This window comes from Lotus japonicus, chromosome 1, assembly GCF_012489685.1.
Source record: "Lotus japonicus ecotype B-129 chromosome 1, LjGifu_v1.2".
Taxonomy (NCBI): domain Eukaryota; kingdom Viridiplantae; phylum Streptophyta; class Magnoliopsida; order Fabales; family Fabaceae; genus Lotus; species Lotus japonicus.
In genome coordinates, this window is record NC_080041.1 from 125,869,298 (window position 1) to 125,941,386 (window position 72,089).

Here is a 72,089-nt window from a genome sequence, read left to right on the forward strand (position 1 = left end):
TAATAAAATAAATGAAATAAGTTAAATACAATTAATAGAAAATGAAAAAATATTTTTATAAAATCAAAGAAAAAACTGAATTTTTTTTATAAAAATCAAAGAAAAAAATGTTTTTATAAAATCAAAGAAAATAACATATTTTTTTTAATTGAAGATAGAAATTTAAAAATAAAATAAAAGAAGAATTTGTTTCTATTTGCACCACCTACACTAAATTAAAAATAATTATTCTTTTATTTTATTTTTAAATTTCTATCTTCAATTAAAAAAAATATTTTATTTTCTTTGATTTTATAAAAACATTTTTTTCTTTGATTTTTATAAAAATATTTTTTTCAGTTTTTTTTTATTTTATAAAAATGTTTTTTCATTTTCTATTATTTGTATTTAACTTATTTCATTTATTTTATTATTTTTTCTTTGATTTTTATAAAAATATTTTTTTCAGTTTTTTTTTTTATTTTCTATTAATTGTATTTAATTTATTTCATTTATTTCATTTATTTTTTTGCTTAATTGCACTTTTGCCCCCTGATCTTTCACCTTTGTGCGATTTACCTCCATTTTATTATTATTTTTTTATTTTTATTTCTGATATGGGGGTGTGGTTAGTAAAAGGGAGGGTGAAAATAGCAACCGCCGTTAGTAATTGGACGGCTAACTAACGGAAGGGCCTAAATCGCACATATTAATAGAAGAGGGAGGGAATTCGCTCATTTTAAAGATGAGGGAGGTAAATCGCACAAAGGTAAAAGATCAGGGAGCAAAAGTGCAATTAAGCCAAATTGAAACCAATTTAATTTAATTTGTACATGCATTAATATAGTTTCCCAAACAAGAGTAGCAACAAGGCAACAACGGTACCTTCAGCAAGTTTGTATAATTTATTTTGAATATTTCACCATACTCTGTTCACAGCAGAAAAAAGCCAGAGAGTTATGGGGACTTCATGGCTAAAGATAAGCAAATTAAAATCATGCATGGGAAAATGAATGTAGTAAAGAGAAATAGGTCGGGGGTTGGCAGGACTGGACGATGGTTCATTACACATCAAGATTTAACACAACTGCATTCACTTAATCTCAAACCGACACTACTACTTAAGCTATAACAACCTCACGTCAGTTGATTTACGCACTTAATGATATTGTTATGTTGAAATTTTGTATTTATTTCTTTGTTCATATCTTTACTCTCTTAAATTCAGAATTCTCAAACTTACAGAGTTACAGTACAATTAGGAATTAGTTTCACAGATTCATGAACATATTCACCAATGTACTATTGTGTGCCCTTTTCTTAGCTATTTATGCTTGGCATGATTTTGTGATTCCAATTTGCAAGACACTTTACAGCGTTATATTGCTGCTATTGTCTGTGATGGCCAACAGTGAGTCTACTCAGATAGAAATCTCTGCAGAATTGGTTTCCAAAAGCAGCTCTACATTTTGGACTTCCATCATCACCTTTTCTCATTTGGTTTATCGAATTTTAATTTTTAGAATTCAAGTGTGAATAAGAAGTATCACATCGGAAGAAAAAGATGTTGGGATATGCGAGACATAAAACTTGGGGGATGTCCGCATTGGACTAATAAAGAGCAAATCACACATGTGAATTAAATATCACATCTTTCATCCAAAACCTTAAGGCTATTTTCCAATGTGGAGGTCTCATGAGTTTTATGCCCCTTACGAGACAACATTAGTATTAGAGCCGATGATTGGTTTGATTAGAGTAACGATTCATTGTGTAAAAAGTCTTTCGACCATGTATTTGACGTTGCTGATGGCTCCTAATAAGTTACCAGGCAAGTATAACAAATTTAAAAGAAACTTAATTCTCACCAGCTGAAATTAAACCTTTTTATATAGTATCACCAATAAAGTGTTAAACATGAATGTAAGTGTTTGCTTTGTCAATTTTTTTTTTTAAATCCATTCTATTCAATTCGTCACATGCGCAAAGAATTTGATGGAAGCATATTTTTTTTAATTTGCTGGAATACTGACTAGATCATGTTAAGTTGTTACAATTAAGTCCCACCATTGCTGAGCTACAATGGGGGCTTGGTCAACTTCTGCATGTAAGAACTCATAAAACTAGTGAAACAGTAAATATTGCATAGACCATCTTACTATTAATTATCATTTTGTTTGTGACTAAGTTGTTGAAGATGATTTTGAGTCTCTCACATATTTCAGTCATCAATTTGTTGAATTGTTAAATAGTGAATTGTTAGGCAAACTCTTGTGGAGATAGAGTCACTCTTTTCTTATGTCTTAGATTAGTGTCATCTCAGTACCCTTTTATCATCATGTTGTGGCATGTTGGAATATGGACAAGATCATTATTAAGCTATTGTATTTTGAATTTGTGATTTAATTGACAATATCTATCTTCTATGTGTTCCTTGTCAATTATTCATTATTAAAAGGCTTAATTGCACTTTTGCTCCCTGATCTTTCACCTTTGTGCGATTTACCTCCCTCATCTTTAAAATGAGCGAATTCCCTCCCTCTTCTATTAATATGTGCGATTTAGGCCCTTCCGTTAGTTAGCCGTCCAATTACTAACGGCGGTTGCTATTTTCACCCTCCCTTTTACTAACCACACCCCCATATCAGAAATAAAAATAAAAAAATAATAATAAAATGGAGGTAAATCGCACAAAGGTGAAAGATCAGGGGGCAAAAGTGCAATTAAGCAAAAAAATAAATGAAATAAATGAAATAAATTAAATACAATTAATAGAAAATAAAAAAAAAAACTGAAAAAAATATTTTTATAAAAATCAAAGAAAAAATAATAAAATAAATGAAATAAGTTAAATACAAATAATAGAAAATGAAAAAACATTTTTATAAAATAAAAAAAAACTGAAAAAAATATTTTTATAAAAATCAAAGAAAAAAATGTTTTTATAAAATCAAAGAAAATAAAATATTTTTTTTAATTGAAGATAGAAATTTAAAAATAAAATAAAAGAATAATTATTTTTAATTTAGTGTAGGTGGTGCAAATAGAAACAAATTCTTCTTTTATTTTATTTTTAAATTTCTATCTTCAATTAAAAAAAATATGTTATTTTCTTTGATTTTATAAAAACATTTTTTTCTTTGATTTTTATAAAAAAATTCAGTTTTTTCTTTGATTTTATAAAAATATTTTTTCATTTTCTATTAATTGTATTTAACTTATTTCATTTATTTTATTATTTTTCTTTGATTTTTATAAAAACATTTTTTCAGTTTTTTTTAATTTATAATTTTTTTTATTTTCTATTAATTTTATTTAATTTATTTCGTTTATTTTTATTTTTTTATTTTTATTTCTGATAAGGGGGTGTGGTTAGTAAAAGGGGGGGTGAAAATAGCAACCACCGTTAGCAATTGGACGGCTAACTAACGGAAGGGCCTAAATCACACATATTAATAGAAGAGGGAGGGAATTCGCTCATTTTAAAGATGAGGGAGGTAAATCGCACAAAGATGAAAGATCAAGGAGCAAAAGTGCAATTAAGCCTTATTAAAAATGCAAAATGATGCCTTCTCTTAGCTTCATTGACTTGACTGAAAGAACCTAAAACACTGTTAATGTTGAATGAGGTATTTATATTGCGTAATGACATAACCTAAAACACTATTGAAACCACATACATGTTTAGGTAAATGTGATTTAGTCTATTTCACTTTTTTTATGGTCTATTTCAACTTTAAATGGATATTAATTATGAGAGATACAAATACATACAATATTTATATAGAGACCATATAAAAACAATGCACAGAAGTTTAAATGTTACAAATCCTATATAGAGGGATAAAAAGATTTTTTCCTCTCCCACCAATAAAATTTGTTATGTGTCAATTATAAAAGACATGATAATGGAACAATTATAAGCTTACATCATAGTTTCAAATTGATGTGCGGATATTTTCTTTGTAGGCAGAAAATAAGATACATTTTGCAGTAGGAAATTTGAATCCAAGACCACATATATAAACAAGAAAAATAATATGCTTACACCGCAGCGCAAAGTCGCTGACTTATGGCGTGGAGGTGCTTGGAACTTAGCAGTGCTATACACCGTGCTAGCGCCACAGATCATTGAGGAGATTGTGCGTATTCGAGTGCCTCACACCAACTCTTACCTTGATTCTATACGATGGACACACACATCAGATGGTAAGTACACTCCAAGTTCTGCATACTATAGCATCGGCGCACCACCGTTGGGGAATCATGGTTTATGGATGAGGATTTGGAAGACGCAAGTACCGGAAAAGATTCGTTTCTTTCTCTGGCTGCTTGCTCATGGTGCCTTGCCCACCAATGCGAAGCGTTTGCACTCCCACCTTGCAGCCAATGCAGCATGCTCTAGATGTGATGTCGACGTTGAAGACCTTGATCACGTGTTTCGGGGTTGCCTGAACTCGAGAGACTTGTGGCACAACTTCAGGAGGGCGCTGCCGGCCACCAATGCTACTTTGGAGTTTAGTCCTTGGCTTGCTCAGTTACTGTCTCACCGCCATGCTAGCCTGGCTATCGCGGTTTTATGGTGGTGTTGGCGGTGGAGAAATCAGAGAATTTTCGCTGCTCAGGACTTCACTCTGAACCAGGTGTAGCATTTCATTCTCCGGGATGAGGCTCTATGGCGTAATACTCTTTAGTTTCCAATGCAGAATGATCACCTGGGAAGTATGGGGACTACGACTTCTGTGACTATCTTCGTTGATGGTAGTTGGAACCTTGTAGTGGGCAGAATGGGATATGCGGCAATAGTAAAGATTCTCGTGGTGCTTGGTTGTCTGCAACCTCAGTAAGCTAAAGTTATGGCTCAGTGCTTTTTTGCTGAAATTCTAGCGGTGGAATTGGGATTCCGTCATGCACTCGACATTGGGCACAAATCTGTCTCTTGTTTCTCTGATTGTTCGCAGGCAGTGCATGTTGGGAAACAACACAGCTAAAGAAGTAAAATAAATCATGAGCGCAATCAACAACACAAGAATATAACGTGGAAACTCCAAAACCGGAGAAAAAACCCACGACCGTTGTCAAAACCGACAACTAGAGAATATAAACACTATGTGAAAATTGTTACAACACATAGACTTCACTCTCAACCACCCCATAACCCCAGTACACCCACACTCTCCAAAGTAAATATTTGAACTACATCTCACAATACTCTAAAACAAGAGCATAAGAGAAAAAGAAAACACAAATATAAACTTAAAGTGTTTTCAGGTACTGCATCTTTGGTGTTTTGGTGTGTTGAAACAAGGAGCTTGGGATCCCTATACATAGTCTTGGACCCTCCCACCCCTCACTAATCTAAGCGATGTGGGACTTCTCCAAGATGCATAACTTGATTTTTTTTCTCCTTTATTAGCAATGTGAGACTTACATTGCAATCAATCCCAACAATCTCCACCTTGATTGTAATGGTCTTCAACCTTCATTGTCTACACTGACAATCATTGTCTTCACCGACAAACATAATTCTCATTGTCTATATACCGACAAATTAAATTATCATACTCCACCATAAAAGAGTACACTACACTTGGAACTAAACCATTCCAAGAATTTTCTTCACTTGGAACTAAACTATTCCAAGAATTTCCACATGCCGAAACATTGCTGAAAATTTATGGTGCAACTTCCATGTTGGCTTTCTCCGGAAGTTCATCAGCCATCGACATAACCACGTACCTTGCATCAATGCCAACCAATGCCCACACGCTATCACCACACACCTTGCACTATATCAACCAATGCCCGTGTGCCACCTGGACAATCTCATGCCTAGAACGCCTTGTGTAATCATGATTGCATCAACTCCTCCATCATAGCATCATCGCAACTGCAGACCACTGTAAACTGTGCACCAGGTTGGTTCCTAGCCAGAACCTCCCAAAACAGCACTTCACAATGTCACACTTCTTCAGCACCTTCGCAGTACCACACAAAGTGATACTCATCGAACCGGAAGCTCTAATACCACTGTTGGGAAACAACACAGCTGAAGAAGTAAAATAAATCATGAGCGCAATCAACAATACAAGAATATAACGTGGAAACTCCAAAACCGGAGAAAAAAACCACGACCGTTGTCAAAACCGACAACTAGAGAATAAACGCTATGTGAAAATTGTTACAACACATAGACTTCACTCTCAACCACCCCATAACCCCAGTACACCCACACTCTCCAAAGTAAATATTTGAACTACATCTCACAATACTCTAAAACAAGAGCATAAGAGAAAAAGAAAACACAAATATAAACTTTTCAGGTACTACATCTTTGGTGTTTTGGTGTGTTGAAACAAGGAGCTTGAGATCCCTATATATAGTCTTGGACCCTCCCACCTCTCACTAATCTAAGCGATGTGGGACTTCTCCAAGATGCATAACTTGATCTTTTTTCTCCTTCATTAGCAATGTGAGACTTACATTGCAATCAACCCCAACAGTGCAAGCTTTGCACGCAGGCACCAACATAACCAGCTATTGGACCAGGGAGGAAATATGCGTGTTCGCGACATTATAGCTACTTTTTAGGATGTTAGTTTGCAGCAGATTGATCGAGCCAAGAATAACACTACAGACAAGTTAGCTTGGGAAGCTGGTCGTCTAGGTTCTTCCGTCCAAGTTTGGAAGCACCCACCTTCCTTTGTTTATGACTCTTTATTTTTAGATGCGCTTTAGCTAATTTTGTCTTGTTAATTTTCCTCTTGTCACAAAAAAAAATTCACATACGCCAAAAAAAATAAAAAATAATAGTAAGACAGAAATTAGAAATATAGATGACACATGACTGACAAAAAAGGCTTAATTAATTACCCTTTTGGATCCTATAGTTTTGAAAATGTGTGATTTTGGTCCTTCTAGTTTCAATTGATCAAATTAAATCTCTCTCTACTTTTAAAATTGAACAAATACAGCCTAAATCATGACTTGCCACCCAAAAACCATTGATTTTTTTTAACATATATCACAATTTTTATGTCGAAAGTGACATAACTCGTCTTAAAATGTCAATACATAAAAAAATTGTGATCTACATGAACTTTTTTTCGTTATTTAGTGGATGACAAATTGATATTAAATTGGACCAAATTTATTCAATTTAAAAAAAAAAACTTAATTTGAGCATTTGAAACTATAAGAACCAAAATCATGCGGTCAGAATTAAACTATCTCTAAAAAAAAGAAAGATAGGAAAAAATATGAAAATGAAATGGGAGACAAATTTGATTTGGATGTATCAAAAATATTATAAATTGTTAGTTACATAAGAGATTTTTTTTGTGTTTTGACTTATCTCTCTTCCACCTTTTCTCCTCAACTTTGTTTTGTATCTTTTTCCCTCTTTCTTCTGACACTACACATACCATTTGTCTGGTACTCTGCATATTTTTCTTCCAACAATTAGCTCTACACATAACATACTACATTATTTGCTTCTAACTAAATGCACATATACCAACCATATAAATATCTTAACTTACCTACTCTACTCCCCTTTTTTCAATACCACACAATATTTTTTTAACACCTGCGCAGGAATCATTTCCCTTATTGTTAAACCTATAGCCCTCCTCATAACCAAAACGTTTCAGAAAATTCCAACCATATGCATTGAATTCCTAATTCTTTGTCTATATTACCAAATCAAATTAAGTGCAATTTCACAGTTGCAGACTCCATTATTTTCTTTTTGTAGTATTGAGTCTAATTAATCAAGTTACTATATCAAGATGGACATGCAATTAACCAGTACCCTCACTAACACACAAAAACATGCTTTAAACGCGCGTGCAAGCATGCTGAGTCTCATTTTAATTTTAATATATAAGCTCTATCCCCCATTAAGAAAGAGTTTTTATGAGTTTATAGTCTCTATCTCTAAAACATGGAGAGGGCAAGAATAGACAAGCGTTAATAATGCTAACGAAGAACAGCCAAAAAGGCTATTTTGGCTCAAACTAATAAAGAACCATTGCCTTAAAGTTAAAAGGTATGGGTTCAGTTCCAGTAATCCTGGCAAAACAGATACAAACAAAATGTCAGCACTTAATCAATGCACAGAAAACCACATAAATTGAAAAAAAATGTGTAGCTTAAATGCATGTTTGGTTACCATTTAATGTTTTACTAGTGCTTTTACCCCGTACGTTGCACAACGAATATTAATCTTATTATTTATGCACGTTATAATAAATTTACAATCTCGCAAAAATGAGTATTCAACCTAGCAAAATCACAATGAGTATCACACAACTTGCAAAATTTGACAAAAACTTCATATATGTTTAATCCTAAATATTTTTGAAAAACATACTTAAATTAGATGAAAAATTGTTACCGAGAGTTGCAAAAGTGGTAAGGGCTATGAGACATAAAGGTTAAAGGATTATGAAGAGTTAGCAAAAATTATTAGTTTTTACATGAATTATTTTTTTATGTAAAACGTTTTTTCCCGTGTAAGTTTTTTACCATGTCATCTAAATATAATTATATTTTTTTAAGTACATTAAATAAAAGTATATAGTACTCATTTAAGGAAAAATTTTTAAAATCTGACTGAATATTCGCCCTCAGTTACTATTATTCAGTACTAATTTTAAATTTTAAACTCAAATTAATTTTTTTTTACAATTTTTATAAAAGGAAACACATTAATTTAAATTAAATATTGACTCCTTAATATAGTTGAAATTAGGGTTAATGATGACTAAAGGTGAAAAAAATATTTCATTCCCAAATAGAATATGTTATTTTCATTCAAATTTGACATTGATTTTTGGAGAATTAAGACAGGTCTAATGAAAATAAATTAATTTATTTCATTTGAATAATTCTGGATTTGTAATTTGTAACAGCCCTGTCAGAAGTCAAATTTGAGAAAAACTTTTTGCTGATTTTCAATCCTTCCATTTTATGGTACTTAGTTAAATTTAAATTACTAAAAGGTCAAGCTTTAAAAACAACAATATGAGGAATTAAAACAGTTTTATTTAGCACCTGAAAAATCAAAGGCTCTTAATTAATATAGGTACATACAATTTATAATTAATTTTTGTATTTATTTTAGTTATGCAGATTCACGAAAGTAATACCAAATAAAAAAAAAATATAATTAAAAACCGCAAATTTATAAGTAATTTCCTTATTTAAAAAGAAAAGAAATTAAATTTAATTTAATTTCTGTATTTAATTTAATTTCCTTATTTAATTTAATTTCCGTATTTAATTTTATTTCCTTATTTAATTTAATTTCCTTATATAATTTGATTTCCTTGTTTAATTTAATTTCCTTATTTAACCCAACAGTCAATATTTTTTTAAAAAAAATTAACCAATTAATGTTAAATGATAATTAAGGTGATTATGTTTATTGAATGGGCAATGATTGATTACATTAAAAAAAATTATGTTTATTTTTAAGTAAATGCATTTTCTTTCTCAAAATGAAAAAGGAAAACTCAATATTTTTCATTTAATTTAATTTCCTTATTTAATTTAATTTCTTTATTTCATTTAATTTCCTTACTTAAGTTAATAGTGTAGATTTTAACCCAGCACTCAATATGTTGTTAAAAAAAATTAAGTAAAATATTGAGTGTATATTATTAACGTCATATTCAGGTATAAAACTTTTTTTTAACTTGACACATTGATTTTCTTTAGTGAAGCTCTGATATAAAGGCGTGTTTGGCTTCTGCAGCAGCTTATCAAAATCCGTTGTTCTTTAATCAAGGGCTTCCTTGTTTGGATAAAAAAATTGCAGCAGCACCTTCACGTCAAAATCAACAGGTGTTTGTACATACTTCTCCTCACCAAATAATTAGACAAGAGACGCATACAACAAGCTTTTCTTCCACTGTACGTGATGTGCGAAGTGCTACAGGGGTCCAACAACAAGGGTTGCGTCTTGATTGTGAAGAAAACGAAGTTCTTGCGACGCCAATGTTGATTTCTACCCCAAACACAAATTCTTCAAGGAAGAGCTCTCAACGTGGGCGCCCTAGAGGTAGTAAGAACAAGCCACAACCGTTGCCAGTTGAGTTCTTGGAACCAATTCCGGGGGAAGACGGCGTGACAACTCGTGCACAGCGAACGTGGTTGCTTGGAAAGCAGTTGGGATTGAAGCCAAGAGGTTCGGAAGCTTTGATGCTACAAGGTCTAGAGGCATAGATAAGACAGAATCATCCCCATCTCAGATGACAAATGAGTGGTACATGAATGCTTTTTATATTTAGAGGTATCTTGTAGTGGTGTGAGCCATATATTGAGGGAAGAGATTGGGGAAGTGGATGCATAGGCATAGGAAGGGGTCTGTTGGAGATTATTCTGCTGTTGTTTTTTGATGCTGGAGGTGTTGTTTTGGACTAGATAATTTGGAGAGCTGATTTTTAGTTGTAAAGGGCCCTTTGCTGTTTAAGGGTAACGAAATTGGCTATCTTAAGATGTGGTACTCTTTTTCCTTGCTAGGTTTTTTCCCACTGGGTTTTTCTTAGTAAGGTTTTAATGAGGCTCATCTTTAAGATTTCGTTTTAAGCCATTTCGAGGGAAATTCAGCTCAGAGGGGTCTAGCACTATGATTTCTTAGGAGGGGTGTTTTTTATACTATGTTTTGTCATGAAAACTTCTTGCTCATACTTGAGCCATTTTTATTAATAATATTACTTTCATTTTCAAAAAAAAAATTCCGATTTTTTTTAACTTGAAACAAATAATAGTTATATTTGATTTTGAATAAAAAAAGTGTTAATTCAGTGTTTTTATAAAATATAAAAAAACGAAAATTTGTATCTCATTAAGGAAATAGTGATTATTTATCAAAAATCTCATATTGAATAACGAAATTCTTTTATTTTGAACTTTGAACCAATCAAACATTAATGTCAAAAGTTTTTCCCCTAATTCAAAGTTGATTTAGGCAAGGAATAATCAATCGTTTTACTTTTTTTAAATTAATGCAAGAAAACATAATGCATTAACTATATTCCCAATTTGAACCTGATATAGGTCATCATTTTCTTTTTTATATTTATTCGGTAATAAAGAATAATAATTAATTATGTAAGGAGAATATATACACATTAGGTCCTTAATTTTTAGATTTTAAGCTATCAATTTATTTTCACAATATTAAAACCGTTTTTTTTTTAAAGGAAATGCATTTACTCAACTTTAATTTTCTCCTTCAAATCATACTCACCAAATTGGATAATTAAATTTGGAATATTTTAAAAAATGGTTTTCATAAATAATGTTTATATATTGAACACTAATTTTATTCTGATGTTTTTTGGAAGGTATTCTTCATCAAACATAATAAATTGAAATCGAACTCATAAATACTTGCGAATTCCATAATCCGAATAATTTATTGAAAGAGCTAATTGCAAGGCAAAGACATCAAAATAGACAATTAGACCAAGAAAAAACGGATATTGAGTTTAGACCACATATGACTAACAGACTTCAAAACAACGATAATGTTATAGGTCAACAAAGAAAATTAAATCTAGACCATATATGGTCAAAACGAAATCCACATAAAAAAACATGAACATAATTTCCTCATATCTTCTCCTTCTTGACAACTTTCAAAAGCTTATTTCTCCTTCTTGACAACTTTCAATACCTTTTGTTGGTAATCATCAACTGCAATTGAAAAAGATAAAAACTCAGTTTTAGTTTACGGAAAAAGTTCAGATATCACAGGTCAATTGAATAGAAAGTAGAAAAATAGAGCTTTTGATATGAGAATGTTAATTGATAAAAATTTGCATACAAAAATTTCGATTGATATGAAAAGTTTGTTTGAAAAAATACATTTTGTTGTCAATTCAACAACTACAATTGAAAAAGCCAAAAACTCAGTATTAGTTAACGGAAAAAATTCAGATCTAACAGTTCAATCGAATGGATAGTGGGAAAACCGGAAAAAGTTTAGATCTAACATGTTAATTGAATAGAAAGTGCGAAAAAATACCTTTTGTTGTCAATTCAACAACTGCAATTGAAAAAGCCAAAAACTCAGTATTAGTTAACGGAAAAAATTCATATCTAACAGTTTCAATTGAATGGATAGTGGGAGAAACGGAAAATATTCAGATCTAACAGGTAAATTGAATAAAAAGTGCGAAAAAATACCTTTTGATATGAGAAGGTTGAAACTTCAAACTTGCAGAATAAGGATGACAAAAACACCTTTTGAATCTATATACTTTAGAAAAGAGGAAGACTGTGAGCCCCACCTCCATGACTTGGCACTCCAAGACCCACTCTCTACCACCCCCCTCTTTACATGACAAGTGTCACCTCCTAATTATTTTGGACCTCAATTGTAAAAGCCCAATTACGTATTTCAGTTTTTAGCCCATTAATCAAAGAATGGGGTTTTTCATTTTATGGTGTAATGACTCTTAATTTGTTTCCAAGCTTCTGATGCAAAAACAATAAAAACATAATAATTTTCACCTGTGCGTTTTAAATCAAATTGAATGCAAATTCTGTAAATGCATTGACCAAAACTTAATCAAAATAATAATTAAATGGTGTTGATTTGAACTATTCATTAGGCGGTGTAAAAGTGATATATAGTAGTAGAAATTGAAGGAATATTGAGTAAATCAGTAAATGCATTGACCAATCTAAGAATTTGCAAATGACATTGAAATCATTCCTTATTTACAATTTCCGTCAATTCAGCGTTTCAAAAATGGTGGAATTAATTCAGGTTGCTATATTTCCTTCAAACTTTTACACCGCCTACTACTATAATAATTAAATGGTTTTCATTTTATGTTATATAATTGAAGGCATTGACCAAATCATATTTATTGTTTTACGGCCATTGATTCCAGATGTCGCATCCACGTTATTTGAATTGACGCAAAGCTGGTATTTACCTTAACTAGCTTATCAAAATTAAATTCCATTAAAGGACCATGCTATTATGAATCAGAACAAGTCAATAATGAATCTGACCAAAATGATTTAAAAACAAAAGTCAAGACTGATTTTGAATTTCTCCGTGCGTTGATTCAGGCCGCAGCAAATATGGTTGTCGACTGTCATTATTCTTTTTTTCTTCCATTTTTAGAATGGAGTAACCCTAATTCTCAATTTCCTATATAAATAACCTCATGGTCATTCTTCAAATTCATCTTTTATTCCCACCAAGTATTACCTTTGAAGATTTCTTTGTTCTAATGGCAATCGACGATCTCTCAACCATCGATGTCTCTAAAGAGAACTGGTGTATTGTCGCAAAGGTGAACCGGTTGTGGCTTAGTCCAAGCTTATATGGATCCAAGCTTCCATTTTCCATGGACATGATACTTATGGATGACAAGGTAAATCACTTTTCACATAAACTATCTTTTTTTATGTCCTTTTTGTTTAAATTATAAATCCTTACGTTATCCTTTAATTGAATTTCAGGGTTGTAAAATACATGCTTCCGTTCGGAAGACTCTGATATACCGATTCCAATCTTTACTAAGTGAGGGTCGTGTATATCAGATTTCGTTCTTCGGCGTTGGAGAAAGCGGTCGTGATTTCCGACCGACCTCGCATCCTTTCAAAATCAACTTTGATATTCATACATCTGTGCGCTTGGTTCCCAACAAGACCATTGACTTGAGCCCGTACAATTTTGTACCAATATATGATATAATGTTCAAGGATCTTGATACGTCTTTTCTGATAGGTATGTGAGATTAATTTAGATTTAAATGCAAGACCATTGACTAGAGCCCGTACAATTATTTTAGATTTAAATGTGAGATTTGCTTCCATGTTAGTCTAAAAAAAACCAAGATTTGCTTCATTAAACACCAATTTCGTATTATTTATATTAAATTTGTTTAATCACAGTTTGGCCTAGATATATTTTACGTTTAAAAATTGATCTCGTAGATTTATCTTAAATTTAAAAAAAAACCGAAAAAATAGAAGGAAATAGAGCAACCTGAATTAATCCCACCATTTTTTCTCAAATTCATGTTACCGCTAAACTAACGGAAATTTTAAGTTTTAAATAAGGAATGATTTAAATATCACTTGCAAATCCCTTATTTTGGTCAATGACCCGTTTAGATACACGGTTTGGTGTAATTTATCATTAAAAAAATAAACAAGCCTAAATTGGTGTGAATCTTAAGCCTCTTTTTTTTTTTTTTTTCCTTTTGTTTTTCAAAATTACTGATATGTTATTTGGATTAATGTTTCTATGATTGTACAGATGTGATTGGAATTCTCACTGGTGCAAGTGTTGAACAAGAATTCGAAAAAGATGGTGGGAAGCAAAAAAGAATTACGGTTGAACTTGATCAAGATGGGTACACCCAATATCATTCCTTATTCAAAGTTTCCGCGTGTTTAATTATTAAGTTTTTAAAAATTTATAATTTCTCATTTGTTTTGTTAGGGCTCGGGTTGAATGCGCTTTTTTTGGAAAGTATGTCGATGAGGTCGTTGGTTACCTTGGATCTGCTGATGCAACCAATGCCGTTGTTGTTGTGAGTTGTGTCAAAGTCAAGCCCTTTAAAGGTATTTTAAGGTTTCATCTGGTGTCAAATAATTAAAGTACATGACAAATTTGTAAATGCAAACATTCATAATTTGGATGCTACAGGTAAGACAAGTCTCCAAAATGTTTACGGAGCTACCAAGGTGATTTTTAATCCTCTCATAGAAGAAGCTGCCTCCCTCCGAACTAGGTCAGTTCAGTTCTGAAGGGGTTTAATTTACTCCCTTTTTTTCTATTTAGATAAAATAAATTAATCGTCTATCTGTTAGGTTTTTGGAATCACATGATAGTGCAGTGCATGTCATCAGTCCGCTGCAAGATTCTGCAAGAAAAACTACCCCTGAAGATGATTTTTTAAAGCAGAATGATGGGAAAACCTTTGAGCAACTAAAAGATCTTGCAGAGGTATGTATATGGGTTCAAATGTGTTTATTTTAAAAATTAGATTTTGCCCGTAACCAGTGCCTGCAATAAGAACCCACTCTAATTTGAAAGGGTTCATGTAATTTTGAAATAAATAAAATCTTTACCTTTTGAAAAAGGAATAATAAATCATGTCCACGGATCGTTACATTAAAAACCGTTATTTGACTTCAGAAAATAAAATTACCATTACAGTGTTAAAAACTGAATCAGGGATGCCAATTTCAGAAAATAAAAATCATCATAATTGAGAATTCCGTTAAGAATTCATGATTCAGATATTTAATTCAGGCATTTTAAAATGCTGTTAATGTGTTTCAGAGTTCAAAAATTAATAAATATACCATGTGTCTGTGTTGAAATTCATGATTTACACGTTATTTAAACCAACTACACTATTTAATAGCAACAGATATCACACATTGTAACATTTTTGGTGTTAATTTTTCAGAAGTCCTATTGTGTGGTTCTTGGTACGGTTAAGTACATTGCAGATGGTATGGATTGGTACTACCCTGCGTGCAAGTGTAGCAAGAAGGTATATCCTGCCGACGATTTTTTTACCCGTGCGTTGCACGACGATTTAGTGTATCAAGAAGTCTTTGATAATATTTGACATGTAAGTTTTTATTTATCTTATAAGTAATTTCAATTTAAATGGTAGAAATATAAAAACTGATATGGGTATTATATTTATTGTTATACAACAAAAAAAGATATCAAGCAAGTTATTGATCATCTAATTTGAAGGTATAATGACGTTTCTATAAGGTTAGTTTACCACTTTCAAATTATACACAGTTTATATTTGTATTAGTTACTGATTATTACACTAATAATTTTTTCTTCCTTTCTAGGTTCTATAGCACAAATATGCTTGATTGACAACAAGCTCCGTTATGATGTCTTTAACATTAATCATGGACTACAAAGGCTATAGGGTTCATGTTGTTGTCATTGTTATGTTTATCTTATTTCAATTGTCATGTAATGCATTACTTAAAAATGTGTTTTTTATTACTATTCAAGTAATGACACTTTGGGGTATCTACAAACCTCATCAAAAAATATTTTTACGGTGGTCAATTCATCTACATGTTTGTGACATATGTTTTATTCCATATCTTTAATAATTACTCAAAAGAGACTAAACTAAGTTAAAAACACATTACTACTGATTTATCTTTATAATAAATTTAATCGCCGTGCAACGCACGGGTAAAGAACACTAGTATGAGATGAAACCAACAATAAGGAGGTTGATTTATAGGAAATGATTTGGAAAATTACATTTAATGGGGGACAACAAAACCAAATTATAGGGAAATCAATGCAATTGATAAATTTGTGTGAATTGTTGTGGTTGTGACACTTGTCAGCCAGTGAGGGGGGTGAGATGAGAGTGAACCTTGGAATGCCACGTGTCTAATGCTTTCTGATAACGTTGTTCTTTTATAAAGTATATAGATTATGATTAATCTTACGTCACATGATAATGTCATGTGAAACTTTAAAGTAAATGACTGAAAAGAATAAATAAAAGCCGCAATGAATAAAGGTTGTGGAAAATAAACTCATAGCATGAGAAATTTTTATTTGGTTTGATGATTGGTGATTTGATTGTGTTTTGTACGAATAATTTTTTTCTATTTATAGGGAGAGTTTCAACTGACTACAACAGTTATTCGGCCATATAACCACTAGCTCACATCCTACTTATACACAACTCACTGCATATCAAGGGGTTTTCGCGCCTCTCTGTCCTAGTCATCTTAGAAGACTAGACTTCATTATATTGGTTAGTCCCAGGCTTGTAAAAACTATTGCTAAATTTAAGGATTTATCTAATTTCAAACTTTCGCATGTTTAAACCTATATTATGAACCCATACTAGAAAACATCATCATCCCTAAATCATCCCTAAACCTAAGCTTCTATATTTGTCCATGAATTAATCTCACTCATATACAAAATTCTCTTACCTCGACTGATTATCCTAACTCGAGAAACGGCTAACCGCTTGTATGTCAACTAACATATATCCCAGCTCACGAGTTTCTAATCGTTATGAACATGAACAATATTTTAGTGTCAATAGTATGTTTAGTCATGCATCGTTACACACACAAACATGACATGATAAAAAGTGAATAGAACATGATTATTGAATGGATTGAGTTGAAAATTCGTTTACGTTGCACAATTAGCACCACACCTAGATTAGATGTATCATCTACTCATTTTATGGGAAGAACATTGAGATGAGCTAGGCAATGTTAGAAATAATATGATAAAAATTATTTGTGTCATATGCCAACATCTTAAATTTTTGAAATAACTAATTGATGATATAATATGAGAGCCGTTGTGTCTAAGTGATCTAGCTTGTGATCTTGACTGATGAGAACAGAGCATGCAATGAGTGAGAGAGACAGAGAATGGGGCTGGGGACAAGATGCTTGAAGAACTGAGGATGAAGGGATATGGAGAATGGAAAGGAGCGTGTGAAATAAAAATCAAATGTTTCCTATGCGCACAGCAAGTGTCGAGTAAGGGAGGGTGGATAGGGATACAAGGTGATATTAGACACTACCCACTTATGTTTTATTTTCAATCTTCAATGCACATTGCTCAACATCAGTGGAGCACCATCTGAAGTAACTTCTGCTATTACCCATAACTTGCTCTATAAACTAAATTTGGAACACAATGAAATAAGAAATTAAACCTGTCAGGAGTGCCCATTCATGTGAATTAATTAATTAATTAATTGTAATAATATCCTCACATTTTTTATGAACAATATCAGTTTTTATTGGTAAAAAACAAAAAATCTCATTGTTTTCTTAATTTTGACGGTGAGCATCTTTCCATTTTAGGAGGTGAACCTAATTAAAGTCACAAGGGTAACATCCATTGTTTCATAATTGCACCGTAGGGTTAAAGCAAAGACATTAAGTATACCACTCTGCTTTTTCTTTTCTAGGGAAGAACCATATGTTTTCAATTTTATTTTTAAGAATTATGGTCGCTAGGAAGAGTACATGTGTTCTGATGAGTTAAGCATTTTTATTTTGGTTAGCTGAAAAGTTATGGATGAATCACTTTCTTAGTTGATGAATCCTCTTCTAGATAAAGCCAAGTTGTATGATTTCTTCATCACTTTTGGCTAAGTACCAAGTAAGGACCAATGCAAAGCACAACAAGTGGAAAAGGCAGGGAGCAAAATGGTAGTGTTGCTTGCATTGTTGGCACCACTATGACTTGTAAGTTGTAACTCTCAACACAACTTAAGTTATGTTTGGAAATTAGACCATCATTATCCAAGAAACTCTAATGAGTTTCTAATTTAAATTTTGGTAATGCCACGTCATTTAAACCACTTTAATCAGCTCTACACACTTTATACTCCAACCCAGCAACTCTAAAAAGTTTCTTAGAGCATCTGCAACAAAAAAACTTTGTGAGTTTCTTTGTGACATGTCATCTGTAATAAAGTTTCTTAACTGTTGCAGAAAATGAAGTTTCTCCACGTGGCAAGCAACTTTGCTCCAAAGTTTCTTTCTAGAGAAACTTTGCTCAAAGTTTCTCTTCCAAATTTAATGATTAAAAAATAAATAAAAAACAAATAATCATAATAAAAATTAATTAAAATGAAATATAAATAATAAAAATATGAAAAGGTGAGTTATATTGTGGGGTCCATTTAAGAAACTTTTTAGAGTTGCTGGGTTGGAGTAAAAAGTGAGCAGAGTTGATTAAAGTGGTTTAAATGACGTGGCATTACCAAAATTTAAATTAGAAACTCTAATGAGTTTCTTGGATAATGATAGTCTTAAATGGATCCCACAATATACCTCACCTTTTTTATATTTTGATTATTTATATTTCATCTTAACTAATTCTTGTTTTTTATTTATTTTTTAATCATTAAATTTGGAAGAGAAACTTTGAGCAAGAAAGAAACTTTGGAGCAAAGTTGCTTGCCACGTAGAGAAACTTCATTTTCTGCAACAGTTAAAAAACTTTATTTTAAATGACATGTCATAAAGAAACTCACAAATTTTTTTTTTTTGAAGTACAAGTGCAAAGTGATGTTAATCAGCATCACAACAACAACATGTATCATTAAATAAAAAATAACGAAACTATTTTTATAAATTGTAATCAAAGTCTATTCTCAACTTACATTCAATTGATCACATCACATGTCGCAAGACACGCCATAAACATGATCAAATTCTCATAGGTGGAGTTCAAAGATGAACTCAAGGAACGGATGACAATTTTCTCATTTAAAAAGAGATAAGCGGAGCATGGGCCTCTTATCTTAATTCACTTAAGTTGAATTCAGACTCAATGGATGGTGGGAAAAAAACAATAATAAACTAGTACGATATTTTTGTGAAATATACAGGTTAAATAAAGGTTAATTAAGACATTTGTTAGTAGGAAAGACAATCTTGAATGAGTAACGATATCCGTAAAATAAATTAAAATTAAATTTTAATTTTGGATTTTTTTAAAGTTTGTAGAGGATAGAAAACAAATTTAATAATAATTTATAAATATATTATTTGATTGATTGATATTAATTGATAAATAAAAATACGATTTCTATCTTTTTATTCCTAACGGGTTCAAGGGATACATATCTAATTTTTCTTGAAGAATGCCCACTATTGAAGTTATGTGAATGGAAAAAATCATCTTGTAATCATTACTTAGTTAACTTCACAATGAGGAGAATGCTTCCGACTCAAAAATTCTATCGTCACCTTGCAATTCTGCACAACCCTTCACAATCACACCGCACTGCATACATATGCGAGTCGCCTCCTCTATCATCGTCGTCCACCGTGTCGGCCTCCTTGAGCTGTGGAGTTCTCTTCACCGTGTCTCCTCTCCATCGCGTCTCCTGCAATGATGTTAAAGCTTAGGTTCTCGTCCCTCCTTCTTCACCATGTCGTGAGCCAGAGTTACCGTGAGCGCCATAGAGGTAGGTTTCCTCCTATCCACTCTATTTTCTTTCCTTAGTTCCTTGAATGGCCATTCATTGATATGCACTTACACCGTGAGTGACTGAGTTTTCATTCACTTTTATGCATGTCTCTTTTCCTCGGCCACCGTGTTCATGAATGATTGTGTGTTTTTTCTTGACACTTTGCAAATTCAGTGATCCACTGTTTTCATGTTTCCCATTTTTAATCATTTTTTTTTTGCATTTTTTCTTTTAAAATAGAAATCTTATTATTATTTTAATACGATCTGACCATCCGATGCGAACCAACCCGATTATGGTCGGCTCAGTTTAGGCCCATGACTAAAAATTGTGAAATTTGAAGAAATTCAACCTGATCTTTCGTGATCAATTCAGTTTCAAAAATGCTTAGAATTCATCCATGTCGACTTGTATGCACCGCTAATGATGCACGCCTTGGGCGTGTGACCTTGAAATTTATCATTTTCCCTTCAAAATGCTTTTTTTAGTTATAGTTTAATATTGGATTTGATTCGTTTAAATTATCATTATTATTAATCATATAACGAATCATATTATTCATAATACACATTTATCCAAAATATTTCATGAAACACATCTTTATAGGCCCCGTTTGGAAAAACAGCTTAATTAAGCGCTTATGGTTATAAGTGCTTATGACATAAGCGCTTATTCATAAACTATTTTTAAAAATTTATTGAAATAAATTCAAAATAAGCTGTATATAAGCATAAGCTGTTTTTCATAAGCTATCCTGAGTAGCTTATGAAAATAAGCTAAAAATAGCTTATGACAGGTCATAAGCTGTTTGCATAAGTCCTCCCAAACACTGGCATAAGAGCTTATGCTGCCAGATAAGCTCAAATAAGCTCTTCCAAACTGGACCATAATCACCTAACTCGATCATTGACTATATGTTTGAAGACATATTTAAAAGGAAGAGTTAGTTTTATTTTTTATAAGCCAAAGAGTTAGGTATATTTTTAGCCACTATAAAATAAGTAAATAATACTATTCCAATTTTGTCTATAACATATAAAATCAGAACGTTTACTCCATCAACTAATTTAATTATATGATTTAAGTCGTCAATGAGAACTAAAATCATGTTAAACTATTTGAGGGACCACACTCTCTTATTTTAAGAGTTGGAGACAAAAGTCACAATAACATGTTTTTGTAGGGACCAAATCATATTAGAAAGAATTACAATTTACAAAGAGAAGAGAGCTGAATGCGGGGCTACATTGGATCTTACTATGTTTGCACATCTTCAGCAGTCCAAGCCCAATAAAATGTTTATTGTACTTTATTTCATCATCTCTATTGGATTTAATTTGTATCTACTATAAGTGTAAATATCTTATGAATTTGTGTCATTAATTAAATTCGTTTTTCAGAAATTAATTAAATTCATCTATTCCGTCAAGAAAAAGAAACTTCATCAATAAATTCATCATTGGTGGCTAAAATAGGCCTTTTTTTATCACCGCTTTTATCCTAAGAGAATAATGCAATGTTGTTTCACATGTTTGAAAAATTAATTTAGCGATTAAGTTTTTTTATGACTAACATGGTGATATGTAGACTTAAAGAATCAACTTGTCGGTTTTCTTCAATACTAGGCAGACAAATATTTATATTTTAACATCTTGCCCTCTTATAATTTCTCTCAATTTTAATTGAGTCATGAAACGATTGTCACAACATGATGAAATACAATTGAACACATGGGTAAATTTTGTTTTTACGGTACCAGAAAAAGCTACGGTCCTGATTTGTACCTTTGTGGTCGGATATATAGTGAAATCCGCATCAGCAATTTTTTACCGTCACTAAATACGAAAAGTTAAAATATATATTAGTGGAGCTTTAAAACTAAAATAAATGTGCAATTTTGTGTCGTTTGAGTAACGGTTTGAGACCACATAAAAATTATTTTTTCCAATTTTTTTTTAACCATCACAATCTGCATAGATTTAACAATGTGCTGACTCAAAGCCAACTGGAGGATGGGAAAGTAATTGTGGAGAGTGATTCTCTTGCTGCTGTCACTCTAGTTAATGAGGGCTGTGAGAGGACTCACCCTTATGCTGCTCTGGTTTTGCAAATCAGGGAGATGATGTTGAAGGACTGGGAGGTTATTTGTCGCCATACACTGCGAGAGGCTAATCAAGTCGCTGACTGTTTAGCTAATTTGGCCCACTCTTTGGACTTGGGTACTCATGTTCTTGATGTTCCTCCGCCTAGCTGTAGGAACTTGTTGTTCTTTGATGTTACGGGTGTTTCTTACCCGAGACAGTTTCGTTTGTAGTTTCTGGGCTTAGTCCCTCCCAATAACAAAAAAAAAACAATGTGCTAACTCGAAAATCATTTCTGAAAAAGTTATGTCCATAAATATAAATTATGTGGAAAATAATAAATTTAATTAGTTAATATAGGTTGGGACCGCTAGAACAGTATCCCACGCGCGCTAAGGAGTCACGTACGAAGACCAATGGAGTTTATATAAAGGCATGAGACTTGGAAGAGTGGTAGTGAAGCAAGCATACACTAGAGGTTGTTGTTTAGCAATTGTAGTTTGTTTGAGACAAAACAATATTGTTTTGTTTGAGAATCTTGTGTTGTGTGTGTTTGTGTCTTTGTGTGGTTGTGAAAGTTAGTTAATATACAACAACAAAGTAACTACCTTTACCTTACAAGTTACAACTAACAAATGGAGAAACATGGTGAGATAAGGCACTCAAAGTTCAAAAGGATTTGTGTCTTCTGTGGGAGTAGCCCTGGCAAGAAGCCTAGTTATCAAGATGCTGCCATTGAGCTTGGAAATGAACTGGTTTGTATTGTATATATAAACTTTTCATGCTTTTCTCTGTTTCCTACATTATGAACACCCATTTTTTTCAGCTTATTCAGTGTTTGTTTGCCTCAAATGTTTTGTTTTTGTGTTTATGCTTCTTGAGCTGAATGAGATAAGATCAGAAGGAAATGGTTAAACTTTGTGATGTGACATGTTTGATTATGCTGCTTCCATTGTGAAATTTTGTTCATACACATGTTCATGAGTTTGACTCTTTGCAAATCCAAATTCATGTTGGTTAATTCCTCATTGAAAAAAATGCTGTTTATTGTTGCTGAGAGATTGAAAGTCTCCATTTTTGTTTTCCTCTTGAGCTTTTTAGCTCAGTAGCTCAGAACAGAACAGTGTACGGACTCACAAGTGTCTTAAGCTGAGTGAGCGTTGAGGAATCAATTCTTTTTGGTCTTTGCTTTCCAAACAGTTAAAAATGGATGCACTGTCATGTGATTAATTGTTATTTTTTTGGCATCATACACAACACAGTACACAATCATAGCCACCATTGTTTGCTTTTGGTTATTTAGTATTTCTAAGCTGAGTAATTAAGTGTGTGTTTTTTTTAATGGTCTGTGAAGGTTTCAAGGAACATTGATCTGGTGTATGGTGGGGGAAGCATTGGCCTCATGGGATTGGTTTCACAAGCTGTTCATGATGGCGGTCGGCATGTCATTGGGTAAGTGCATGTTCGAATACAAGGTATAAAAGCACATTAAGCCAAAATCATGTGGATAGAAACAACTTTTCCTAAAAAAAAATTTTATGTCCAACATGATTTTAGCTTTAGGGTGATTTTATTGACTCATTCTCTTTTTTATTTGACCCTTTTTCATCCAATTTCTCTTCCTCTTTTTCCCCCCAAAGGTGTTGTTGTTGGGGAAAAGGGAAGAACATGAGAACAAGAACTCATGATAGTCAATGAGTAATCCACAGTGCTTTTTGTTGGCCTCTTTCACCATGAACACTCACTGTAGTCTTTGTCATTTTATTGTCCCTTGTTGCAGAGTTATTCCCAAGACGCTCATGCCTCGAGAGGTATGTCTGTTTCAGCCAGGAGGAAAAGCTTAACACCTTTTCTTCCTTCTCCTAATAAAGTATTTGCTATTGCTATTTGTCTTTCTTATTTTATTCTTAGGAAGAACTTTTTATGAACAGCTTCTAAAGTGTCAAAATTGATTCTGAGAAAATAAAAACTGCTATCTTAGAATTTTACAGTTTTTTGTTGTTTGTTAAAACTAGTTTCTTTCTTTTGGGCCAGTGCTTAACTTGTTACTCTAGGAATATACCACTTGGATACCTGGCACTGTTGTCATATTCTGTTTTTTTTCTTTTGCAAATAAACTATTTTTTTGTTAAAAAAGTGATTTTTTTTCTCATTTGATTTGGTATCCTCTTGCAGCTAACTGGTGAAACAGTGGGAGAAGTGAAGGCTGTGGCAAATATGCACCAGAGGAAAGCTGAGATGGCTAAGCATTCAGATGCCTTTATTGCCTTACCAGGTTAGCCTTCAAATAGTGAATATGTTTGTAAGTTCTTCTACGATTGATTCTATAGGTGAATAAATTTTTAGGTTTCATATTTGATTATGAGAAAACAGAACATGATAATGATTTCTTACGCGTTAGAATCAGATGCACACCAACATTAAAATACTAGTGTCTTTGAACAAAAGCTTTCTAGTTATAGCGTGTAGTAATGACCATATCTCAGTGTCGGATTCTTTACTAGAAGGCTAAAAAGCATTTTTGGCCCCTGATATTTCAAGTTTGTGCAAATTCTGCCCCTATCTATTTTTGTCGATGTTTCTACCCCTCATGTTTTCAAACAGTGCACCGTCTACCCCTGACGGAGGGGTAGACGATGCACTGTTTGAAAACATGAGGGGTAGACAATGCACTGTTTGAAAACATGAGGGGTAGACGATGCACTGTTTGAAAACATGAGGGGTAGAAACATCGACAAAAATAGAGTAGAGGCAGAATTTGTACAAACTTGAAACATCAGGGGCCAAAAGTGCATTTTAACCTTACTAGAAATAGCTCACCGACATTTTACCTTTGATCTCTCTGGGCTACTTGTGTGTTGCTTTTAAACATTGTTTTGTTTGCAAAAGTTGATTTACAAATAAATTAATTAAAAGTTTGCATAACCTCTATATTATTGAGAAAAGAAAAGTTAATCTAAATATATTCGAAAAAGTTCTTAGTCCAAAAATCTTTGATGACTTTCTGACACACATCCCAATGCTATGATTAGAGAGCAACCTTTCAAAGCTAGGTGATATGATCATGACATTGACCTTACTTGACCCCTTATGATAAACATTGGACTAAGAATCAGAGCTTTCTGCGGCTCTGAGCAAAACTGTGGTTGAATACAATTTTCTTTCTTCTACTTTGGTTTAAAACTTGATGTGATTCTGCTAAGCTTCTTTCCTTTGATAGACAATAGAGGTATAGAAAGAGAACTTTCACAAAATAACGTTTACAACTAGCACCTGCAGCTGACACATAACAATTGCTTGACCCTTTTTCAAAGACTCTTACACTGGTAGTTGTTACCATCCTGATGATTCCTGAGATATGTATTCATTGAGTACTGAAAACTAGTGACAGAGAGAGCCAGAGAGAGAGAGGCACGCAAAGACAGAGTTGTCATTCACTCTGTCACTCTGCATTCTTGGATCCCTCCTATGAAAATGGATTCCCCCAGGAGTGAGGTTTTCCCTTCACACTGCCAAATCCATAACTACATTTGGACACAAAAGCTCATAGTACTAAGTACTACATTCACGATGCACCCAACATAGAATAGCTAATAATCCTAATTCCTAATCAAGTGGATTTTAAAGACACCATAGCTTAAGTTAATAAAACTAGACATTGAATTTTTTTCAAAGTATTCAATTGAATTTCAATTCCCTTTTTCTGCTAACATGATGTGAGCCAGTATAATAGCATGCATGTTTGGTTTCATGTTGAAACATTTTAGAATCAATTCTGTCAAGAAGCTAAAAGAGTTGAGTAAACACGTCTTGGATTCTATCCAGATCGTGAAACCAAACATGAATTAAGTAAAATTGTTCAATTAGACTTTGTCTTACCCATTTTCATCTCAGTCATGTATGGCTTATCCTATGTTTATGTGTTTAATTTCTTGAAAAAAACTGATGGTGGTTATATGCAGGGGGATATGGGACTCTAGAGGAGCTTCTTGAAGTCATAACCTGGGCTCAACTTGGGATTCATGACAAGCCTGTAATTGACTTGTCCCATTTCACTAATAATCCATATGATTTATCAATTTATGTAACATTTCACATCCTAATCATGCTTGGTATTCCAAAATTGTAGGTTGGATTAGTAAATGTTGATGGGTACTTTAGCTCCTTGTTGTCATTCATTGACAAAGCTGTGGAAGAGGGGTTTATTAGTCCAAATGCCCGCCACATAATTGTTTCAGCACCAACTGCAAAAGAGTTGGTGAAGAAATTGGAGGTAATTTTTCCTAAACTATATGCATTTTCCATCTTGTTACATGAAAACAAAGATAAAATTTTCCACTTCTGATCAGCTTGATATCCTCCTATTCCTTTTCAGTTTGATTCCAACAATTTGAAGCAATTGTCCTATGTGAAATCACTTTCTTTGATTTCATTAGATGAGTCACATCAAAACAAAAGTTGCTCTGATTCAATACTATATAAGTAGATAATTGAAAGATTTGTAAATGAAAAAACAAAAACTTAATTTTCAAATCAATTGTATATCTAATCTAATCAACTTTTCTTCTGCAAAATTGAACTTTTCTATATATATGAAAGTTGAAAATGAGACAATGTTGTTGTTTTTTAATTCATAGGAATATGTCCCTTGTCATGAGAGTGTTGCTTCCAAGCTGAACTGGCAGATGGAACAGCAGCTAGCTTACCCTCAAGAATATGACATCTCAAGGTAGCTGCTGCTGGAGGGGTTTAACTTCACGTGCACGGAAGAATACACCATAGAGAATTTTGGAGGTGGAAGAAGCTATTTTCGACTATCATTTTTCTGTTTCTCCTCTTTTAGTTTCTTGTGTAAATTACTTGGATTGACCTGAATATGTAAAACTCTACTTTATCACCTTGTGAAACTCTGATTTTCTTAGAGGTGTAAGTATGGAATTATTCTTCAATGCCATTTAAGGATCATTAGTACAATTTCCATAGACTCAATCAATCAATCAGCATGGTAATTCTTGCAAGGTAACATGGTTAAATCTATAAACAATAGTGTCCTTGCAAGAATTACTTCGAATGCATGCTTACTTGTCACAAAACTGAACATTGAAACATGTGCACTGTCCACCATAACTATAGTGCTATTTGGCCAAGAATAATATTAAACAATGAAACTTCAGCACTCTCCACCCAACCAAATGAGTCAAACTAGTCAAGAATCATTCCATAACTTCTATCTTGTTTGGCGAAGAAAACATCAAACAGATAACATAGTCCTTTACATGTTTGGAAATTCTTTTACAATTATTTCTGAAGCCAAAATCAATTCCAAGGAAAAGCTTCTATGAGTAGCTTTTAGGTGCTATAATTGATTTTGGAGAAAAAGAAGTTGAATCCAAACATGCTATTGAGAGCTAAACAAAGAAAACAACACATGACTTGTGGGGGTGATGCATAGAACCATGGTCCAACTTAAATATTGCTAGGTATTAATGATAGGTACCTTAACTCAAATCAAGGTATGGTACCCAAAATGAGATAATTCAATAATAAAGAAACATGTACAAGTTATAACTTTGATGTTATTTTATCGTAATGATGTAATATTTCATTCTTAGAGACATGAGATTTGTAGGTTGTGTTTTTTTAGGCTTTGTTCATCCGTCAATCATAGTCATTTTGCGCGTATCTCAACCATCATCGTTCATCTCTACAACTAAACCATTTTTCATTAAAAAACAAATTTCATGAGATGAAATTAGTTGAATAGGAAAATGAAATGCGAAACTGTAAATTTACCTAAAAAAATATAATAATCATCTATTAAATTACTCAACGCGGGTACCATACCCAGAATGTTTTATGGGTACCACAGAATTTACCTTAATGATAACAAATGGGACCTAGTACGAGACAAAGATAGATATTCATGGCTTATCTTGAAGTAACTAGTTTTTGGGCTCAAAAGGTGGGAATTAAAGAGCTTAAGACAACATTTAAGAGACTGTCTCAACCAGCAAGCATTAAGGGGTGATCGGAGGCGGATAAAAATCATCCGTCAACATTTGATGTCTTATTTCATGTCCTGTCAATCAAATTGTGTCACGTAAGCATGAGTATGACACTTATGGCTTTATATGACTGATTTTTAAATAACATGACACAATTTAATTAGTGAGACAAGAAATGAGACATCAAATGAAAACATAAAATTTAAGTCCGATCGGGTCAGGTCTTAAGTGGAAGTGCATTAGGGATCTATAAGCTCAGTTGGACAAAGAAACTGAAGTTTGTATGGCCCTTTCCCTTCATCAATGGGACAGTGCCATGTGTTGGCAAGGGCAACATGGGATTCAAAGAAAAGGTTAAAGGGGTCATGGGGCACATGCATCTGAGGACAATATGATTGCCATCTTTGGTCCCCGGTCTCATCTAGCAATTGCCAGTGTGGTCTTGGAAGAACTGCTTTGTACCATTTGAGGCTATTGGTTGGAGATATCTCCATAAAAAGCTTTGAGTGGTTGTGTAGTCATGAATTCTTCTGGTGCATTCCTTTGAAATGATGTTGAAAGTTAATGAATAATGTCATTGCAAAGAGGAGTTAAAAGGTAACAACTCCAGTCAAGGTCATATATAACACTTTTGATTCCTTCAGCAAGTTCTCATTACTTGGAATTAGCTTTACCAAAAAGATGCCTTTCATTATGCAACAGAAAAAAAAGGAGGCGTTGACAAAATCATTAGCATGTTTGAATATGTTTCTTTATGATACACAAAAGCTATTCACATTAGAGAACTTATTAAATTTGGCTTCAAATTGTGTAAAGATTTCCAAAAATGTGCTATGTACATACATAATGAATTCCCCATTATAGGCTTTTTAAGCTCTGTGTGATTTATTGATGAGTTACGTTTAACAGAAACGCTCCAAATTCTTCCAGTCATCTTTTTATAACTGGAAAGTGAGATTTGTCATTCCAATGGATGCTAACTAATGCTAACTGAGTATTGGAGTTAAACCAAACACACACTTATTCATTTTGAACATTCATTGTTCAAACCTATGATGTTTTCAAAGGAAGAAAACATAGTAATAATAGAAGAATGTAAAAAGTTAAAAGTAAAAGTAAACTAGTAGTACATTAGCATTTTGAAAGAGCTTCATCTGGAAGCAAAGAGAGAAAAAAAGGGAGGAGAAAAGGGTGAGAGAAAAAGCTCCTTTCTTCATATCAGTCAACATGTCTGAATTAAGTAGCTAGTCTTGGCCATTGACTGTGCATTATGCAGTGCTAGTTTGGGGAAACATCTAGTTCTAGGACCACAACCTTATAAACGCACCTCTCAGGGAATATTTTACTGTTATGTTAGGTACCATATAACCATAACATGGTTTCAAATTTTGTGGTTCAACTCAGCATCTGCTTTCAGTTTTCTTAAGCTAAAAGGACAATTGTAATGACATTAACTGCAGTTTCTTAAACCATGTTCTTATACCATGTTGGATAGGGAAGATACCATATCAAATGATCTTATCTTCATGTTTCACCATGAACAGAAATTAACCTTTTTATGTGCAAATAGAAGAGTCTAAGCTATGTCAAAAATGAATAACCTCTCCTTTTCATCTGTCCTTTTAATCATTAACCGACAATGGATTTATTTCAAAAGAAATTTACAAGTTACCTTGTGTGTCTCAATCATGACCATTGCGCTCTTCATAACGTTTGTACCCGAAAATTGGTAGCCAATGTCAGATGACATTGATCACCCCATATGGCAATTGGCACTTTTGTTCTTCAAATTTGCGGATAGTGTTTCTTAAAATCATTATGAAAATATGATTGAGTTTTTCATATTTTTCATAATAATTTGACTTTCAAAGATTGAAATTTACAAACAAAAGTGTTAATTGTATAATGTTGTCTCACATAATTCATAGTGAGAAAATGAGTGAAGTCCATAGTTTGTTCAGAATGGTTGAAAGTTGAGAGAAGAAAATAGATGAAAAGAAAAGCAAAATTTCCCTTCACTTCTTCTGTTTAATGAAAAAACAACAAAAAGTAAAAATTGTAATCATTTTTTTACCTTTAGCTAGATTGTACAAAAACATACATTTAAAAAATTCAGGCCAATTCACTCAAAAAGTTCGTAATCCACTAGTTCTCCATGTATTACATATAAATGTTTAACTTGTGTGTCGAATAGATTTGACTTTTGGGAAGAATTTACAGCCTTGTCTACATCAGACTCAAATCAGGTTAAAATAATATTAAAAGATAAGACTAAGGTTTTTTAAAAGTCTACTTAATTAAAAAATTGAGGCTTAGGCTTAGACCACTTAAAAAGTCTTATAAGTCTAACAAACCAACCTAATTAAATAAATTTATTTTATTATTTTTATTATTTCTAAAGTGCATATTGATTATAATATATTCAATTGACTTATTTATATGTTTAAAACTAACTATTTAACCATTTAAATCTATTTAGAAATGAACTGATGATATATTTACTTTAATTTAGATGTAATAATTCATTTCAAAAAAAAATTAGATGTAATAATGATTTTAATATGTTTTAATTCGTTAGCCTATAAAGTTTATTAACATGTTTAAAAATAGATTTGTCAGTATACTCGTATGTGGTATTATAAAAAAACATTTAAATATATTATCTAATTTGACCAAACTTTAAAAAAATCAGACTCAAACCTAAACTAAGACTTATTTAAGAAAGTCTAGCCTAACCCCACCTATTTCCACCCCTATGTGTCTCACACTCTATTTTCCATGAATTGCGTTCTTCTATACCCAAATTATATCCATATGACGCCACTTTTGAAAATACCTTGGCTGGGGTATGCTTGCAATATGTTGAAGTAATAATTGTGAATGAAATAGTCTCACATTGGATTGATAAGCAATTGTTCAAGAATTTACAAGTGGAATGATTCACTCACCCATTATCTGAAGGTTATGTGATGAATGTATGTGGATGATGTCTTAGACCACTTATGTATATCACTTTTTTTCACTTACCTTGTCTAAAAGCACCTCGGCCCATACATTTTTTTTAAAGTAAATCCTTACCCAGCCCAATTAGATTGAGTCAGAGCCCACGTTTGAAAATATTGACCAAAGAAAAAAACCATTCATTTTTTTTTGGTAAAAAAAAAAAACCATTGACTTATAATTTGGTTGGGCCCTCTGAATTCTTCTAACAACACCATTTTAGAACCTTCTCAAAAAAAAAAAAAACATAACTTGGAACTAGGGGTGAAAATAGACTAGGTCATGTGAGGCTTTGCATAAATAGGATAGGCATACTTTTTTTTTGTCTTAACCAAGTTATCCCCACAGCCGACAGCCATGAGACTAATCCCTCGCCCCACGGTCAGCGCACTAAGCGGTAGGGGGCTGACCAAGGAGTTTTTTCTATTCGCAAGAGTTGGGATTCGAACCCCCAACCACTTGCTTAAAAGATGAAGTGCTGAACCACTACTAACCCACTTGGTTAGGCTAGACATACTTTAAAAGGTCTAAGTCTAGCCTATATTTTATCTATGATAGGTTTTTATTTTCTGAGGGGGAGAGAGAGTATTGTGAGAGAGACCGTAAAAATTGAAAGGGTAAAAATAAGTTATAACTATAATTGACAATTGAAAAGGAATGAAAAGTGACATGACAAAGAAAATGTATAATCAAAATTATAATGACAATTAAATTGTAATTGATCTTTAAATGAAAGGTCACAAGGAGAAAGAAAACATATAATTTGAAAAATCAACGATGGTTTAAATGGTGGCCAAAGGGTCACTGGTTAAATCTGCTCAATTTAACTAAATAGACTTCTTATAAGAAGCTTGAATCTAACATTTTTTATAAAACAGGCAGGCTAGACCCGGTTTTAAACAGGCTAGGTCATAAGCCCGTGTTAGAGGCCTGGCCTATTTCTATTTCCACTCCTGCTTGGAACATTGACATGGGTTTTGACTTGTGATTCTCCCATTGCAACTGAAACTGTAACTCACTGTCTTCTTCTTCTTCTTCTCTATTGCCATGGCAAGCACACACCTCCTCTCTCACTCTCCTTCCCTATCCAAACCCTACATTCACTCCATCAACCCAAACCCTCTTTCCCAAACCCCATTTCTACCCTTCAAATCCACCACCTTCAAACCCCTTGTTCTCAGAGCAGTTCTCTCTCCAAACACGCCCAAAACCGCCGTACAAGACTCCAACAAAGCAGCTCATTTCAACCACTGTTTCACCAAATCCGAAGATGGGTATCTCTGTTGTGAAGGCAACAAGGTGCAGGACATCATGGAAGCTGTTGACAAACGACCTTTCTATCTCTACAGTAAGCCCCAGATTACCAGAAATGTTGAAGCTTATAGGGATGCATTGGAAGGATTGACATCGATAATCGGTTACGCTATCAAGGCTAACAATAATTTGAAGATTCTGGAGCATTTGAGAAGCTTAGGTTGTGGTGCTGTGCTTGTTAGTGGGAATGAGCTCAGATTGGCTCTTCGTGCTGGGTTTGATCCTACAAGGTTGAATTTATGTGTCCTTATGTATTTATGTTTTTATCTGTTTGACATTTTTTGCATAGGTTGTTGTATTCTGTTGTTGATCATTTATGAGATTTTTTACTCTATACATGGATGAATAGGTGTATCTTTAATGGGAATGGGAAAATCTTGGAGGATTTGGTCTTGGCTGCACAAGCAGGTGTGTTTATCAACATTGATAGTGAATTTGACTTGGAGCACATTGTTGAGGCTGCAAGGATTGCTCGGAAGAGGGTGAATGTTTTGCTTCGGATTAATCCTGATGTTGATCCACAGGTATATTATTGTGAGATATGCTACATAAGTAGTTTACTTACAAGTTACAACACTTATAACTTTAGCAATTTTTGCGCAGTAGTTGTTCCGCATATTGGTAATTGATAAGCAACTGAGGTATAGACGGATACATAAAAGGTTCCCAATGAACAAAAAGAGTATACAACATTTTAACAAAAAATATTTTAGCCACATGGATCGATGGGGCTGAAATGATTTTTAGCTTTTAAGTCTAGAAGAAACTGACAACTTTTAGTGACTAACACATTCATCTAGTTCTATTTGATGCATTGCTCCGGGAAATAACTATGGATTACTTTCAATAATCTAAAACATTTACAGGCATATCATATCTACCTTGCATGTACCTAATCCCACCTAGTTGTATAAAGGTGTTTGTTTTGTTGTATGATATATCCCTTCCAATAACATTATAAAATCCTCAATTTCATCAGTGACAATGGTTTCCTTCTGTATTCTTGCTTTTACTTTCATTGTCACAATCATTTTTTATTAGTGGCAATTGACTCCTTTGTGAACAACATTGTTATTCCAACTTGAGACCTCCAGATTCTAGCTCTCTTCTGCATGGTGAACAGTACGAGTATATTGTTCTGAAATATCTAAAATTTATGTTTGTTATCCCTAGGTCCATCCTTATGTTGCCACTGGGAATAAGAACTCCAAATTTGGCATTAGAAATGAGAAGCTGCAGTGGTTTTTAGATTCTGTGAAGGCACATCCTAATGAACTAAAGCTTGTAGGGGCTCACTGTCATCTTGGATCGACAATTACCAAGGTTATCCCGAAGTTCTTTATTTTTTTTCTGCTGCTATTGCTTTGCTACTTTGGGATATATTTGTGCTGTGTATTTTTTTCCAACCTTTATTATGCTTTTCTTTTCCTTCCTAGGTCAACCTGCACGGTCATATGTTGACTCTTATTCTTTTTCTACATATAATTGTTGAAATATTTGTTGCTTGTTTTGTTTTCCTGTTTCCAGGTAGACATTTTCAGGGATGCAGCCAATATTATGGTCAGCTACATTGACGAAATCCGAGCTCAGGGTTTTGAAGTGGATTATTTAAATATTGGTGGTGGACTTGGAATAGATTATTATCATACTGGTGCTGTTCTTCCTACACCCAGAGATCTAATTGATACCGTGAGGATTCTACCCTTATTTCTCACTTTATCTTTCCATATTATACATGATTAAGTTTGAAATAACTTATAAGAATAAAGAATATCACTAGTGGCTATAAATGGGTATTCTTAGATTGCAATATTATACAATTAAATCGCAACATTTTCAACTTTGTAATTGTGACATGCAGGGACATGTGCTGAATAAGCTTGTTTTATAACTAATACATTTGTAATAAAATCCATATTTGAGGGTATTGAATCTTTGATAAGGAGAGAAATTTTCATGCATGTTAAATTTCTGTATAAGTTAATTAGAAACCTTTCACTTGTAGCAAATGGCTGATAAAGGAGGTCCTAGTAACACTAGGTCTGTGTAGTAACTCATTGGTAAGTTGTTCATATTTGAACTCGCCATTTAATGTTGCATGTCCCATAAGTCTACCAACTAAGCTGTCTCAGATCTCAAGGGATATGTGGTATTGTATGAGTCAAAGGTGCTTCATATGCATGTTTGCATGTGTTACTAATCATAGATGAGCATCTACTTCTTCTTAACTTCTTATTAACATCAAAGAGTTAGAGCTGTGTGTCACGTTATTTGATTGTACACTTTACACCATCATGCTAATTCAATATTTTTGTTTTCATGGTTGGAGTAGGTAAGGGAGCTTGTTCTTTCTCGTAATCTCAATCTCATCATTGAGCCAGGGAGATCACTCATAGCAAACACCTGTTGCTTAGTTAACCGGGTGACTGGTGTCAAAACTAATGGATCTAAAAACTTCATTGTAATTGATGGAAGTATGGCTGAACTTATCCGCCCAAGTCTTTACGATGCTTACCAGGTATGGCTTGCCTTTATGGCATTATATTGGTTCCGATGTATAACAAACAGTTTTTTCCTATTAGCATTTTGTGTCAGATGGCTCTCTACATTGTGGTTTAGATTGAAAATTAACGAAGGATTCTAGAGTCTAGACCTCTAGGTGCATGTGCTTTCAATTAACATATCATGTAGTACAAGTATTAAAACTTACTCAACATATTAATATATTATCGTTATGGTTGGCTTGGATTTCATAGGCCACAGCCCGCTTCTTGCCCACGCCAAATCTAGTGAATAGAAAAAAAATCCTGTATTTTTGGGTTTTGGTTCTCACCTTGCCAAGGAGTATGCTTTTGATGTGTCAGCCACATGTTTTCTATCACAAAACATGCTAATGATTAATGAAAAATTATGCAAAATCTATTTAAATGGGTTGAACTATGAACTATAGTTTTCCATTGTTGTTTAATGTCATTAAGATTTTACAAGGTGTAACACTAACTATCCTCTTTTTTTCTCTTGGATGTCAACAGCCTATGTTGCAACGTACGCAGTTACACTAAATATTGGAAGCAGATTGAAAATGAGTCAGTTAAATTTAACATAACATTTAGACCTGTTATCTATAGAATTATGATGCATTCCTAATAAACTGCTTGGGACAGGTTACGATCATTATCTATGAAACCTGGATGGTCAATATTGCTAAAGTATTAGTGTCGGATATCGATTCACGTATAATACTTCTAGATCATGTCCAAGGAGAATCCTCAATTTTTTTATTTTTTTTCAAAAAAGAACTTGTTATCTGATACATTTGGCATACGGGTGTGTGGGTTTGATAAAAAAAAATTGGTGGAACCCAAACCCGACAGATTACATAATTGATTGTTGGAAATTGTTAAGCCGTGTTGTTTTCAATAGAGAAAGATAGTGAAATGAAATCTTCAGAGAACTCGATCCACTCCAGAAGCTTCCTTTCCATGGCTTTGCCTCCCCTTTCTTCTCCCCGTGTTGCAGCACATCTAAAAATGCAACCAACAGCCAAATTGGAAATCTTTACCACTCTCGCCATTGATCTGTAAGGCTTGGACATAACCTCCATTTTAAAACCTATCTCAACTTACAAGAGCAAATTGAAAAAAAACGAAGAGCTAAACCCTTTACACAACTCATTGCGAGTTGTGGCATAAAGCGCCTCTGGAGTAGCTGGAACAGTGAATCGGAAATGTTTCTGGAGTGAGAAACACATGGTTGAGCACAATTTTGTGCTTCTAAAACCTCATTTTTCATTTTCACCAACTTTCCTCCCCGTTCTCTATTTTTTGTTTACAAGGGTTCTTTGCATGGGGAGTATTCATGTTCCTCTTCAAGATCCTCTCTCCAGTATGTGTTTTTGTTTGTTTTCAACCTACCCCTTCCCCTCGAAACCCACCCCGCTTTTGTTCATTTTTCTTCTGGGACCCAAAGCCTGTTGCAACCAACTGATCCACCCAAGGACCAATCTGAGGCTCATGACACTACTGAAACGACTCATGTTTATATATACTCGGTTTGCAGTTGTTCTGTGTAATTAGGCTAGAACCCGACTCCTGGACAGCCCCTGTTTTTTAAAGAATTTAATGTATCCTTGCATCTGCGTTATACCCATGCTGCGTCAAGTATCTCGCCTTCATGGATCATTATGGTTTTTTTATGTGCCAACTTAATGAATAGTTGATAACATCTCATTGTTTTGCAGCACATAGAGCTGGTTTCCCCTGCTCCAGAAAATGCTGAGACAGCAACTTTTGATGTAGTTGGCCCTGTCTGTGAGTCTGCAGATTTCTTAGGAAAAGAAAGAGAACTTCAAACTCCGGCCCAGGTAATATATTATTGATCTCATAATTAAATAGTTGCCGAAATAATATACTGGCTTACTATGATGGTGATGACAACAATGAAAACTTGTTTGAACTTTGAAGTTTGTTAAGCTATCTCATCTGAGTTTCATTTGCAGGGTACTGGTCTGGTTGTTCATGATGCTGGTGCTTATTGCATGAGCATGGCATCAACTTACAATCTGAAGATGCGTCCTCCTGAGTATTGGGTATGGCACAGCCTTCTTCGATTTGCTAATCTAGTAGGCAGGCTTCTTGAAAGTAGAGTGATTTTGATTGGCAAAGTGCATTTTGATAATTATTGATGAAAAAATTAATGCATTGTTAGTAAAACCATTTTGTGTAACATCTTTTTCAATGATTTCCCTTAATATTTTCTATTTTTCCAAGGTCGTAAATAAAATCATTTGATGTTTTGCATGTTATCGATTGAAAAAGAAAAGAAAAACTAAAAATATTGCTTTTCACAGTTAATGCTTGAGACTTGAAAGATATAATATTGAATAGCTCATGTCTTGCTGGCAATGGTATTATTCGATTTCCACAATATAATATTGAATAGCTAATGTCTTGCTGGCAATGGTATTATTCGATATCCACCTATTGTATAAAACCCTTAGAAGTTTTAGCTTCCGCTCTTTTAAGCACCAACTGCTTGTAAAAAACATACAACTTAATACATTTTTGTTATGAACCATAATATTTTATGTTGTAAAATATTTTAGGTTGAAGATGATGGATCCGTGAGCAAAATCCGACACGGAGAGACATTTGAAGACCACATTCGGTTCTTTGAGGGCCTTTGAGCTGACAATTTACCTTGTAAGAAAAGAGGCTTGAGATTTGTTGTATTTGGGGTTTGGATCTCTCCTTGCCAAAGAAAGCACCAATATTTTAGTTTTGTTTCTTTGACTCTCATTAAATGTCGACACTATTGAATGGGAAAGAAGAATAAAAATGACTTCACAGTCATTTAATTTCCTCCCACCAGTTTCATTTTAGTCATAGTGCTGAGTATACCTGCAGCTGTTGCTCAAAATGTGGAGGTGAAGGTTATCCATGCTGATGGCATATGTTTGATAATCTTACTTTGTGGTGTGTCATTTTTCAGCTTGAGTTCATATTGTAGCTTTCTTACACGCATGTTTGAAAACCGTTTTACAATTGATTTTGGAGCTAGAATTAATCCAGGGGAGTATCTTGAGTGCATGCTTGAAAATATTTTTCCAATTTGGCTCTAAGGTCATAATTAATTTTAGTGAGAAACTTCTTTGAGTAGTTTGAATTTCAAAATTGATTCTGGATTAAGAGAAGTTGATCCTAACATGTTATTTGTGCGTAGCTTCTAGGTTTTGTAATTCATTTTAATGAAAGAGAAGCTTATTCACACATGCTTTTGCCGCATCTGTTCTTTTTTTTCCACCAACTGTTTCCTTAATCAGCATAGTGAAAATTGTTTATGTAGCTCAGAGAGTTAAAACCTGGCTTTTCGTTGAAGAGGACACATTGATTGATGCATTGAACAAGAGTGGTTGTGGCTTACCACAAGAAATTAAGCCTTCAATTCGTCATGGTCCTTGATGCCACCACCATTTTAGTGAATGAAATGAAAGCCTCTTTAAATTCTCCTTCCACCTTTATTGCGTTTTGATACAGTGCACTGAAAGCAGTGTCACTGTCTAAGCCTTCACGTGTGGTTTTGTCATTCACTGTCGTGGTTCACTGAAAGCGGTTGCTGTCGTGTGTTTTGTGACACTGGCGGTCCCACATCGTTCCATATTCGTTTGATCCAAAGACAGACACGATGAATTCAACAGTTCCTCATGTTTCGACCATACATGTTCTCTTCCTTTATTACTCTTTTCTGACACAATGTTCTGGCGTCTCAAGTCGTTGCTATAGTCATAAACGAGAAACTAACTGTTTTGGAACAACTTTTCAAAAAGAAAAATTCACAAGATCTAATTACAGTGACTGGAAAGTGGAAAGTGAAAACTCATTGAAACATTCTCTCATGTCAATGGTGAAAAAACAAAAGGGGTTACTGCTCTGACGCATCCTGAATTGTTTGATTAATTAGTGGATTCTTATTTCTCCTACACATCTCTAATTGATGATCAATTTGTACTAAAGAAAGAAGTTTAACATTTGAGCATGTAGGCAAGCTATCATGGTCAAAGTCTTCGTACTTCATGCCCAACTACATGTATCAAGATGCCATCCATTTTCAACCAGGGATTGCAAAACAAACATGTCTTTACTATACATCCTCAACAATTCATGGAAACGTCTATCATTTCCTTTTAGAATTTCTTGAACTCACTCGATCAGTTCTGCTCACCTAGTTTACCTATTCTACATGTTTATTTGCATGAGTATTTTACAACATGTTCTCTAACAAAAATCCATGCCATATCTACCACAAACTTAACCACGGCATCTACTTTAGGGTAGAGGTGCCAAAATTATCCAAGCTCGTGGATATCCTCACGAATTACTACCTGTGTCTACTTTTTTTTTTTTTGAGGTACTACCTGTCTACCTTACTGGTTGGCATAGATATCCTAATACTCTCATGCGGATACTTGCATACTCAACAAATTTATTATTTATTAAATTTATTGTATAATTACATGCTCAATTTAAAAAGGTGAAATCAATAATAGATACACCAATTTATAAATTACTTATTCCTGATTTACAAAAATGGTTTTTTTTTACATAGGAAGGTAAACAATAACGGTTTATAAAGGCCCAATAATTAGAGCAACAATAACTGTATATATTTATTACAATGTTTTTAGATGATATAAATACCCTTAAAATATGAAAGATATATATTGCGTTAGGTTTGGTAGTGGTTATGGTAGAACGGTTCAACCTGTTACCAACCATCTGTAGGGCCTTGCGTACAGATAGGATTCACCAGGTAGACCATGTTTATTTCTTTAAATCATAATTGTAATGTTAATAAGCGTCACATAGCATGAAAAATATATACACAGTGAATATATGAGATCAATTAAAAGTTTAATATATATTTTAGAACTTAGAAGATACGCAACCTGCTTCTTGTTTTTGTATAGTACACCACTGTCGGTAGTTGTGAGGTTAATTCTTCACATTATTATTAGCGCATTAAGCAATAGAAACTAGTCTATTACATATATTTGACATAATAGGACAGAGGAAAATATAAGTTAACTTGGATTTTTACGTATTAATTATATGTCCAGCTATTAATTATTAATAATTTAAAATCGTAGAAGAGAGGAAGCATGGCAGAGACAGAGATTTGGGGAAGCAGAGGGAGGTGGTGGTGGCACCAGTGGGAGTGAAGTCCAAGTCCCACAATGATGAATGGTGAGAGTGATGGGACGGTAATGGCGTCAATGAGGCACAACATTAATTCTGACGCGTCTAAGATTCTTTTGTAACGTACCCCTCCATCCAACAACACAAATCTATATATATATATATATAAAGCTCACTTGAGCTATAAATATTAAATGCATTAAACAATGAAATTAAACAAATTAAATTTCTATTTAACTTTCAATATAATGTAACTTTTGAAACATTTCAATTTTTATGATTTTTGTCTTTACACATGCCAATATGATGTAACCTTTGATTAAGTTATGTAATAATATTTTTATTAAATACATTAAATATAAATATTAAAAACTGAAAGAAATTAACTAGAGACTATTTAGCTACCTATACTAAATAATAAAATTATAAACTAAATTTTGAATTTTTTTTTACATTACTCATTTATTATTTCTTTATTTCAGAAAAAAAATTCATCAACTATAAAAATACTACATTAAATCATATGAAAATATTATATATTAAATAGTAAAAATATAATATACATACATTAGATAATAAAAAACCCATGTTTGTATTAATTGTATTAACTATTAATTATAAATTGCAGTTACTTATAAAAAAATGATTTATTCAATATTAATTAAAAAATGTTAGAATATTAATTATCAATCATAGATTGAAGGAAAGAAAATTAAAATAGAACTAAGTAATATTTTTTATACAAAAAATACTGAGAGTTAAAATTAATTATAATAAAATAATATTTATTAAAAATAATTTAGAAAAATTAGTCTTTAAATAAAAAGTCACTCTATGAGTATTTACCATTAACTATAATATGTGTGTATTCGTTGAAAAAAAATTTCAAATATAGTTTTTGATCTATTATATATTAGTAGAAATGACTTAAGAAAGAATAACAGAGTAAAATAACTATAACCAGAGTTGAATAAATTTAAATTTAATAAATAATTATTTACACTGATAAAATCATTTCATATTGTAATTTTAAAAGTTAAAATTACTTTATTGTGGATATAAAGTGTAAAAAAAATATGTCATTATAAATTATTTATGATATTAAAAACTTATTATTTGATTTAATATATTTCAAATTCACATAATGATTTCTATATTTTTAAATGAATAAAATATTAAGACTACTTCAGTGCTAATTATTTAATATCAATTACTAGAGAGAAATGCATGTGTGTTTAATAATAGTGTTGTTTCTCTTGAACATATATGAGACTATTGCTTGGTTTGGTTGTTTTGGTGAGTCAAGGGGAAGTGGAATGATTGTTCATATGATTTGGAACAGTTTGCTAGAGGCTTTGAGCGTATTAAATGGCCACGAAAACAAAAGATGCCACGAACAGTATATTGGGAGCCACCGTCAGAAACTGTTTTGAAGTTTAATGTAGATGAGGCGTGGAAAGGGAACCCAGTGGTGAGTGGTATTGGCGGGATTTTGAGGGATCAAGGAGGGGATTTGTTAGGTTCCTTTGCAAAAGGAACTGGAATGTTGTGGACTTTTGACGAAGGTTCAAGCAGTGTTACATGTTTTGTTATTTTTCCAGCAATTTAAATTTTCAAATGTGGTAGTTGAGAGTGATTCCTCCTCAGTGGTTGGGTGAGTACGTCTATGGTAGATAGGAGGTCATTGGGCTTATAAAAAAAAAGATAGGAGGTCATGGAAATTGGAACATGTATTTAATCATATAGATCATCTGATGTCTATAATTCAGTGTGTTGGTGTGGTGCATGTATTGAGTCAGGAAAACACTATGACAAACTTTTTGGCAAATCAAGGGTGTGGTAGGGAACAACAGATATGAGTCTCTTGTGATCCAATGTAATTATCTAATTGAGAAGGTTTTTCTCATTTTTATTGCGTTTCAATAAGGTTTTCTTTTTTAAAAAATGTCAATTATCAAATTTGAGTAATATTAATTATTTAGATTTAGAGAACTCTAATTCTACTTAATGAAATGTCTCACCTCCATTGTTATTTAAATTATTATATTTTATAATTAAACATATTTATATATTTATTAAAATTATAATAATCATATATAATTTTTAAAATATTATAAATAAACCCGTGCAACGCACGGGTATAATTTCTAGTACATATGTAATAATTAGTGAGGCTTTTTCACAATAATGATAGTAATAGTGCAACTTCATTCATAATTTACGAATCTATTGCATGCTTTAAAAATATTATAAAAGTTAGGATTGACTATAAAATTGGCCCAAGAGTTTGTCATTCCGTTCAATTTTCGTTCATTACCGAGAAAAAAAATCGATTACTGTTCACACGTTTAAAAAATTGTTAACATTAGTTCTCGTTCGAGGGTGAAGCTCCAATAACATTATATAGTGGCAGGTAAGAACTAACATGACACGCTCCTCTTCATTTTACGCATGAGAAATTAAAAAAATCATTTTAATAACTAAGTAAAACAAAAACTCTTAATCTACAATTAACTAAACAAACATAATCTCTATCTCTTTATCCCATATATATTCATCTTCTTCATCTTCATCCTTCTTCTTCACATCACATTTCTCCTTCACCTTCTTCTTCTTCATTCTAACCTAGCAAATCAATTTTCACATTTAACCTAGAAATCCTAATCATACGGATATAATCCTCTCAATTGTTAAAAAATTGACCATATCAAGTTTTACAATCTCACCATTGATTTTGGTGAGTTTAAAAATTAAAGAAATAAAAGGAAATTAAATCAATAGTGAGATGGTAAAATTTGTCACGGTCAAATATTTTTTCAATTTAAAGGATCCTAATCAATACCTAGCGCAAACACCCCAAAACCCCAAACCATAGTTTCGAACTGATTCATCCTTCACACCCATTATCTCGTTCCCACTCTCTCTCCCCCTCCAATGTCATCTCCTTTCCTCTCTGTATGATATTGTGCACAACTATTCCTCTCTTTTCCCTTCCCTAATTTTGTCATTAGGGTTATGGCTGTGTGAGGTAGTTGGGTTTCTTGGTCCCCTCTTATTATCCCCCTCCTTGCCCCCTTCTTTGTGAAATTGAAGTTATTGCGAAAAGTAGTGTCTTCAGCATGAGGAGTTCAATGGCGTCATCGCGCAGGTCATGACACTTGCTCACTAATTCAATCAAGTTCACTAGAAGCTTCACCTCGACAAGCTGATGGCGGCGTCTACTTTTCCACTGAGGTAGCCGAGGTCGATGAGCTTCTGGACAGCGTTGGTGGCGAGATTGGCTATCTTCATGACACCAAAGTCGGCAGTGCTGCTGATGAAAGGGGATTAGATGGTCGATTCGAACTCAACCAAAGAGTACTCGATGGTGTATTTACATTTTTACCCTTTATCATTCATTCAATCCTAACCATCAATTTAAAGAATATTTCAAGAATTTCATATCCAATGGTGTTTAATCAAAGACGGGGGGTCTGTTTGATTGCAGTTTTTGTTTTCAGTTTTTAAAACAGTTTTCATAAACAATTTTTAAAAACAGTTTTCAGAAGAAGAAAACTGTTTGAATGACATGTTTTCCAACATTTAGAAAATTGATAACTGAAAACTAAAAACTGAAACTGAAAACATCTTTTAGCTGTTTTGGTTTTTTAGTTTTAAAAACTGAAAATGAAAACTATTTTCAAAAACTGTTTTTAAAAACAGGTCTTACCAAACAAGTTTTCAGTTTTTAAAAACTGAAAACTGTTTTGAAAACAGCTAACAAACAGGTCCCAAATTACTCTTAGTCCACCCTATAACCTCTCTTTTTTGCACATCATATTATTTGTCATATCTTTCTTTCTTTTTTTCTTTTTGTATACACCACATTGATTATTTACAAAATATTTTCGGGAGGATATATGGGAATGGATGTAGATTCATTTCACCATCTAGTTTTCTTGCTGCCTCACATTCACATGAAGTGACGTTTGCTCAAAATCCAATTGAACAATCCACTTCACATACTTGTACTACACTTTCCCTTGTTTCTGCAAATATATCTGCATTGCTACCCTCTCTCACCATCATCAAACATCAAGATGTTATTCTACATGGTCACTTAATTGTTTATTTTTAAAAAAATTATCACTGTACTCTTTCAAGTGGAACCATACAAATTATAGCTTACTAGCTATAAAACAGCTGGGCTGGTAGACTCCTATAAAAGAGAAAAAAATATCTTGAAATTTCTTTGGTGGGGTGACATGAAGACACATATCCTCAAATTTGAGGAAAACTTTTCAAACCAATAATATCCAAGATCCAAGAGTGAATTAATTTCACCATTTCAAAAAAAAAATTAATTCCCACGTAAGTTTGCAAGTTGATTGAAGAAAACTTTGAAGTGTTAACATCAAAATGCAAATAAATTGATGAATATTTAGTGTTGGTGTGCTGGTGCCTGTAATATTGGGTACAAGTGCACAAAACATGGGTCGTGCAACTGCAAGTTTCAAGCTGAGGGGAAGAACAAGTGCCTAAATTTGACGTCTCCTCCATGTGTTTTTCCATCTAGCTAATTCAACTTCAATGATGCCAACCAGCTCCTTCCCATGAGATGACCTAACTAACCTATCCCTCTCTCATCAATCCACACCACTTATATTTCTTTTATATCTCTTTGTGAAGGGTAGGGCAGGACCATATCAATTGTCAAAACTAGCTTGCAACCTTATGATTATGTCTTCATTTTGCCTCTGTTTTTTTAGTAGTTACACCGTCTCTTTCTTGTTTGTAATTAATATGTCATGGTTTTGTAGGGAGCTTTGATACATTTTTCATTCTCTTATATCTCATTTTCATTTCATTTCTCTTTCTTTTTCACTTTTATTTTCCTATCACATTATTTACCATATCTCACATTTTCTTCCTTTTACTCTTATATCACATTAGGTGGGTGTAATTCAAGTGTGTATGAATTATTTTCCTCTTGTATTGAACCTGCATGATTTTTGGAAACTTGAAATGTTACTAATTTTGTTCCTTATTAACTGCTTATCCTTATATCACATTAGATGGGGTGTAATTTAAGTGTGTATGGACTATTTTCCATTTGTATTGAACCAATTTTTAGAAATATAAAGTGAAATGCTACTACCTACCTTCGTTCTTTATCAACATTTAGTCTCCAACATCAATTAAATATGTGAAATCAGTTTATGTTATGTTGTTTATTTTATAATGACTTTTGTACATTAGTAATAACTTTTTAACCGCTATAAATACATTTGTGGCGGTTAAACTGCCACAAAATGCATTATAAAGATTAATTTCACATATTTCATTAATGTTTTTTGTATAACATATTTTATTAATGTTAACAACTAAAAGTCGTAAAATTTTTATCAAATTTAAATTCAACCCTATATTAAAGGAACTGAAAAGTAAAAATATATTTAACTCATATAAAGTTAAAAACTCAAATGACAAATACTACGGCTGTGGAATGATAACCCACTCTTATTTTTGTAGTTGCAATCATGACCCCATAAAAGAGCAAAAATTAGTGCCGCTACATTTGGCAAGAAGGCTTTTAGCTCCAACAGGGTGAGATTGGACCATAGTGGCGCTGGAAAGCTATGGTACTTAAAACTTAATAAATATCCGACCTAGAAGTAGTATGGTTCATACTTTTTTTTTTTGGTTATATATATATATATATATATATATTTTGCAGGGCCAAATAATATGTTTTTTCCGTAAACTATAACGAATTATTGGTATTGATATTTTAATTTTTTTTATTGAATTGCATCTTTAACTTGTTTTATATTTTTTGATAATTCTCTTTAACTTCTTAGTGTATAAGGTTTTGATCCCTTGAGTCACTTGACTGATTATGTGGCATTGTGACGTACAAATTTTTATTGATTTGTAATTTCTAATTTAAGTTTTAAATTATTTTTATCTTGTCGAATGCCAAGAAATTCTCACTCGAAGTGATTGCAACATACCAACTTCTAGGGTTCATCGTGAGAGAACTTGGGGAGAAGACGAAGTGAGCAAAGGTTGGGAGTTAAGTGGATCGAGGTTAAGGAAGACAAAGTTGACGAAGGCGAAGCCTTTATGTTCATCGGAGTCGTGTTGCACTCATATTCGACCAGATCGAGGTTCGCACGAAGAGGAAAAATGAAGCTCGAGTCGTCTTCAAAGTGTTGCAGCTCTTCATTCTTCACCAGGGTTTGAAGGCGGCATTGCGGCCACAAGTTGGTGCTTTTCACCTCAAATAGTGAGTTGAGCCCAATGATCAAGAGGGTTTTGGAGGTGCCCATTTTGGGATATAAGTTAAACAATTCCATTTCACAAATTTTCATTCTACCTTGTCCACTTTTAGGATTTTTTTCTGGAAGCAGAGGTCTTTGCTTTAGGATCGAAATCAACTCATGATACATGTTTAAGTTTGGAAAGTCTAACTCATCCCAAAAGTTAGTTCAAGAGTTGAGGGTTGTTCAACCCTTTATAAAGGTTATCTATGTCACATCTCTAGTCAATGTGAGACTTCCAACGCACACCCTTACGTTGAAGACTAGACATATGAGGTAGGGAATTTGCAGGAATGGACATCGATAAAATGACTCAAATATGGGAGGTCTCCACCAACAAGAGAATCTAGGATAAGCTCCGATAACATATTAGAATTTAAGTAACATCCACACACCACAAAACCTAATTAAAGTCCCTTAATTAAGGTAATAGGTGTGTGCACTCTTTATATTATATACTATTATAATAATTTGTTAATATACACAACGTGAGACTTCTTTGAATCATCACTTATTATTCACTTATACTCTCCCTTAGAAAACAATTTTTCTTCTTCCTTTTTACCTGAGTTTAGACTCATTATTATATATGTAATCATTCTTCACTAATGTTTCGTTAAACATCCAATTATAACAAATAACTTAAAAATATTTAAAATACAGACAAATTAAACCTAACACAAATGATCTCACTTAACTCAATCAGGAACAGTTAGAATCTTACATCTTGCTTATCCATTTGATCGAATCCTTAAAAAAACTTTTCATTCATGCCCATTAGATTGCATTTTAAGATCAAACATGACATTGATAAAGAACAGAAAGTGTGATGATACATAGCATATTGATGACTTAACGTTGTCTCTCTGTTCACACGTGACAGTGACACGCTCAAAACCATGGACGGATGGACCATCATATCGGTTATAATCAAATACTAAAATATAATTAAGCTCATCTTATTTGATAATTTACTGATCAACACACTATTAAATGCAAAAGAAAATAGTTTGCTGCTTTCTCAAGTTTCTCCTGATCCAACGAAGAAAATTTACTTTTGTTTTATAATTTTGAGAAAATATGGGATGAAAAAAATAAAAAATAAAAAATAAAAGTGAATGTTTACATGTGAGTCAATTTCAAGTGAAAGCCTCTAAATAATTACACTGTTATTGGATGAGCTCTCCACTCACGGGACACGCCGTCTAATTCACCACATTGTTAGGAAGATTTTTGACACAAAATACTTTTCACTATGATCAAACCAACCATTTGATACCAATACCATGGTTGGCTCAAAGGAAATATCTAAAACTATAAGAGATTTTCATATTGAGCTGAAAAGTAAACGAAACAAAAATCAGACACAACATCTTTTACCAAAATCTTAGAGCAGTAATGTATGAGTTCTCTCATTAATAAACTGATCAACGCTCTTTTATTTTCAATGTTAACATTATTCAAACCTAATATTATTTGTCCGTAAAAATTCAAGCGTCAGACAAATTAATCCTAGTTAACTTTGAAAGAAGGAAATATCCTAATTATGTCAAATGTCGGTTGAACTAACTTGTCCGACATTTTATTTGATGTCATAGACTAACTTGATTGACATTTGAGACAATCAATACCTGTGCAGGCATATTATTCTTTAAGGGACGAATTTATTAGGCCGACGCTTACACTTTTATGGACGAAATTGAGAATCTATTCAAAAAAAAATGAAGGAAAAAGAAAGCAACAATAGTATAGTAGGTGTACCCCACACTATTATCACTATGACCACCACCAGCGCGTGTTTGTAGTTAAAGAAAGGCCTTTTCTGTTATTTTTCTTGTGTGTGTTGTTTGGAGTCTTGCATTGCATGAGCTAAAACCCCTTTTCTCTTCTCTGCTCTGCTTGCTTTGCCCCTGTAACAGTGTGTGGGTCTCTGTCTCTGGCGTTTTCTCCGCGCATCCGTGTCGTGTCGGCCATCCAATTCATCACTCTAGAATCCCAGCAAAATTCACTCACAAAAAAGTATATTCTGTTTCACAATTTCAGCTACAATTATGGAGCTTCAGATTTTGTTGCAGAGATTATTGAGTAGTCAGTTACACAATTTTTTATTTTTTTAAAATTGTTTCTGGTTTTGATTTTTCATCTTTCTTCCTCTAATCTTGTGCCCCAGACAGGACAGGGACTCAGTCTGAAAACTCTTGTTTTTGCCTCTAACACTGTTTTCAATTTTATTTTTCTGAAATGAATTCAATCCCAATTTTTTTCAACCTTTAATTATCTGGGTATTTGAGAAAAAGTGAAAAACCAGTTTTAAATAAAAGGCTGATACTAGTATGTCACTGAAATTAAGACCATGGAATTCTGAGTTGTGAGCCTGTGATGCTTTTTCAGGTAAGAATTTCATAAAATGTTTCTTTTGGGTCAGTTAAGTGCTATCTATAGTTTGTGAAAATTAACATGATTTCAGGAATTTGCAGTGAAAAAAAGTTGCTATATTTAGCTATAATTGAGATGATGGTGAGTACAGAGTCAAAGGAGAAATTGAAAGAGGTGGTGGAGAGGTGTTTAGATCCTCAGCTATGGCATGCTTGTGCTGGAGGGATGGTGCAAATGCCACAGGTGAATGCTAAGGTCTTCTACTTCCCTCAGGGTCACGCAGAACATGCATGTGAGCCTGTGGATTTCAGAAGTTACAACAAACTTCCATCTTGCATTCAATGCAGAGTCACAGGTATCAAATACATGGCTGATCCTGAAACAGATGAGGTTTGTGCAAGAATTAGGCTTGTTCCTCTTCACAGCAATGAGGTTGATTTTGATGATGATGGTGTTGGAGGGGGAGTCAATGAAACCAAGGATAACAAACCCCCTTCTTTTGCAAAAACATTGACACAATCTGATGCCAACAATGGCGGTGGTTTTTCTGTTCCTAGGTATTGTGCAGAGACAATTTTCCCTCGTTTGGACTATTCAGCTGATCCTCCTGTTCAGAACATCTTGGCTAAAGATGTTCATGGTGAGATATGGAAATTCAGACACATTTATAGGGGCACGCCGAGGCGGCATCTTTTGACTACAGGGTGGAGCACTTTTGTCAATCACAAGAAGCTTATTGCAGGGGACTCAATTGTGTTTCTGAGAGCAGAGAATGGAGATCTTTGTGTTGGAATTCGGCGCGCTAAAAGGGGTGGTAGTGGTGGTGGACCGGATCCTTCATCAGGCTGGAATTCCGCTGGTGGAACCGGATTTCACCCTTTATCTTATGCAGGATTTGCAGACAGTAACCAACTCCTGAGAAACGGTCATGGTAATGGCAATGGATTGAGCCCAACGAGTGCGAGTTTGATGTGTAGGGGGAAGGTGAGGGCACAAGCAGTGATTGAGGCTGCTACACTTGCTGCTAATATGCAGCCATTTGAGGTGGTTTACTATCCTCGGGCAAGTACTCCGGAGTTTTGTGTTAAGGCCTCTTTGGTTAGAGCAGCAATGCAGGTTAGGTGGTGTCCTGGAATGAGGTTCAAGATGCCCTTTGAAACCGAGGACTCCTCGCGGATTAGTTGGTTTATGGGAACTGTGTCCTCTGTTCAGGTTGCTGATCCAAGATGGTCAGACTCTCCTTGGAGACTTCTACAGGTAATGTACAATCATATTTATTGATGAATCATATTTTTATTCCGCAGAATCAATTCTAACACCTAGAAGTTACTCAAGTCCCAGAATTGGTTCAGGTTTCGAAATCAATTTAGAAGGATTTCTAAACATTCACTTAATAAGTTTGAACTAGACCAGAACATAGTTACATTGTACTAAGTAATGGCTAGATGTATTCTTGGTACTTCTGTTAACTTTTTAAGACTATTTAACTTGCTTAGGCAGCGTCCCTGTTAAGGGTATCATTCATTTTGTATCCGTGAGGACTTTCAAACATTTCACTTCAATTCATTTAGTAAGCTGATATGAACATTTGTTTACACATGAACAATTAAACTCAAAAACAATGAAACTTTGCTGCTGCTGATAAATTTCTAAAGGAGAATTTGGTTGCTGCAAATTTCACTATGTTTTACTTTACATATTACTTATCAACGAGCATCTAATTTGTAATTGTATTATTCTGGACATTTAGTACATCAAAAACCATGTTATATGCCCCCTCCTTTCATATGAAGGTTTCTTGAAGTGGGACTCAATTTTCTTTCAACTCGAATAATCTTTCTGATGTCCTAATTTCAGGTTGCATGGGATGAACCAGATTTACTTCAAAATGTTAAAAGGGTGAGCCCTTGGCTGGTTGAAATCGTGTCGAACATGCCTAACATCCACCTTTCCCCTTTCACGCCACCGCGAAAGAAAATGAGATTGCCTCAACACCCAGATTTCCCCCTCGATGGCCAGATTTCAGTGCCAACATTTCCCGGCAACCACCTTCTAGGTCCCGGAACTTCCTTCGATCGTTTATACGAAAATAGTCCTGCTGGCATGCAGGGAGCCAGGCATGCTCATTATGGTATATCCTTATCAGATCTCCACCTCAGTAAACTGCAGTCAGGTCTATTTTCATCTAATTTCACTCAATTTGATCATATTCATCATGCTGCTGCTGCTACACCAATGAGGGTCCCCAACATTAACCCAACATTGCAAAAACCCAGCACTAGTGAAAATATCTCTTACTTACTATCCATGACAACAACAACAAACTCTACTCAGTCTAAGAAACCTGATGATGATGATGTGAAGCCGCCTCGACTTGTGCTTTTTGGCCAAACGATTCTCACAGAGCAACAAATCTCTCTGAGTTCATCCGCTGACAACACAGTTTCCCCGGTTCTTACTGGAAACAACAGTTCATCGGATGGAAATGCAGATAAAAAGACTAATTTTTCTAATGGTTTTGGATCTGCTCTTGATCGGCAAGATAGTTTGCCTAGTTTGGAGACAGGTCACTGTAAAGTTTTTATGGAATCAGAAGATGTAGGAAGGACCATGAACCTCACATTACTCAATTCTTATGATGAACTGTACAAAAAACTAGCTGATATGTTTGGGATACAAAAATCTGGGGTGTTGAGTCATGTGCTCTACTGTGATAAAACAGGAGCAGTTAAACACATTGGAGATGAAGCATTCAGGTACATATCAAAATCATTATATGATCTTTTGTATTGCAAATTCATGCAGCTAGCTTGACATGTTTATCTATTTGATGCTATTGTAGTGACTTCACCAAAACAGCTAGGAGGTTGACCATTCTAATGGATTCCAGCAGCGACAATGGGAGAGTTTAGTGAGAGAGAGAGAGGAAGATAAATAAACTATCTTTTCAATTGTACAGCTGGTTGGTCAATTTCTCAATTGCCATTTTGACCCCTCACCCTTATTCAAGCAATTGATAGCATGTTCGAATTCACATTCAGGTCTTCCCGAATCAATTCTATTACCACAAAAGCTGCTAGGAACAGCTTCTCTCATGATCAATTTTTCCAACGTGAAAAATTACCGCGTCTTCAAACATGCACTGATTGGAAGGAGATAGTCTGATCTATTTTGGATATTAAACTGGACTAATGTTTCTCTTGTATCTCCAAGGGACATTTGGATTTGAATTTTTTTCATGAGTTTGGATTTCCGTTAAACTAACTCATATCAACGTTTGAGTCTACGTGACAAAATTTTGCTTGTCCGCCGATGCATTGAGATGTGTTTTTTCTGCTAGAAACTAGAGGGGGACTTCAAGTGATGGTTGCTCATGTTTTCCTTTTCTTTCTGATTACACAATTTGCTACCTTGAGTTTATTCTTTTTTAAATAATTCTGCTAGGTGTGGTGGAGAAAGGGTTAGATCCTATATCCCTATAAATATGATTGGTTTGTAGGAGTGGCCTCTGTATTTAGACTCTTTGACAATGGTTTTGTAATATAAAAGTAGTAGGACCTAGTGTTATTGAGACCAATTAGGGGTGTCATTTTCCTTGATTTCTTGTGGCTTGGGTACACATACTAGTTAGATCGCGTGCAATGAGCGTCAATTTATTTGCAATCACTCTTCCATCTTGCATTAAATGCATTCATCTATGGCTGAAATTTTATATGGTGTCAATTACTATAAAATTGGCTTATGTTTCCCAAAATATAATTATAGCAGGGTTGGTTCCAACTTCAAGCAAGCTCAGTCCCTTATTTTTTTAGTTGGTTGTTATATGTATTTTTAATTTCAACATTATTTTATAGGTAAGGAAATTGGTACATAGTTGCATTATTCTTTGTATGGATTTGGACTAGCAATTCAATTCCAAATGTTGTATGACATTAGCAATGAGACATTGACAACAAGCCAAATAAAAGTGTGAATACGTGCCTTTTCTCTGCTGAGACACATTATGTTTTTCTTGAGGTAGGTGGATGCATTTTTTTATCTTCCAAATAATAAAACTTTCTTGCTTGACTTGGAAAATTGAAGAGTGGAAGAAAGAAAAAAGAGAAACCAAGATTAAGTTTGTTGAAAGTCTAATCAGCTGATAGAAACATATATATAAAGATAGAGTTGACTTAATTGGCAGTATAGTGTGGTGTAAGACTGTTTCACACACGGCAACAGATTCACAAAGATCATGAGCTTGAATCTCCATTTCCCGGCAAGGAATAATAAGGTACCATGTGGAAGAAGTAACATCAAAGGAGGAAGAAAAAGAGAAGATGTACTTGTGCAACATTTTTTTTAATAAAGTTTAATTGGTTCTTCCGGATCATGTGATGAGTCCTCCAAATATATATATTTCTTTAGTAATTTTAGTCTCTAAATTTTTGCAATAATTAAGCCTTTCGATTATTTGTATTCTATGTAAATTTCTTAAGTTCTTACTTTCAATGCAAAATTCTCACAAACTGAAATCAGGATGTGTTTAGGTAAATAGATTAATTAAGTGTTTATGATAATAATTTGAAAACTTATTAATATAAGTTGAAAATATATTATATATAAGTATCAGCTTGAATTCATAGATAATCTGATTAATTTGTAAAAATAAGCTCAAAATAATTTATAGGTAGGTCACAGAGTTCTCTCAAATGTTGGAATAAAATTCAGTATGTAAAGTCACACATGAAATTATAAAAATGCGTAGCCATTATATAGAGTATATATATAAAGTCATCTATAAAATTAAGGTATTATGGATTAAAATATATAAATTGTTATGGAAATAACTGTGTAGAGAATGAAGTGATATTTTATTTTAGAAGGCAAATTGAAATTATCACAACTTAGTTTATAAATAAGGATCATGGTCTCATATTTTAATGTTCTAAAAATGTGTCCCTTTCTCCCTTCTAAAGAATATTAGGAACATCTTACATTGATAATTTGGAAGTTCAACGTACCCTCAAATCTCAATCCTAAATTCAATATTGTGATTCATCTTGCAATCATCAACAATCAATGAATTCATCAAGCACTTATGTATCTAGTTATTATTTTGAAGAATTGAAATGAACTCATATGGTTAGGGATTAGGTTCATGACACAAAAACAAATGGTGTTTTAAATGAGTAAAACATTCCATTATTAAATTATCCAAATTCTACACCAAATACTTACATAAGCGCTTATTTTATAAGATAAATTTAAATTAGCTCATCCAAACTGAAAAAATATTCAAAAATTTCTCACAAACATTTCATCAACCAATACATTAAATCTCACCAAAAATAGAAAATCCAAATTTTCTCTTCTTTGAAGCCTAATCTCACATCTCAAAGATTCACTAAATTTGTGACTTTTAAACTTTTAAAACTATTGCATATAATCACTAATTCCTCAGCCATATAAGCACCAAAAAAAACTAATTCCTCAGCCATATACCACAAAGTAATTGAATAGAAACTAAAAGTTTAAGGTGAAAGATCAAATTTACTTAATTTAAAAATTAAAGGGGTTTAATTAGCTAAAAAAATAAACCACACACGATTCAAAGTTTCAAACTGAGATTAAAAAAAAGCCTTTAATTTATTGACATACATATTATGGTTTTGTTAGTTTGAAAGTGTAATTTATTAAAGTATTCAATGTGCAAATATTTATTATACTCAAAAATTAAATAATTAAAAACAAACATTGCATAAGAATATTAAACTCTTTAATGTACAAATATTAAATTCTTTAAGGAATATTGTTTCTAAGGTACCTTAATTTTTCATTTATTATTAAAATTTGAATACTTTTTATATAAAAATGTGTTTTCCAAGAAAACTAAGAGTTTCATTAATGTAATTAATGATGATGATTATGATGGGATCATATTCATAGGGATTGCAAAACAGGGGCTGCTGCCCAAAACAAAGTCAATAATGGGTTGGATTTGGAGTGTGACACCCATAGAAATGTAGAATAAAATACTATTGTTCGTACCGAAACAAAACAAGACGCAGTACAACAACAAGACGGAGCTGGAAAAAATTAAAGCAGAGTACACGTTTCATTCACTCTTTGACAGTTTGACTAGCATTAGCATAGGAGCGAAAAAAATAAGGTTAGAGTGTCTCCATCTGCACCTAAAGGGTGTGTTTCACTAGGAAGGGAAAGATTTTAATCGACTGAAGATGCAAGAGAAATTCTAATTTTAATTATGTTTGTTAACAAGAGGCTTCCTAGTAAGGATGGTAATGGGACAGAGTCCTTCACTGTTCTCCCTCCCCAATTTTTTTACTTTTCATAGGTTTTCATGAAATCTCCAATAAATCATTAGGAATTAAAAAAAAAGTGTAGAAAGTAGAAAAAGTTATACAATAATTATAAAAAAAGATTCATTTATATGCACTGACGGTGTAAATAAGTTTTACACCATCATTCAATCATGGCATTTCATTTTGATAACTCATAATTAATTTTGAATTTAAAATAGAAAATTGAAGGTTGATATTAAATGACTGTGTAAAACTTTTTACACTGTCAGTGCATAGAAATTAATCACATATAAAAATCATAAATGACAATGAAATCACATCTAATTTAATATAAATATATTGTAAAATTTAAATAATATCAATTAAAATTCCTTACACAAGTCTTGACGATTGAAACAAAATGAAAAAAATGAAATGAAGAGGTAATTTTTTAAAGGAATAAAAAATTGGATGAAATTTTTAAATGATTAAAGAAATCCATAGACCCTCATCATAAAGTTAGACAAACATAAGTTCAATAATTACCCGCACGTGAGAAGGGGGGGGCCATGTCTATCTTGGTAGTGTAAAGGCAAAGGTTAAATATAGTGACATCATCGACGGTGGTTTTACGCACGTGTTGCGGCGTGTTGGCGATCGGGCTGTTTTTGTGTTGTCTCATTGAGCTTTGACTAATGACTACGCTAACCAAAATACTAACCCGAGCCAAGAACAATTGTTGTTGTAAATCTAGGTTTTAATTTACCTTAATGATAAGTGTACCTTCAAAGGGTGCATACACCAATTCCTTTTCTCTTTATCTTTTTTCTTTCGATTAGATAATACTATTACATTTATCATTTATTCGACATCTTTTTTTTATCTCTCTAGTAACCTACACTTGATAAAGTGTGGATCAATCTTTGTTATTATTGTAATATTGATATTATATTATCATTCTAAATTCTTATTATTGATAAAGTATTAAAAGTCACATGTTTCACAAAAAAGTCATTTGTAAGCTGATCATTGTTGGTCAACATCATGGCCTTACTCGAAAGCTTTCTTCTTCCCTTATTTTGCCATCATTCTATCATGTTGTTTCTTATAGCCAATCACGTACTACAGTCTGCAAGACAAAAACTAATACCCACAAATCATAAGTCATCAGTAAGTCGTAAAGGTTGTCATTAATTTAGGATGATTGACGAAAAATTGAGGGGCAAAAAGTCCTAGGTGTTGACCTCGTTGATAGATACTACCGTCAATTTTGAAAAGTTATCGGTGAATTACTAATTACGGCTATGAACATCGCTATTCTTTACCGACGGTTATAGTCATTATTATTACACTGCAGTAAACAAAAAATTCATTTGCTAAGGATAAAAGTGCTTCATCATCAATAGAAAAAATAAATAAAAAATTACTTTTTATACTCTTCTTCATGACAATACGATAAACCTTATTCATTTAAGATTGATATTCATATTTGTGTTCTTAGTCACCATAAATAACAATATTTATCAATCATAGAACGTATATACTGTACTCTCTAACAGGCTAGGGGCTCATGCTTCTTTGGAAATGCAGAAAGTTCGGTGTGAAAAATGTTAAGCCAAACAAATGTTTTTAGATGACTTAGTTTTTTTTTTTTTTTTGCTAAATTGTTGAGTTTGTTTCCTGTTAGGGCAAGTTTGTTTAATACTTTAATTTGTGATTTTGTATAAGTAGACTTGTTTTCTATCATCATTGTGATTCATTTATTCATTTTCTCTTGATCAATGCATAGATTATCATTTAATATTTTTTGTTTTTTTTTTGTTCATATGAAGTCAAATATATTCACCCTCCCATATTAAACAAAAGGATTACAAAAGCATATATAGTAAAAATAATCAATGGTGATCAAAGTGCAAATTAATAATGCGTGGGTTGGAGACCATAGCCGACAGGTGACAAGAACTGTTTCCGACGCAGTGTCGATCTTTTAATTATCACTCTCAGTTTTCAGGACCCAATTTCTATATGCCATGGTTTCTGTCTGGAAATAAATGACACAACATTATGGTAATGTGCAAGGCTTTGCCTAGTTATAACCTGCATCATGTGGATGTGGCTTTACAATTGCGTTAAGGATACGTCAGTTTCTGAACGCTGCCAAAATACAAGGACTAAAACACAAAATGGAAGAGGGATATTTTGGTTTCTGAGAATTCTTTAAAAATTGTTTATTCAAACACATTCATAATGTAAAAGGTAAGAGTTCGTTTATAATTAGTTGTTTTGATAGATCCAAGTCACGCGAAAGGAGGCACTGTATATGGAGTATGGACCAAGTCCATTAAAGTGATTCAACTATTAAAGTCATTTTCATTTCTTTCTTTTTTTTACATTGAAAATAAGATTACAACCTACAAGAATTGATCTCTTACATTTCTTTCTTCAATCATATATTCCTATTCCTAAGCTCTTACAACTTATATACTTTAGGCATTTTTCATTTCTTCCCCTTTTATTTGACTAATTATTAGATTAGGCCAGCCTCAAGGAAGAATCTATGACAATATTTCGATTTTAACTTGTCTCAAAACTTAAAAGTAGTGTGTTTGGTATTATGGTGGATAAAGTAAAATGATTTGAATATAGTAATTAATAATATGAGTTTAAGAAAATAACTTAATTAAATGGGCATAAGTGCTTATCATAAGTCAATTTGATAAATTTATTGAAATAAGTTGAAAATATGTTATAGATAAGTATATACTCTTATTCATAAGCTAATCTTCATACTTATGAAAACAAGTTTAAAACTACTTCAAAATTAGTAGTAAATTATTTACATAAATTCTCTCAATCACTTACATAAACTCTTAAATTATAAAATAAGTTTAAATAAGTTCTTCAAAACCCGTAAACAATAAACACATCACTTTTTTCTTTATACCTTTTTTCTATCATACATCACATTTACTATACTTTTTTCTATTATTTTCCTTTCATAGCTTGAGTGTGTTGGATACATCTAGATAGATGTTGTAAAAATAATTTTGGTTTAATAATGAAGGTAGAGTGATCCAAACACGACAGAGATTCGGATGATGCAACACTATTACAGCCTTGTGCAGGTGGGCCCCCACAAACGGCAGCTAGATTTGACATCCCACTCATTAGAAATGTCACCCCACTTTCGGAAACTTAGTTTTTGAAATATTTCGGAAATAAGGTTTCCGAAGTATTTTTTCACTCAAAAGTGGGATGTTACATGTATTTTGCACTACAAATCATGAATTAATTTCGAAATATAAGATTCCGAAATAATTCGGAACCCGAAAATCCGAAAATTGGGGGTGTGAAATCTAAGGGTTGGGGTGCCAAATCCAGCCATCCCCACAAACCCAACCTGCCTGCCAACCTAATCCCACTGATGGACAAACTTCCCATATCCCATGACCAATGGAGATTGTGACGTCTCTCTTGTTCCTCACCAACTACTTATATACTCTTCTTATTTCTTTTCCAAATTGTAATTAAATATGTGTCGTATTATACATCTACTCATTATTTATGTCCGGAGACAATAACATTTTTCTCAACAAAAATATTTGCAGTTGCATCCACATCCATCTAACTCAATTATAGTGTGTTCTATGTATATCTTGGCATTGATGCTAGCTATAAAAAGTCACTATGAATAAAATATCATAAATAATTTTTAAATTTTTATTCCTGTTTTTATCTGTAATTTAACATCTTGTAGTTGATCTCTTGATTGGGAACGACTCACAACAAAATTATCTAGAACAACATAGTATAGTTTAACCATAGATATATGAGATCAATCAATATCTCATGATTAATTCATGAAACATCCATTGTGTTTCGATCAACTCAATCTAGATCACACTTGTCGCCAAGGCTACCCATTTGGGTTGAGTAGCTAGGCCAAGACAGATTGGGCCGATTTTGTTTGGGCCTGATTTGAAATGTGTTAATACGGGATAAACCAAGTACCGGACCATAACAAGGGGCGCTTTCGCATTATATGATAACATCTAATATCAAATTGAGTCTCCATAGTGTTCGGTGCATCTAATTATACCCCATTTTATTCAAATCCAATTGTGCCCTAAAGATGAAGGGGTTTCTACAAGGGCCATGCACCAGAGCTTCTTTTTTTTGGTCGACGCCTTTACCAAAGTTTAGGAGGTAAAGAAGAGCTCACAATCTACAATGACATTGCAAAGCTTTTTTTTTTTAACCATTGGAGAGATTTTTTGTTTTGTTTTGGTCAACACCACTGGAGAGCTTTTTTTTTTTTGTCAATGGAGAGCTTTCTAATAAACCTAATAGACAATTCTTGGGCCAAGCTCACAAAACAAGCTTTGGACCACAAATAAACTGGGCTCAAGAAATGCCCTACAGAGGCTTCAATTATTTATTGGTCTCTCCTACTGTTCTTTCTTTCATAGTTATCTGGATCAGGCCTGCCTAATTTCTTGATGGGCCAATATGATAAATAAGGTTAGAATCCTTTTTTTTTTGCGCTAGCTTCTGCCTCCAAATGGCAATTTAGACTTACTGAATCCGGCAAAAAGATATTAGGTTAGCTCATCTTTGACAAAAAAAAAAGATATTAGGTTAATCAAATGAAGCTATAAATTTCACCACATAAATAAATTTGACTATTGACAAAAAAAAAACACTCTTCAGAGTCAATCTTTTGGAAATTGTTTTAGTCTTATGTCTAATTGCACGGTGAAAATCACGGTGAGAATGAACCATGTTGGAAATCACAATAATTAAATGTATTTATTTTTTCCCACTATAATTTTAATTTTATTGTGGAGTTTCTGTGTGCTTTTTGAAGATGCGCTTAGTCTGCAACGTAGGTAATGCATGTTGGAAATAACAAATAAGCAATTCAGGTAGATATTACTCTAAGTGTGTGATTTCAAAATTTGATTATCAATTATAATTAAGATTCTTTAATACTACTACCCAACCTTAATTAGTGAATGTTTCTTACATGTCAATGTATTTCATATGACACTAATGTCATCTTGTAAGTTGTCAATCATTTTAAATTTTCTTATTCTAGTGTTGATTATTTATTGTTTCTTTTAATCTATTTATACTTTAATTTGCAGGTCATAAATTTTATCTTTTAATGCCTTTAGATATTACATGAAAGAAATTCCCTTTATTCCCTTTATTAATTAAGAGTGAATATGGAATGTAAACTATTTTAAAACTAATACTAAATCATGACATGTTTTGAAGATCATGTTGTGTCATTTGAATTATATAATTATGAACGATATAAACAAGACCGCTTCAGAATCTTATCCCACCACTCATCTCTGCAATAAACCACAAAAGAAAAGACATGGGGAGATCACAATAAGAAATCTTCAACTAAATTCAAGAACCTCCGTTACAAAAAAAAACACCTAAGAACCACCAATATTCAGATTCACACAGCCACCCATGTGTAACACCAGAACTAGAGTCTTCAAATAATAAATCTGATTATGATGAATAAGAATATAGCATAAATGAACGAGATTGAAAACCATAACCCTTGTTTGATTAAGATTGCAAATCAAACACAATCTACAGAAATGATTCAGCCCACAGTCTAGCAGAAATGGAAAATCCTCCTTTTCAGACATCAGCTTCCTTTGCTCCTCTTCTCCAATCACCCCAAAATTTATCCTTCCATAAACAATGCAACACAGTCCAAGATCTTCTTGCACAGCCAAGATAAGCTTTATAAGGGTAGTGCAAACCTCAACTCTTGAGCTAGCTTTTGTGGTTGAGTATAGGCCTTCCAATTTCTAATATGGTATCAGAGCCTATCCTAGATCCATTTGTTGTGGAGACCACCCACATTTGGGTCACCCGTTGTTGATCTCACGTTCCAGTCTGTTCAATCCTGGACGTGAGGGGGTGTGTTAGAAGTCCCACATTGGCTAGAGATAGAGCCAAGATAAGCTTTATAAGGGTAGTGCAAACCTCAACTCTTGAGCTAGCTTTTGTGGTTGAGTATAGGCCTCCCAATTTCTAATACACCAAACAATGAAACACGGTTGGACAATGGGTCTTCGCCGCCGAGCGAGGGATTTTTCGTCCAGATCTGAATCGAGTAGAAAGAGATTGAGGAGGGGGCGTTGTGGGTTGCGACGACGGCGTATCTTCGTCGACCTGTATGTTCCCTTGGGCCATCTCCGTCGACGGTGGTTGCCCCTCGAGCTGCTACTCTTCTTTTTTTCAAATTTAAAATTTTATATTTAAAGTTCAATTTTCCCTCTCTATTTATATATCTAAAATCTTTGGCTCTCTTCACCATTTCAAGTTCTTTCTTTAATCACACACATCCTGAAGTCAATTCTGTTTTTCTCCCCTTTCACCTATTTTCATTTCTTGCCTTTTTAGTTTTAACTATATTATTTTCTATTTTATACTTCAAACTATAGCCAGAGCTTTAATTTCATGTTAGTAACCTGTGTTTGCTTTATTACATGCTACCCAATAACTTGAACAAGATAGCTTTCCTTAAATTATGTTTTTATTTCTTACCCTTTTAATGTGAAGCAGTACATGTTCTGGGTGATTTTCTTCCAGGACCATAAACGATCTAGAAGATGAACTATCTGAGGTTGACAGTTAGGTTTATTGAGTGAAAAGTACAATGCTACTGATGTAATGATGTTGTCAAAGTAATATAGAAAATGAATTGATCAATAAGCTGCAAGATGAAGATGCAAATAATGTTAGTATATTGGTAGCTGCCTCTGCAACTGTCTCAAGTAGTATGATTGGTTCTGGCATGATTCCTTTGAAATGTGATAGATTTAAAATATGATAATTTTAAATGTTTTTCAGTTTTAACTTTTGACAAATCTTTTTTGTGCACTAGCTTTGAATTGTTTAACTAATGAGAGCATGTTGTGAAAGTTGTATAGAAGGGACTTGTTCCGGTATGGAACCACTGAGCGGGCTAATCGAAATAGAGAGCGAACACCAAGTAAACAAGATAAGTAAAAATGCGTAAAATGATAGGGTCCCTGCCGCTTGGGCGGTCCTCTTCTATTTATAACTTGGGTTTTGGTCCGGCTGGACCATGGGTTGCCCGGCCCATTTGTTACATGATAGTGATAAGCCCAAAATAAATGACCCGGTTCGCCTATATCAGTCCACAGGCCCACAAGACACTGATGTTTTAGAACTAAAACGATAGTGTCTTACTTAGGCCCACAACGTCTGGTTCGCCCATATACAATGTGAATAAATTCATGAGCGCACAGGCTTCCAACAAAATAAGGCTAACCATAATGTAAACAATGTTAAGCTAATCATTACAAAGTTAAATCGGTCTGTGTGGCGTATGAAGTCTAAATGACACTTCACCCATCACTTCAATCACTATGCACAAATCAAATCTCTTTCCGGATTTTGTACCTGTTGCAATCATCACAAATATAACACAGATATCTTGAAACTTGTAATGCATAAGGCCTACCTAAGCTATGCTACTCACATTAATTAAGAAATGCATTTAAAATCCACTCATGGAGTAGCCCTTCTCTGAAAAGACTCGACTCCCTCGAAACGACACATTCACCTGCCAACTGACGTCACTCTTCATTCAATCGCTACCTTTTTGCCAAACGTCGTCTCTTAATGGCGCGCTGATTCACCGCCTTAATGAGTTTGAATGTGTGGCTTGAATGAACGCGTGGATTCACACAAACCACGCGTTTGCTCACCATTTACCTTAAGTGCCTTTAACCATACCTTTCTAACTCATCTCTTCACCTTCCGCCGTTTCTCTATATATAGCAGTCATTTTTTACTACAAATTACTTCACTCTTCTCTTTCAAAAGTTTTTCAAACCTCGTGTACTCGTAGAGTTTCCTGCATTGACCTGCGAGTGTTCTCCAACATTGCCAGAACTCCCCCAAATTAGCCAAGTTCATCAGATCCTTTCCCTGGTAAGCACTTCTCACTCAACCTGCTTGTACAATTTTTTCATCATTCTACACTAAACCTTTCATGTAAAATCTTTCCCTCTTCATCTTCTTGTTTTACTGAAATCATTCTTAAAAACTAATCTCCTTCACAATTGCAACTCCAATTTTACCCCACTACATGTCATAACTCCTGAATCCTTTACAATTTTAGGAATTCTTTTCAAAATGGATGCAAAACGCACCCGTAAAGTCTCTAAAGCTTCTAAAACTTCTTCCATTGCAGTTGATACATGGGTCACTAGTAAAGTTAAAACTAGGTTCACTAAATTCTGCAATGTTAAAACTGTAATGGACTTAATTACTGAAAACACTTTTCGCTCTGATGGCCAAGATGTGTACCTTGACATAGTCCCCTGTTTACCTACCGAACCTTGTTGTTTTGGGGCTGCTGACCCTAACGGCAAAAATCACACCTATTTCTTTGAAAACATTTTTACTGACCTAAAATATAAACTCCCTCTGTCAGATTTCACTTGCTCCGTTTTAACCCTACTGAATGTTGCCCCAACACAACTCCATTGTAATAGCTGGGCATACCTGAGGGCGTTCGAACTTTTGTGTCAAGTGTTAGGTATCGAACCCACTAGCAGTAAGTTTTTTTACTTCTTTGAAACTAGTGGTAGAATCATAAAAGGCGAATATCTTTCTCTAGCCGCCGCTAGGGGAAAAGGCCTATTTACCTTATTTAGAAGCCACTACAAACAGTTTAAAGGGAGATTCTTTAGGCTAAACGAAACAGAAAAGTGCAAGGATGTATTTTATTTCAATGATGGAAGCCCAAAGTTCCCTTTCTACTGGACCGCCCGTTATGAGGCTATCATCAAACTTCCTGATGATTCCCTCACCCCTGAAGAAATGGTGGATTGCACCTTTCTATCTAGCATTGACTTGAATCTCACCGAATTTCTAGATGCCCATTATGAAAACAGATTGAGTGAATATGTGGGTAAGACTCTTGAATTTCAGTATCTTCGTATTTCAAATGTTTGCTGTGTCTAACTTTTCTTTTCTGTTTCAGTGAAAATGACTCGCCTTTCTGATGATGATATCCTACGATTCCGCCGTGAACAACAGGCTGCAAGAGAAAAAAGGAACCCGGCGAAGACTCTACTTGATGTCGATGCTAGTCACTCAGGCACGGAATCTAATCGTCCTCAAAAGAAAAAGAAGAGGAATGACACTCCTGAACCAAACAAAGGGAAGGACGCATCGCAACCTTCAATGGAAAAATTTATGGTGAAGAATAACCCTCAACGTTTGGTGCATCAAGGTGGGTCTTCAAGCGCTCCGCCTCCGACATGGAAAAGTGTGCTGAAGGAATTCGAAGAACTTACCTCTGAAGAGGTAACTTCGCTATGGGATTCAAAGATTGACTTCAACGCATTGGTGGAAACCAATTTGGTGTTCAAGGCGGATCAGGAGAAGATCAAAAGGATTGGACTAAAGGAAGCTTGTCAAGCCATCATGACAAAAGGACTGGAAATCGCGGCTATTTCAAAAATGGTCGACCTGGAGACCGCTGGTTTTGACGGGATTAATGCCGCCAAACAACTTGAAGAGAAAGAAAGAGAAATCCTGAAGATGAAAGCCACAATGAAATTGTTGGATTATGCCAACAAAGTGAATGAGAAAAAAGCCACAGATTTGGCCCTAGAAAATGAACGCCTGAAGAAACATGCTGAAGATTTAAACACCGCTCAGAAAGCTAAGGAAGAAGAACTTGTGAAATCTCAGGCAGAAATCACACAACTCAATTCCGCCAATGCTGAATTGAAAAATGAAAATTCTAAGTTGCATTCAGAAATTTCTGAACTGAAGAATTCTGTCCTTGACCAATTTGAAGCTGGATTCGCAAAAGCCAAAGAACAGATTCTTTTCCTAAATCCTCAAGTTTCCATCAACTTTGCCGGTTCCGATCCTTATGCAAGGATTGTTGATGGCAAATTGATCAGCCCTGACACTGGTGATGAAGAAGAAGAAGAAGAGGAAGAAGAAGAAGCAGATAAAAATGAAGAGGATGGGAACGCCAACAACAACGAAGGCGAAGGAGAAAATCACTAGTTCCACCCCTGTTCAAGCATATGTTCTACATGAATTATCCTTTAGTCTTTTTTTTTCTTTTTTTCTAAGTTAGTTAAATCTGCCTATGTTTTATCTTTATTTCTGTAAGTGTTGAGCAATTAGCTCCACAGTTTATCCTAAGTATTTATGTAATGTTTATCAAGCACTATTAATATGATGTGTTTTCTATATATCCACTCTCAAATTGTATAATTCTAATGGTTCTGCCTCCTGTCTAAATTATTTCAACACTTAATATATTTCTGTTCCTATTCCTATTCTATGAGGACATCACATCTTAACTTAACATAGAAACCATTAAGTAATTCCTTCAATCTCAATAACAGGATTCATCCAATAACAACTAGATCAATCAGACAAATCAATATAATTAATAATACTGCGTTTTACTAACCTTTCAATCAGTAAGTTCAAAGTATAACTTAACATGAATAACTTTTACTAACCTTTCACCAAATTTGATCCGCCTTCGTCGTTTAGTTGAATACATTATTCCCACATTTTGCAGTACATAATGAAATATGCTTAAATGAATCTCGTCAAATGTTGTGAAGTTTAAACTTAATCAACTACTTTGGAATCATAAGGCCTTTGTGTACATAACTTAGTCAAATTTTTCATTTTTGACATAGTTACTCATGGAAATCAAAGTCAACATATTTGATTTCATTAGTATGCTCGCGTGGAGACTTGTGCTTAGTTTGGACAAGCTTAAATCCAATTTAAGACTGTGCTTATGAATTCGTGGCCGAATGCTCTTGTTTTAAGAGACTTACTTTTTTCTCAATTGTCTGACGTCGCCCAATTGATAGACCTTAGTTGATAAGTTTCCGCTATGGGTAAAAGAAATAAGTAAAATGATAAGCCCTTGATCATTTTAAAAAGGTTATGCCTCGTTAAAAACTCTCCCGCCTGGGGTAGAGAAAAGAGTGCATACCTGTTATTCATTAATAATTGATGCCTCGTTAAAAACTCTCCCGCCTGGGGTAGAGAAAAGAGTGCATCGAATTTAGTCTTACACAACAAACATAGTCTTAAACAATACAACCAACAAACGTAGACTTCAACACACACAAACTGAAACAACGAAACATAGTCTTGGACAAACATACACTGAAACAAAATGTACAAAACCAAACAAACCGAACGAACCACCCTGCACTTCAACTGTAATAATAACGGAGATGCTGTGCATTCCAAGCCCTTGGGACCCTTCGCCCCGATAACTCCTCCAAATGATACGCCCCTTGACCAAGCTCACGCAGAATCCTGTAAGGTCCTTCCCAATTAGGTGATAACTGTAAGATCAAGTTTTGATCTAGTAGTACAACTCTATGTTTTGATGATTACAAGTTAACCTTTTGATATGAACAATTGTGGTACTCTAACGTGTTTTTCTGAGTGGGCTATTTACAGGCTCTGACCTCAACTCAATCTCACACAAATCAGAAGCACTGTGTATAAAGGGTAACCCAAGCAACGCTTTCGCATTCACCATGTTCAGTATGAACAGTGGAAAAGCTTCAGAAGTTCTGAAGCTATACAAACTCTGATGTGGACTCAGTCGCCAGAAGCTCTGAAGATCCAGAAGTTCTGATAACCAAGAAACACTGAAGGTTCAGATGTTCTGATGGTGTAGAAGACTCTGAAGATCCAGAAGCTGAATAGTGGAAACTCTGAAGTCCAGAAGCAAGAAACTCTGAAGGCCATGTTCTTCCCTCTGAGTTCAGAATCAGAAGATACAATGGTCAGAGGATCTGTGCTTTCCCTCTGACTCTGATCAACCGGCTTCACAAGTTCCAATATGAAGTATTCCCCTGATCAGAAGTCTCCTAGGTTAAAAGGTCAAGTCGCTATCCAAGTACAAAAGCAAGTGTACCTTCCTGACGACCTACCTAACGTTCTCAGCCACAGCAGAAGCTGGATTTTCCAGAACTGCCCTCCAACGGTAGCATTTCCCATGCAACGCTCAACCCTAATCCTTGGAGTATATATAGAGGCTGAAGATTGAAAGAAGCGGCTAGAAGAAGGAACACATACGCGCAAGACATATTCAAAATATTCTATGCTTTCTTTCATCTGAAATTCATTGAGTTTACTATTAGCTTTTTAGAAGCAAATCTGTTGTAAACATTTCTTTGATAAACAGTTTGTTTAGTTCCTTTAGGAGATCAAGGTTGATCGGATCCTAGAGAAGACTAAGAGAGTGAATCTTAGTGTGAGCTAAGTCAGTGTAATTGTTAGTCACTTGTAGGTTTCAAGTGCAGTTGTAACTCTTACCTGATTAGTGGATTGCCTTCATTCTAAGAAGGAAGAAATCACCTTAACGGGTGGACTGGAGTAGCTTGAGTGATTTATCAAGTGAACCAGGATAAAATCCTTGTGTGCTTCTCTATCTCTTATCGTTAGCACTTAAGTTCTCGAAAGATTTGTCAAAATCTTTAAGGTGGAAGTTTTGTACTGAAAACGTTATTCAAACCCCCCCCCCCTTTCTACCGTTTTTCATACCTTCAATAACTTCGAATCATCAGGCCCCTTTGCCTTCCTACGCAGAACCAAATCACCAACTTTCATTTGCCTCGGAACCACTCTAGAGTTGTATCGCCTTTCCGACCTCTGTTTTACCATCGCTTGCCTTAAACGAACCTCTGCCTGCGTTTCCTCTGCCAAATTGAGATCAACCACTCTGTTCATGTCGTTCTGCTCTTCATTATAAGTTGCCACCCTGAAATTTACATCCTGCAATTCTGCTGGTATCATTGCATCTACCCCGTAAGTCAACTTAAAAGGTGATTCGCCAGTAGTCGATTGAGGAGTTGTATTGTACGCCCAAATGACTGTGATCAACTCTTCAGCCCATAATCCTTTAGCTTCGCCTAGACGCTTTCTAATTCCATTGAGAATGACCTTATTCGCTGACTCCACTTGTCCATTTGTCTGAGGGTGCTCAACTGAGGCAAAACGCATCTCAATTCCCATTCCTGCACAAAAATCCTTCACACTCCTGCTTGTAAACTGTGTCCCATTGTCTGAGACGATAGTTGCTGGAACGCCAAATCTGCAAACCAACTTTCTCCAATAAAACTTTTTGACTTTTTCTGCCGTTATTTTCGCCATTGATTCCTCCTCAATCCACTTAGTAAAATAGTCTACCGCAACCAAAATAAACCTGATCTGAGAACCTGCCGGAGTGAACGGTCCCAGAATATCTACTCCCCACATTGCAAATGGCCACGATGAACTTATTGAGCTAAGAGTCTCAGGCGACGCCTTATGTAAATCTGCATAAATTTGACACTTACCACACTTCTTCACATACTCCATACAATCCCCTCGTAAAGTTGGCCAATAGAACCCTGCTCTGAGCACTTTCGCCGCCAAAGATCTTCCCCCAACATGACTTGCGCACACACCTTCGTGAACCTCAAACATGATTCTTTCCGCCTCATCCTTGGAAACACATCTCAATAAAGGTATTCCAATCCCTCTTCTGTACAATTGACCGCCTAACAATGTGTAACGACTTGCCTCGCGAATTTGATCCTTAGAAAATGTCAGCACATCAGAACCTTCTGCCTCCAAACACTTCTTGATACGCCCTATCCAATCTGAATCCGCTAAAGTTAACACCATCATTGTCTCATCTTCTTCGATACTTGGGCTGCTTAAAACTTCCTGGATGACTGATTTATTGTTTCCCGGTTTCTTGGTGCTTGCTAACTTTGACATAATATCTGCCCTTGTATTCTCCTCGCGCGGAACATAATTGACCTGCACTATGCCTATCTGCTTTATCAATCCTTGAGCTTTCAATAAATACTTAGCCAGCTGTGCGTCCCTCGCCTGATATTCACCCTGAATTTGTCTGGAAACTATCTGAGAATCTGTTTTAATTATTATGCTCTTGACTCCCATCTCGATCGCCAACTTCAGCCCTGCAGTTATAGCTTCATACTCTGCCTGATTATTGCTTGCTTTAAAGTCAAACTTGAGTGACTGCTCAACTGTCACGCCACCTGGCCCTTCTAAAATGATTCCAGCTCCACTGCCCTTGACGTTAGACGAACCATCTACAGACAAACTCCATTCACCAACTTCCATATTTTTCTCACAGGAAGACATTTCATTGACAAAATCCACCAATACCTGTGCTTTAACCAGACCTTTCTTATCAAACGTGATTTCAAATTCCGACAACTCAACAGCCCAGGAAACCATTCTTCCAGCCAGATCAGGCTTTTGCAAAACTTGACGAAGTGGCAAATCTGTTTTTACCACAATTGGAAAGCCTTGAAAATAAGGTCTTAATTTCCTGGCGGAGATGATTAAAGCTAACGCAGCCTTTTCCATTTTTTGATATCTAACTTCAGCTCCTTGAAGAGCATGACTCACAAAATATATGATCCTCACATCATCTTTACTTTCTTGCAACAAAACTGAACTAACTGCATTATCAGAAATGGAAATAAACATTGATAATGAAATACCTGGAACTGGTTTGGCTAAAATTGGTGGCCTGGATAAATGATCCTTCAAACTTTGGAACGCCTTCTCACATTCTTCAGTCCAATGAAAAGTTTTGTTCTTCCTTAAGCATTGAAAAAATGGTGCTGATTTTTCCCCAGAACACGGAAGAAACCTGGACAAAGCCGCTATTCTTCCTGTTAATTTCTGCACATCTTTAACTGAAGCTGGGCTCTGCATATCAAGTATCGCCTTGCACTTATCAGGATTCGCCTCAATTCCTCTCCTAGTGATCATGAAACCCAAAAACTTTCCACTTTGAATTCCAAACGAACACTTTTCTGGATTAAGTCTCATGTTATGCTTTCTTAATTCGCCAAAAGCTTCTTCGAGATCAGAACAATGTGCCATCATTTCCTCTGACTTGACCACCATGTCGTCTACATAAATCTCCATGTTCCGCCCCACCTGCTTGTCAAACACCTTATCCATCAACCTTTGATATGTTGCTCCCGCATTCTTCAACCCAAACGGCATAGTCTGATAACAATAGTTTGCCTGATTTGTCATAAAAGCTGTCTTCTCCTCATCGGGCTGGTACATTCTTATCTGGTGATACCCTGAATATGCATCCATGAGGCTAAGCATTCCGAACCCTGATGCCCTATCAACAAGCTTATCAATATTTGGTAAAGGATAAGAATCCTTAGGACAATGTTTGTTCAAATCTGTATAATCCGTGCACATTCGCCACTTTCCATTAGCCTTCTTCACCATAACAACATTCGCCAACCAGGTTGGATACTTTACCTCCCTAATAAATCCAGCTTCCAGTAACTTATTTGTTTCCACCTTCACAGCCTCTGCCTTTTCTTCGCCCATCTTTCTTTTAAACTGAACAATAGGTTTCGCCCCGGGATTTAAAGCCAATTTGTGACATATAAATTCCGGATCGATTCCTGGTAAATCCCTTGCACTCCATGCGAACAAATCCATATTCTCAGATAATAACTTTACTAATCTGTTTTCCTGACTTGTAGTTAAATTGACACCAACTTTCAAGTTTCGCTCCCCAATCTGGATCGCCTTAGTTTCCTCTTCTGATTTCATCTTGTGCTCACTAAATCCCTCTCGAGGATCCAAAATAATTTCTGACTGTTCTAAATCCACCTCATAGACCCGATGCCCCTCTTTCACTGCCTTCTTACCCATGTGCCCATACTGCTTGAAGCTTTCTGAATAACACTTTCGAGCAACCATTTGATCAGCCTTTAAAATTCCAACTCCTCCTTTGCTCAATGGATACTTCGCCGTTAAATGTCTTGTAGAAATGATCGCCCCCAGTCTGTTTAGTGATGGCCTCCCAATAAGTACATTGTACGGTGAAGTACACTTTACTACCAAAAACTTAATAGCAAATGCCTCTGCACTCTTCCCTTCTCCAAAAACAGTCTTCAATTCCACATATCCTCGAACAAATACTTTTTCTCCAGAAAACCCCACTAAAGAACCATCACAAGGCAATAAATCAGATTCACTGAGCCCCAACTTTTCAAAAGCGTCACCATAAATCAAATCCGCTGAGCTTCCTTGATCCAAAAGTACCCTCTCAATTTCATAATCCGCAATCCTCAGCATTACAACAATTGGATCGTCTTCGTGAGGTTGTACTCCCTCAAAATCTCGCACAGTAAACGTTATATCGGGTTGATTGGTTGCCCAACTTCCCCAATCGTTAGAGTAAACAGCATTAATAGAATGAACGTACCTCTTACGAGCTGAGTTAGTCATTCCTCCGCCACGAAATCCACCAAAAATAGAATGAATTCGCCCCTTTGCTTTTCCATCTGACTGCCTATCTTGACCATCTTCCTCAATCTCTTTTCCATCTTCGGTTCGTCTTATTGAAGTTCCTGCTTCATCTGAATTGCTTCGCCCTTCAAGCTGCTTCATATACCCAGCCTTTATCAATTTATCAATCTCCTTCTTCAAAGTAAAACAGTCATCAGTATTGTGTCCTGAAATCCTGTGATACTCACACCACCTCTTCTTATCCACATAACCCGTTGACGGCTTTGGCTGTCGCGGAAAACGAATAACATTCACCTCCAGACACGTGTGCAAAGCTTCAGTCAAATTAACCGCCAATGGAACTGCACGATCATTTTGGTTCCGAGTCCACGTCATCGAATGTCCTGGCCCACGCACTCCATATGGTTGAGCACGATTTTTTAAATTAGAACGATTCTCAAATCGTCCGTTATAACGGTTACGATTGTTATACCCTGCGTTGCCACGTTCGGTCCATCCCTTCGAATATTGATCCGCAACCGCTCCCTTCTTCGTCTCAAACTGCTGTTTCTGCCCTGGAACCGCTGCATTCGGGCGGTTGTTCTTGATCCGATCACTCTGCTCCTCCCTGATGTATCCTTGTACCCTTTCGCGCAAATGCACCATTGTCTCCACAG

General features: G+C 34.2%; 4 protein-coding genes across 6 annotated transcripts; all 4 read left to right on the plus strand.

Annotated features, from left to right (window-relative positions):
* Positions 1 to 13,361: 13,361 nt before the first annotated feature.
* Positions 13,362 to 22,299, plus strand: LOC130724347 (uncharacterized). Its single transcript, XM_057575556.1, has 8 exons — positions 13,362 to 13,382; positions 13,471 to 13,738; positions 14,273 to 14,369; positions 14,459 to 14,580; positions 14,666 to 14,750; positions 14,830 to 14,965; positions 15,435 to 15,490; positions 21,987 to 22,299. Exons 1-8 carry the CDS (start codon positions 13,362 to 13,364, stop codon positions 22,297 to 22,299), a joined length of 1,098 nt encoding a protein of 365 aa, XP_057431539.1.
* A 217-nt stretch (positions 22,300 to 22,516) lies between these two features.
* LOC130730355 (cytokinin riboside 5'-monophosphate phosphoribohydrolase LOG3-like) lies at positions 22,517 to 27,040 on the plus strand. Its single transcript, XM_057582342.1, has 7 exons — positions 22,517 to 22,821; positions 23,421 to 23,518; positions 23,847 to 23,877; positions 24,242 to 24,341; positions 26,029 to 26,099; positions 26,196 to 26,339; positions 26,704 to 27,040. The coding sequence occupies exons 1-7, from the start codon at positions 22,702 to 22,704 to the stop codon at positions 26,797 to 26,799; spliced, it is 660 nt and encodes a 219-aa protein (XP_057438325.1). The 5' UTR covers positions 22,517 to 22,701; the 3' UTR covers positions 26,800 to 27,040.
* A 4,952-nt stretch (positions 27,041 to 31,992) lies between these two features.
* On the plus strand, positions 31,993 to 37,874 carry LOC130730356 (diaminopimelate decarboxylase 2, chloroplastic-like). Its single transcript, XM_057582343.1, has 8 exons — positions 31,993 to 32,615; positions 32,735 to 32,909; positions 33,559 to 33,708; positions 33,913 to 34,074; positions 34,718 to 34,903; positions 36,626 to 36,748; positions 36,884 to 36,973; positions 37,490 to 37,874. Exons 1-8 carry the CDS (start codon positions 32,119 to 32,121, stop codon positions 37,568 to 37,570), a joined length of 1,464 nt encoding a protein of 487 aa, XP_057438326.1. The 5' UTR covers positions 31,993 to 32,118; the 3' UTR covers positions 37,571 to 37,874.
* Positions 37,875 to 48,137: 10,263 nt separating this feature from the next.
* On the plus strand, positions 48,138 to 52,131 carry LOC130730357 (auxin response factor 18-like). Of its 3 annotated transcripts, XR_009016319.1 has the most exons (5): positions 48,138 to 48,772; positions 48,859 to 50,014; positions 50,615 to 51,513; positions 51,600 to 51,719; positions 51,799 to 52,131. XR_009016319.1 is itself a non-coding variant. In XM_057582345.1 (4 exons), exons 2-4 carry the CDS (start codon positions 48,893 to 48,895, stop codon positions 51,667 to 51,669), a joined length of 2,091 nt encoding a protein of 696 aa, XP_057438328.1. In that variant the 5' UTR covers positions 48,138 to 48,772; positions 48,849 to 48,892; the 3' UTR covers positions 51,670 to 52,131. The 3 variants fall into 3 exon arrangements, 2 of the variants coding, with proteins under 2 accessions (XP_057438328.1, XP_057438327.1); XM_057582345.1 differs by having other exon boundaries at positions 48,849 to 50,014; positions 51,600 to 52,131; XM_057582344.1 differs by having other exon boundaries at positions 48,139 to 48,772; positions 51,600 to 52,131.
* Positions 52,132 to 72,089: the final 19,958 nt, after the last annotated feature.

Excerpts from the sequence above, each read along its gene's own strand:
- LOC130724347 (XM_057575556.1), top strand. The coding sequence starts at position 13,362 with ATGATACTTATGGATGACAAG. Across the intron at positions 14,581-14,665 it reads CAAAGTCAAGCCCTTTAAAG|GTAAGACAAGTCTCCAAAAT; the intron begins GTATTTTAAGGT and ends TGGATGCTACAG. Across the intron at positions 14,751-14,829 it reads GCTGCCTCCCTCCGAACTAG|GTTTTTGGAATCACATGATA; the intron begins GTCAGTTCAGTT and ends TCTATCTGTTAG.
- LOC130730356 (XM_057582343.1), top strand. The coding sequence starts at position 32,119 with ATGGCAAGCACACACCTCCTCTCTCACTCTCCTTCCCTATCCAAACCC. Across the intron at positions 32,910-33,558 it reads ATCCTGATGTTGATCCACAG|GTCCATCCTTATGTTGCCAC; the intron begins GTATATTATTGT and ends TGTTATCCCTAG. Across the intron at positions 36,974-37,489 it reads TGCGTCCTCCTGAGTATTGG|GTTGAAGATGATGGATCCGT; the intron begins GTATGGCACAGC and ends AAAATATTTTAG.
- LOC130730355 (XM_057582342.1), top strand. The coding sequence starts at position 22,702 with ATGGAGAAACATGGTGAGATAAGGCACTCAAAGTTCAAAAGGATTTGT. Across the intron at positions 23,878-24,241 it reads AGACGCTCATGCCTCGAGAG|CTAACTGGTGAAACAGTGGG; the intron begins GTATGTCTGTTT and ends ATCCTCTTGCAG. Across the intron at positions 26,340-26,703 it reads AGTTGGTGAAGAAATTGGAG|GAATATGTCCCTTGTCATGA; the intron begins GTAATTTTTCCT and ends TTTAATTCATAG.
- LOC130730357 (XM_057582345.1), top strand. The coding sequence starts at position 48,893 with ATGATGGTGAGTACAGAGTCAAAGGAGAAATTGAAAGAGGTGGTGGAG. Across the intron at positions 50,015-50,614 it reads CTCCTTGGAGACTTCTACAG|GTTGCATGGGATGAACCAGA; the intron begins GTAATGTACAAT and ends TCCTAATTTCAG. Across the intron at positions 51,514-51,599 it reads ATTGGAGATGAAGCATTCAG|TGACTTCACCAAAACAGCTA; the intron begins GTACATATCAAA and ends ATGCTATTGTAG.